Below are 72,089 nucleotides of genomic sequence, written 5' to 3'. Positions count from 1 at the left end.
ATGAAGAAATGGAGGTTGAAGGTAGTTTCTGAGACTCTAGCTACCTACCCGAGATAACCTTGTAGATTAGACAGGGGGATATTGCTTGCCCTTGCCAGGACATCTTACCTCACCTTAACTCCTAGACCGAGTCATTCAGAATCAAATTCTAATTAAATCCCTTAGCAATTAACATCCACAATGGCTCTGCTTTCTTCACTAGTTCAGGCTCATTGAAGTGTTTTCATCTCCCAAACAGAAAATACGTGGCAATGGTTTAAACATTGGTGGTTTAAACATTGTGGCTCCTGGCCACAAGGGAACAAGAAACCTCCAAGGAAAGGCTGAAGAAATTGCTGTGAAATATTGCAGGTGAATGAAGAGCTATCATTCTGTGTCACAGGGGGAAAACAGATATCAGAACATTTCCTACAGTAATATGTAAGCCTGAAAATGAACCAAATAAACTCATAGATCTGGCTATCAGTTTCAACCTCTGCAGAGAATGTAAGAAATATTTGATTGGATATGATAAAGTGTACACACACACACACACACACACACACACACACACACACAGAGAGAGAGAGAGAGACAGAGAGACAGAGAGACAGAGACAGAGACAGAGAGACAGAGACAGAGACAGACAGACAGAGGGGGAGGGCTTGAAAATGAAAATCTGGGCTTAGATATAGAAATCTGGTAAATGGTGTTAGGGCCAGCAGGAGATTCTCAAGGCTGTATGAGGCCTGGTCTGAATAAAGTTCAAGCTAAGGTTTTGTCTCCCAGGCCTGTTTAGACATCTTTGAGACTTAATGCCACATCTCACAGGTAAGCCCAGGCAAGTTCTAGAGTAACCATCCAGTAAGTCCACAGAAAGGTGGAAACAATAAGTTGTCATGCTTTTAAGCCACTTCAGATTTTAAAGTGATTCATAGTAGGGGTCACAAATCCAAGAGTTATTTACAGTTAATTTTGTGAACATGATACATTTAAATAAAAATAAAAATCCAAGAAGACATGTTATGACTTTCACTTGCCTCATGCTTCAGATAAATTAACTGAATGTTCATTAAAATATCATTTACAATTGGTATACCAACTTCTGCTAAGATAAACTGAAAATTTTCCCAATGAGTCATTCTTGACAGACAATACATGTTTTCAGTATAAAGGAAGTTACTGCAAAGGATGGATTACCTTTGGGCACTTTTGTATGGTCATGTGACTTCATTTTAAAATTTATTAACTCTTCCATCTCTAGTCTCCTCATTATTATGATACTAATACCTGCCCCTTACAGTGCCTAGACAGAAGAAGTGATGCTATGCCTAGAATACAGTATTACTCAGTTCCTGTTGTCAGTTATCAAGAAATGAATTTTACCTTCTAGAACATGAGTCCAACATACTCAAACATTAAACCAGTTCCAGAAGAGAAGCCCCACTATGGCCTAAGACAAAAGCAACAGGTGTGGCAAAATCTAACCAATGGAACCCAGTACAGTAAATCTCTGAGTAGGTCTGCTAACCCTGAGGAATTCCCTGTCTGCCTTCTAAAGCTGAAATTATAGGTGAGCCTCCATGTCCACCAGGCATTTATATAGGTTGTGGGAATTTGAACCTAAATTCACATGCTTAACCACTGAAGCATCTCCTCAACCATTACAGATAGCTTTTGGCTTAATTCCTGACAAAGATTCGTTCCAGCTTAGGCATTTATCATTACCATTGGGTAGGAGCTATCAGTTCTCTCTCCTGAGAGTCTGGAAGTGGCATTACAAAAACCAATGCCTTGTATTCAAACTAGCCTGATTTGACTTGACTAACACAGCCAGTATGAGAATGTAAAATAACAAAAGATTAATTATACTTCTGTCCTTTAAAATGTACTTAAAGTAAATTTCCAGAACTCTTTCAGACAAGAGTTGTTTAAATAGTATAGTTATTTAAATATTTATGACCCCAGACTTGAGAAAAAAACGTTTATGATGTGGCCATCTTTTGAGGGTTGACTTAACCTCTATGATGATGATAAAGGAAGTTTCTGACACTGACAGATGCCCATTATGAACTCTAGGCCAAGTGATTAACATCCGTTCAAATCTGTATTAAAGATCTAATTAAAAAAACAACTTACGATCAAAATAAAATGTGTGACTGAATACATACCCATCATGAACTTGTAAACAAACTCAACTTCTTTGAATCACTTTCTTTATCTTGGAAAAGGAAATTGTTATGCCTCACTCAGAGGGATGATGTTGCTAATTCAAGCTATATCATTTTGTCTTTGTGTTTTAGAAGAGCCTGGTGGGTTATTTGCCTGACATAATTTAAAACCAACAGACAAGCAGTAAAACTTGAAGGACACTTCAAGTTTGTAAACCGAGATTAAAACACAAGATGTAAAACTTGTCCAAAACTTAAGGACAACAACAGAAACAGGACATTTTAGGCATGCAATGACTTATCCAACTGTGTGTATATTGTATGTTGTGTAGGTCTTTCTTCATACTCAAATCATTCTGTCCTGGAGAATGGTGCAAAGCTCCTAAGACCCAGAAAGGAAGTGAAACAAACAAGGCTCAGGAAATAAAAGAAACTTAGTAGTTCCAAAAAGCTCAATATTCAAAAGACTCCTCCTCAAATTTATATAAGCAGTATAAATTACTGGTGAGATGAGCTATTTTGGATTTCCAGAGCTGCCTTCAAGCTGGATAAGGTAGTCCAGGTTTACAGCTTTCAGGAGCCATGACCCTTGCTGGGATGACCTGTTGCATGCTGTAGCTTCCTGGAAGTAACCCTAGTGAACGTTTTGGTTCACTGAATTGGACTTGGATGGACTCCATTTACGTTTGTTGTCAGTGCATTCTACAGAGTAAACCAATGTTTGTTCAATGGTTCCACAGAAAAACTGCTGGAACAATACACCTCTTTGCCCAAACTATAGGAGTGAAGCACAGTTATTTTCACTCATCAAGTTTATTTTGTACACTTTACTATGGTTTTATTGTGGAGCTGGGAATCAAAGGCTGGATCTTGCTCATGATAAGTAAACACTCCACTCTTAAGGTACATACACTGCCTCAAGATGATTTTAGATAACAGAACTGAAAACATCCAATGTGCCTATGATACAGTAGACCTTCAAGAAATGTTTTCTGTTATTAACAATATACTGGAATTATAATGAGAAAAAAAAAGATGCACATTTAACTAGCATCTGTAATGCTTAGAAAGTATGCCTTATCTTGAGTATAACAGCTAGAGGGAAGGTGAAACTGCCATGCTGCTTGATAGTTGAAGCAACTAAAGAAAAAAAATATGTTTAAAATAATGTGCCAAGAGTCCTGGATTCTGATGTATAGATAACAAAGCTAGAGTTCAAACTCAGGCTATTTGGCTTCCCGGAAGCATATGCATAGCAACTGTAGGGAAATCATGAGTTCACACACAGCTAGAAGTCAAGGATTCATGGGAAAACCTAAAATAAAGTAAGGAGACATACTTTAGAAAACAGCCATCTTAATGACATTGGCAATGCATAGATTGTCTAGTTTGAATGGTACTGTGAACACAGGAACCTCTGTCAAGCAACCCTTGCTTCTATTCAGGGTTACTTCACCAAGTATTTTCAATCACTCTGTGAATTTTTTTTCAAATGTTTCACTGTTTCATGTCCTGACTTCTGGGGAGGTCCACATGGTTAAAGGGAAAATATTATTAGAACCAAGGAGATAACAGAAAAGATGAACAGCTTCAACAAACAAAGTTGTAAAATTATAAATCATGTTTATTTTTAAATTAAAATTGTCAATATGATGGTTATAATAGTAGATTAAACACAAAAAAAAATTAGGATAGTGAACTGGAAGGGGAAAAATCAGTAAAAAAGAGTCCAAATTTTAGAGTCAAGAAAAATAAATGTTGGAAAATAATCATTCAGAAGATAATGCAGTATCAGAAATTGTTACTATGATGCAACAGGGAGGGAGTCCAAAAGCCATAGACAAGATAGTTGGTGGTATTTTCCAAACCTGATGAAAAGCATCAAGGCACAGTTTCCAAGAAATGCACATATTCTAAGCATAGTAAATACACGGAAAGCTACACCTCAGTGTGCCTTTGTGAGGGCAACAGAATCTAAATGTAGTTCATCTGCATCATCGAAGAAATGAAGTGGAGCTGATATACAGAAATAGAGGTGAGTGAATGAAGCCAGACAAATCATCGAGCATCTGAACCTTTTACAACCGTTCATCTAAACTAGGCAATATAGTGGCACACATTTTCCCTATTATTACCAATTTACTGTCTATAGAATTTGTAGGCATGCCTCCTCCTTCATTCCCAATTCTGGTCATCTGTGGTTGTTTGTCCCGCCCCCTCCATGATCAATGTGAATGGGGGCCTTTCATCTTCTCAAATAACTACTTTTCATTTTATTATTGTTTTTTATATTACAATGCTTTTTGTATCACTTATATCTGCTGCTTTGGTCTTATTGTTTCCTGTATTCTGCTCACTCCAGTCTGCACGTTTCCTACATTTTTCTTATTTTAGTTTACAGTCACAGGTTTTAGCTTTTCCTTTTCTATAATGTATGCAAGTTTAGCACTATAAATTTCTCTTAAATATTATTTTACCTGCATTAAAAAATGTTGATATAACTGTTCCAATTTCATTTATTAAAAGAAAAAAAAAAAACTATTCAATTGTCTCACTTTTCCAGAGGGCCTGATCCACTTGGGGGCTCCACAGCTTTTGTTTCATAATTCATGTGTTTCCAGTAGTTTGGCTATTTGTCCCTGTGCTTTTCCAATCTTGGTCTCTACAATTCACACTCTAACAGTCCCTGCTCTTTTTCGACAACTGGACTCCTAACTGTTTTGGAGGTACCCAGGCAGTGAGACCCAGACCTGTCCTTAGTGCATGAGCTGGCTATTTGGAACCTTGGGCTTACACAGGGACACTTTACTCAGCCTGGAAAGAGGGGACTGGACCTGCCTGTACTGAATCCACTAGGTTTAAATGAATCCTCAGGGGAGTCTTGGCCCTGGAGGAGATGGGAATGGAGGGGGGGAAGGCGGGGGGGGGGGTGGGAGGGGGCAGGACAGGGGGATCCCATGGCTGATATGTAAAATTAAAACACAAATATAATTTTAAAAACACCTATTGTGGTTTCTCTTTGACCCAGTCGATTTAGATGAGTTAGATTGAGTTTCCAGTATTGACTTTATGTGTTCTGTAACATCAATCATCTTAATTATGTAGAAAATAGCTTTGTGGCATAAAATGTTCTATCTTAATCAGTTTCCATGTGCACAAATGCTTGCTTTTTGGATATGATCTGAATATTTGTATACTCCCAGTATTTAGAAGTTGAAACCCAGTCTCCACTACGATGCGACCAGGAGGTGTGATCAGTAGAGATGGAAGTGAGTGAATGAAGTTGGACAAAGCATTTATTGTTGTAATGAGATGGAGCCTTTTTTTAACAAAATCAGTAGCTTATAAAACAGACCCCAGAGAGCTGCCTGATTCATCACCTCACGTAACAGTAGAGACATGTTACTCATGGCCATTGTAAGCTAAAACAAGGGCTTTAGCTAGGGAAAGAATCTGCCAGTGTCTGGATCTTGAATTTTTTAGACACCAGGTTGTGAGGTGTGGTGATACTATATTTGTAAAATGTGATTTTATTTGTATGTTAATAAAGTTGTTAATAAAGAAAATACATGAAGGACACGTGGATTGTATTGATCCAAAGCTGGATTGCATTTTGGTTATTTTACCTTCTAGGCATTCTCCTACAGGAATATTAATGCAGAGAGAAGATATTATATTGGAATAGATATTTTTTACCAAATGAACCAAATAAAAATTTAAAACCTTATGTGGAAAAAAATCTCTGACTTAATTTTGAAAGGAAAATTGAGACTTTGTTAATTAGCAGGAATAGACCCAGCAGAAATTGTTTTACCTTTAAATAAAGAGGACATTGAAAAATTATGGACAGAAAGTAAACCTTGGCAAAGAGCTTGCAGTAATTTTTTTTGGGAGAAATTAACAGCAAATATCCCCAAAGCAATAGAATTGATCTTATAGAGAGAGCTGATTGGATCTTGCCTTGAATTGTACAAGAAAAACCCATATCTGGAGTTCATACATTTTATACAGATGCCAACAAACAAGGAAAGGGAGGTTACAAATCAGAAAATTTAAGTAAAGTGGTTCAAAGTCCTTATAATTCAGTTCAAAAATCAAAATTGTATGCTATTCTGTTGGTGTTAATGGATTTTTCAGAACCTCTCAACATAGTTACTGACTCTCAGTATGCTGAAAGAGTGGTATTACATATTGAGACTGCAGAATTTATCCCTGATGCTTCAGAATTAACTTCACTATTTATTCAATTACAAGATACAATCAGGGAAAGGAGTCATCCTTTATATATAACTCACATCCAATCCTATACTGGTCTGCCAGACCCTCTAGCACAAGGTAATGATGAGATTGATAAATTATTGATAGGAAATGTGCTGGAGGCCTCAGAATTTCATAAAAACACCATGTTAATAGTAAAGGTTTAAAAAAGTATTTTTCCATAACCTGGCAACAAGCCAAGGAAATTGTAAAGAAATGTACTACTTGTTCCTTCTACAATCAAACATCATTACCAGCAGGATGTAACCCAAAAGGTACTCAGAGGAATGAAATCTGGCAGATGGACGTGTTTCACTTTGTGGAATTTGGAAAATTGAAATATGTACACCATACCATTGATACTTATTCATGATTTCAATGGGCGACTGCTTTGAGTTCTGAAAAAGCTGATTCTGTAATCACTCATTTGCTAGAAGTTATGGCCATCATGGATATACCGGCACAAATTAAAACTGACAATGCTCCAGCATATGTCTCTATTAAAATGAAACATTTTTTTGCTTGTTATAATATAAAGCATATTACAGGTATACCACATAATTCTACAGGCCAAATAGTTATAGAAAGATCCAACCGAAACTCTAAAGGACATGATAAATAAACAGAAAGGGGTAAGAAAACCCCCAGAAATAGACTGTACAATGCTCTATTAACTTCGAATTTTCTCAATGCTAATGAGAAAGGAACAACGGCTGCAGAGAGACATTGGATAATAGAAAAAACTACAGAATTAAATCAGCCTATATATTTCAAGGATGTGCTGACCTCAGAATGGAAACCAGGATATGTGTTACGTTGGGGATGAGGTTTTGCTTTTGTTTCTGCAGGAGAAGATAAGCTGTGGGTACCATCAAAATCGATAAAGGTTCGATTTGAACAAGAGACCTCTTAATTAGAAGTCTTAATTAGATGTTCATCAACCAACATGACCATCCAATTTAAACTAACTTATACCATTAATACATGCCTTTTAATTTAATCAGATATAACTTGCAAAAAAGGAACCTCCCCAAAATTAGTCTTGGGGAAGGGTTTTTGTTTTTGTCTTTTAGGAGAATGAAGGCTAAGGAATCTGAAGAACACTGGACAAATGAGACAACTGAAGAAAAAGGACAAATCATCTGTCCCAGGAAAAAGAGTAAAACGGCCTATTGGTATATCATCTACAAAATTTCATAAATCTTCCTAAATGTTTGTTTCTGCTCTTCTCCAAAAAAACAAAACAAAAAAACAAAACAAAAAAAAACAAAACAAAACAAAACAAAACAAAACAAACAAACAAACAAACAAAAAACCACTATTAGTCTTCTTGTAGTCCCAGTTCAATTAAAATTTAAAGCTGACTTTGGAGTTGGGGAATGGCTTTCTCCTTCTTTAAACTCAAGCATGTTGTTAAAAGGAAAATGAAAACTCCCTGTATCATACCAGAAGAAAGAGCCATCTTCTGACATTGGACAGGAGAAAAACCAAATTAATTAAGGGACTATTCTATTACTAATCTCAATTCTTTGATTATATTCTGATTCTTTAAACTTTTCTTAGAGTTTTATATCAAAATTTACAAGATGTATGTATATATACTTTAAACTTTGTTAAGATAATAATGGTCATATAGAGTACTAATTAATTCTAGAGAAAAGGCTTCGATTAGCTGCCTATACATGTCTTTGTATTGAGTCTCTTATCTGTTTTCTGCAGGAAATCAAGGCCAAGCCTAACATCAACTGAAATCTCCAGGAAGAAGATGGGGCCCCACAATTACAATTCCACGTGGAAAATAATAATCTCACTAAGCTGACAAACATCATCTACAGATCAACTTTGGACTACAAAGTGCTTAGAGCAATTCTGAGATGGCTAGCTGAGATGATCCAGCTTCAAAGACTACTTGAATAAGGACTTGAGATAAACCCTGAACTTTGGCATTATGGATAACAAAGAATATAGTTACCTTTCCTAGAATTTGACAATTAACCCAAAATTTTTCTTTTCAGAATAAAGATACCTTTGCCCATACCCAGCAGGAAGCAATTTTAAGAATACGACTCCCACATTCCCAAAGGGGTGGTGTGGGACGGGTGGTTTTTTGGTCTTTTTATGGGTTTTGGGTCTGGGATAGTTTTCATTGTTTAGGAGGGTTGGTTACAAGTTGTTGTTAAGGGTTAGGAAAAGGGCTAGGCAAAGGAGATTAAAGGTGCTTGTTTAAAAAAAAAACGAGAGAGAGAGAGAGAGAGACAGACAGACAGAGAGAGAGACAGAGAGAGAGACAGAGAGAGAGACAGAGAGAGAGACAGAGAGAGAGAGAGAGGAAAGAAAAAGACAATTACTACTTTACATTGGATTGCATTGTTTTATATTGTATACAAATTATATATATATATATAGTTAGTTAGTTAGTTAGTTAGAATATGCCATACACATATTTCTAATCTTGATCAAGATATTGTACTTATACCATTCATTTAACAATGTAATGCAATTTGCTAATCCTTGAATGTTATTATTACCAACTATTAGGATATATAGAAATGAAAGTTAGTAGTTAGACATTACAATCGAACTTGTAGTCATATTAGGTGTGTTTTCAAGATTGAACAGAGATATTTTAGATAGACAGGTCATCTTCTAACCCTTCAGAGATCTACAGAATACGGCATTTAAAATGTTTTAATTTTTCTTTTTTGCTATGACTATGAGACTGCTCCTGACAGTACCAATCTACTTCAGAGAAAATGTGGGCATTGAAGAAACTGCATAACTTTCACTGTGGCGAAAGTTAGCCACTGGACAGCAAAGTATCCTCAAATCAACTGCTGACAAACAGGACAGACAGGACATGAAACAAAGGATTACTGATTCTTGCCAAAACAAGTGTGGTTGTGGCTTTAATAAAAGGCATCTTCTGAATCCAGGACAATATGGCACCATCCCTGAAGTGAGTGGCCTCTGCAATCTGGAAAAGATACCGTGCCCTTTTCTTCAAAGGCAGCTGAACAGGGAGTGGGCCGATGGTTTCTGATGTGCAATGGAACAGCAGATGAAACAGTTATTCTTGAAGAATAACTAAGCTCACCCCTCTCAATAGTAGACTGGCATTTAGTAGAGGGATGTGGAGAAGAATGGGATGCTGAGATGAAGCCACATATACACAGCCAAGAAAAATGGACAGCTGAATTAAAAACAAAACAAAACAAAACAAAACAAAAATCAACAATTTCCAGAATTTAAAATCCTGAATTGTGACATGACACTAATGAAATTCAGGTGTTTCTGGTACATGGATTGCTCTCACCAAATGTGAGGTCAAACTGTTGACCTTGTATATATCCTAGTTCACAAATGAGTCTGTCAGATACGCTAAGCCTATAGGCTGAAGATGATGCCCCAACACTGTGGAGAAACCTCAGATGACTGTCCAGGCAGCTGGCTGTTTCTATCAACTCACAGTTTTTTGGGGGGGGGAGGTGCTTGCATGCACTTCCTATTTTTATTTTTTATTAGGTAGTATTATTTCCTTCTTGGGTCTCTGAGGGAGTTGAAGATCAGTTAGTTATAGTTATAATTTTCATTTTAAGGATTTCAGAAAAACTCACTAAGAGCTGTAAGTGTATAAATTTGAAAGACGTTATAAGATAGTTCTGTTAGTAATATAAGTTAGGATAGAAAGTGAATCAGGTACATTTTTGACTTACCAAAATAGGGTAGATAATGGAATTATTTTCTCTGAATTTGTCAAATACAAATGGACTAAACATCTTAGTTATAACTTTTTTCCTTTCATTAAAATAGGAAAGGGGGAAATGTGGTGATACTATATTTGTAAAATGTGATTTTATTTGTATGTTAATAAAGTTGCCGTGGGGTCAGAGCAAGCCATAGCAGAAGCTGGTCAGTGGTGGTGCACACCTTTAATCCCAGCACTTGGGAGGCAGAGCTAGGCGGGTCTTTGTGTGTTCAAGGATACAGCCAGCGTGGCGACACATGCCTTTAATCTCAATACCAACCATAGAAGACCTGGAGGTCTGTACAAACAGGCAGTGACAAGGAGGTCAGAACAGAAAGTCTATAAAAAGAAAAGACACACAGAAATAGCTCTCTTGCAGAGAGGAAAGACAGCAGAAGCAGTGAAGGGTAAGGTTTTCAGCTCTTGCTCTGACCTCGTGGCTTTTAACTCTGCAATTGGATCTGAGTTTCTTATTTAACAAGACAGTTACATCTACAGTGAGGATTAAATCTTTGGAGTTCAGTGATTCTTGAGTTTGTAAAATCTTGTTACAGCACCCTCTCTGTGTTTTATTTTTGTGTTGGGTAGGGTGATTTACAGATGTCAATTGAGCACAATTATATGCAAGTTGCGAAGTCTTCCCTAAACCTGCTGGTTGTCGATTGGTGCTTTCAGTTTGGGAAAGAGTGGTGTTCATCTGCTGTAATGATGTGTTTGCTTCTTATTTAATTTCTACAAATGTTTGCTTCATATATTTTGAAACTCTGCCATAATATTTTATGAGGTTTAGTATTCTTGATAAATTAACCATGCTATATGTACTATTTTTATAGTAACACACTGTACTACAAAAATCTATGGTATGATTAGCTTTATGTTTGACAATATTTTTAGTTTAAGAACCTATTTTATATAATACTAATATATACCCCAGCTTTCTTCGTATTAGAACTATAATGATTTACTTTTTAAGTATTGGAATTGCGTTGCCTCCACCCAACTTTACATTTATGGCATTTTTCATATGGATTGGATAGAAACAAGTCTTGTCATTTATACTACTTTATCATTTCTGCATCTTAATGGTAGCATTTATATCATTTGTAGTAAATGTGGTTACTAATTTCAAAAGTTTCAAAAATTTCTATTCTTATTTAGACACATATGGGAGTCTGTGTGCAGGTTCCTAAGGAGCTCAGAAGAAGATAGTAGATCTCCTGGAAATGGACTTGAAACAGTTGCAAGCTACCCAATTTGTGTGCTGGAAACCAAACTCAGACCCTTAGGAAAAGCAGCAAGTGTTCTGAGTCATCTTTCCAGCTCTTCAAATGCTCTTTGATGTTTCATTCATCCCTTTGGACTTCTATTTTTCTTTTTTCCTTTAGCCTGGGTTATGCATTTTATATGTTCCTATTTGTCTTCTTTTTTAGTTGCTATGCCGAATAGTGTCATCTTTGTGTTCAGCTTACCACAGTCTGCCATCCATCGCTTTGTACTACTTCCAATGAATTGTAGAACTTAACAGTTTACTCCTGATGTCTCTTCCCCTTACTTCTCCTCCCAGCTAAGGTGGGTTGTTCTGTATACCTGCGTTCCAATCTATGAGTGCTTTCTTTGTTTTAAAGAAGAAATTTCAGGGATTTAGAAACCCTTCAAAATGTGAGTTCTCTTTGGTTCTAACCCCTTTGCCTATTTACTTTTTGTACTCAGGCTACATTAGCATACATGTTTGCAAAAGAAAAAATAGTCAAATGAAGCCTGTTGGAGAAGTAAACTAGTGAACTTCATCATTATCAGCCCACTTTTACACTATGTGTGGAAGGGCTTGACTGAAGATCGAAAAGATTTAAAATATCTAAACGTATTCTTCAGCAGCCCAGGCAGAAGCAAAATCAATAAAGAAGACAACTATAAGACATCTATTGTAATTCAATACATCTATTGTAATGGAAAATGATAAGTAGCTCTTTCTGAGATTAATGGTGTTTCAGAAACTAATTTTACACAAAGATACACCCTTTGATGAAAGTATAATAACAGTGGCTACTTGTTCATTGTAAATGGGCATTAAGTGTGGCAGAAAATATTTGTTCCAGCTGAAGGATCGTGTCTCTGCCCCCATAGTCACATTGTTCTTGATGGCATTAAGCATGCTATAGGTAGTTGGAGAAGAAACTTTGTGGTAATTGCAAATGAGTTAATAATTAGCTAATTGTTAATTTGTTAGTAAAATTCATTAATTAACAATTAGTTAACTGGCAAATGATTTCACAGTTTGTTGCACACTTGGACTATTTTTTTACAGTCTCAACCTTGGAACTGAGATGCCTTCATATGAATACAGTTTGAATGCTTAAAGCATGTGCAAGTTTCTGTCTTTTATATCTCCAGTTGGGAAAACCCCAAGTCACTAGATCCTTACAAACTTTTAGCCCCTGTTAATGAATCTATTAGGCCTTGTTTATCTACTTGTCATTTAGGGTCATTTGATGGAGGAGTCTTATATTGCCTAATTTTATCCACTGGATATTTTATCCACAAATGCCCTCTGAATAGAATACCACAAATTTGCAATTCCAACATCCTTGATAGAACATGAAGACCTATAATGTAGGGTCATGTTCTTTTTCACTTCATATCTCTATTCATAAAAATTCTTACAAAGCTGCAACTATGGAATAAAAGACAGCCATTGTAATGCTTCATATAGACACACTAAGTGTGAACCATCCACTCATTTAATCCAGAGTCATTAGTGACTCCTCACTTGGTATTGACTTGATTATTAATAATTGGTGGCATATATTTGTTAATGTATATGCCAAAGTAATTAGAAATATATATTTTATTGTTGAACCTAAGATTACATTAACCTCTGGGGTACTATGTTTAAATGTCAACTGATGCTTCTTATACAAGTTGGCCATATAAATTTTTAATAAATCAAGACAATAAGGATGAAGTAAAACTACAATGGAGAAATGTAACATGGCCATTTTGCCACCAACACAGCAATATTTATTACTTCAAGGAGGAGCATACATTGCAAATGAAAGCTTGATTTACCTCAGAATTTTAAGGATGACCAAGAATTGAGATACAATTCAACAACTGAACAACAAGCAGAAAGACATCTAAGGGCAATGCTTGGTAAGATTTCACTTATAGATAAATCTTTTGCCTCTAAGTCCCACTCTTGAACATCTCTATCAGCTATTCACCACATATACATTCTTCATACCGTAAACCTCCACAGAGCAGAAGCTCATCTATCCATACTGAATTTGAGTTCTTCTCCCTGCTCGGGGTTCCAATCCTATTCCCATCTTCCCTCTGGAAAAGATATTTATGGCAGTTTGGCAGGACATACCTCAGTAGCTTTTGAAAGTTAATCTGTACTTCAACTTCATGTCCTGAACAAAGGATCCTAGAAATACAAATCACCAACGCAGACTGGCAATGATATGCGATGCCCTCTTTCCACCTATATACTGTCCATATATCTTTATTGTCAAGTCTTATATAAAGAAAGATGAGAGCCATGAGGTGGGATACAAAAATATAGTCTCAGTTCTGAGGATCCTGACCTATTTCTCTAAGTCGAAAATTTGATCTGACTCTGTCTCCAACCTTCTATTTTGGTACAACTACCAAAACATGAGATGGGCAGCGTGGCAACCCAAGTCTTTAACATCTTCCTAGGAAAATGGGTGGCCTATGTCTAAGACTGCTAGTAGTATTTTTCTGGCTAAGAACTTAGTGTCTTTCAAATTATCATTCTTCTCTAAACAATAATGTCTTAGAATATCCATTGTGATTGAGTTCTTACAGGCTTCACCTTATTCTTTCATTCTTTCCAATGAAAGCAAAAATTTGTGCTAATATTTTGATTCTAATATAATCAATATTGGACTCCAGGATGAACAACAAGAGGAACAAGACCCCTCTCTGCCAGCCTCTTTCAGAAACCAGATCATCTCTAATACATCTCATGTATTTCTTTCATCAGTGAAGTGATGCTATAATCTCACAGGGATTTGGAAGACATGGGTTCCTGTACTGATCCTGCACTGAAAAAAAAAAAAAATGTCTAATTTCCCCGTATTCCAGCTCCTACTTCTGAAATGGAAAATTTGGGCAATGTAGTACTTACTGTCTCTAGTTTAAGGTAAAATTCTCTATAAAAGCCACTTTTTAACCCAAAAAAAGTCAATCTTTTGAACAAATTATCAATTAAAAGGTTTAAAAGTTCTTTTGATCAATGGATTCCAATAAGCACATTGCTCTCCAGACATTCAGTCAGGAGCTGATGTCCTGTGTATAACCCCTGTCCTTGTCTTCTAAGAAAGATTTTATTTTTCATCCATAGATCCCTTTAAATAATGTTCAGTCTCCTGACTAAGTACTGGTACATTTTTTTTTTTTTTTTTTTTTTTTTTTTTTTTTAGGAACAACTGTTACTTTTCTGTTCTTCATGAAGGATGCTCACCAATAGCTGAGTGTGAGACTCAGGTGTCAGAGTACTGGAAAGTCTGTAATTCTCCAACCAGAAGCTCAAGTCAAGCCACTCTGTGTGTTAGGTTGACTGTCTGTTTCAAGTGTTCATGGTGACTTAGCAAGCTTCCTGTATACTTGCCTCAAGAAGGTCATATCACTAATCATTAGCTAACCTCTCTGAACGCTGTATAGTCTATGCTAACTATTATGACAGGCATGCTCAATTTACCTTAGTCATTTCAATGCCTCTTTATGGCCTCAGCAACACCAGAACCCTGTTGTGCAGCTCAGGGTCACACTGAAAGGAATGAGTTTTCTAACAAAGCAGAAGCTATAGGTACCCAATGATTCAAGCAAAAGTTTATCCCTTTTCCTCTAATTGTCTTTGCATTTCATCAGGCACATTATACTCCAGAGAGTTCTATAATTTTAACTTCACTTAGGAAAGTCCACGATTACCCAGTTTCTTCTGGTGATAGCCCCATTGCTTAATCCAAAAGTTATGATAAAATTGTCATTGATCTATGGAGTCATCCAGAATCTTTGTCTAGAACCTTAGTATAGCATCCCCATAAACTGATCTTTGTTAGGATCCGTTCATGTGTTTATGTACTCTTCATCTGGGTTTAGAGTTGTACTTTGTTCCTCAGACTGTTCTGTTTCCATGGTAACATATGATGCACACACACAACAGGGTCTCTTCATGTGTTCAGTTAATTGTTGCAAGAAGTTGACATTTGTTGAATTGCAGCAAGTTCAATAGTGAATGACTTGTTCGACTTACAGGCCTTGGAATAATTTAAGTTCTCGAAAAACATGAATTCACTCTTCTTGTAGGTGTCTCCTTTAAGAGATTTATTTTAGTGAATTATATTTTTGTGTGAATTATGTACTGTGTTCTCTCTGTGATGAATTATAGTTGATTGAAATGTATGTATATTTCTCATTGCTAGAAATCACTCATTTACATGTGGTAGTTTTTATCTCAATGTGTTATATTCTCTAAGGGATATAAATGATCTAATATTTTCTTAATAAAATAAAATATTATACATTTATCATTAAACTCAATATTAGCATTTTGAACAATGTATCCAGACATTAAAATGACCCTCCTCAAGAAAGCGGCTTTGTGCTAAGGAGCTCTTTCAGCAAATTTCCCTGTGCATACTTCAGGGCTTAGCAGAGCTCACCACACAACCTCCTTGTGTTCCATATTAGCAGGACTTGTTAGACTCAATCTCCTGTTCTGAAATTTCTGCCATTTTTCCCAGGGCTAGCATCTACAGAAAGGAAATCTTGAACTTGTTAGTCAATTGCTCTTTATTTTAACCAAAAAGTTCTTAGATGAAAGAAATTGCAACATTCCTATTTTTATAGCTCTTTTGTTAAATGAAATAAAAACTTGATGTGAAGCAAAAGGCTTTGAGTGCTCACTTACTACTTCTTTTTCTATAAAATAGACATCTACACTGTTGAGCTGGTAAGGATTTACCAGCAAACATGAAGTTGGTCCTATCTCAATCAATTGGCAATGGACTTGGACTTGTCTGGGCCTTTTAGTGTAATGGGGAATTATTCCTTAAGTTCACTTTAGCTGAAATGAAACACACACAAAAGTCACACTGGTTCCTTAAAATATGATTGCTCACTTGCATCAAATAAGTATGAGGCCCTCCATTATAACTTAGGCAGAATTGCCCCTGATGCCTTCCTCTGGGATCCCATATGTCTGGAAGATAATAGTATCTTCAAAAGCATCACCCTCCATGAAATTCCTTTTTCAAATCAGGAAAGCCTTCCCTGTAATTTCTTCTTGGATAAATTGCTGTTAATTATATTCTTTTGTGCCTCAGGCTTCAACTTCTGAATTAAGTTTAGCATCAGTGTGGGGTGTCCAAGAAAGCCATATCATATTTATAACATTTCCATTCTTGGTTTTTCTTCACAGAGAGACATTTTTAAGGGCATATTTTTCTTGTCACACTCTCCTGCACCAGTAGACATTATCTGCCCATCCTAAAAGAGTAGTATGTATGCATTCAGACTAATGTCCCACCTCAGCTAAAACTGAAAACAGTTGGGGCAAAATCTCTCAAAATGTACGGTGCCTAAAGAAAAGAACCAGAGGACTTTTAACCTACAACACAGGAAGGGAATTTGGGACACACAATGGAAGGAGACGTGGTAGTTTTCTGTCACTGGGTAACAAAATACTACAAACTCGGCAATGTGAAACAGTGTCTGTTCATTAGTCCATGTTTCTGTAAGACAGAGGTATGAAGCATGGCTGAACCAGTTGGGGAACATCGTAAAGCCATGCCATGATGCTAAGTGCTTTCTTGACTAGATACACTACAGTCACCTTGAAGCTTGTCACCATTGTTGTTGGTAGAATTATGTTCTTTCCTTCTGTAAGACTGACAGATGTGTTTCTGTTAGGTCAGCAGTCAAAGAAGGCTGTAAGCTCCAAAAGGTCTTGCTCATACTCTTTGTTTGGCCTGAGGCATCCTCCAGCTTCAAGATAGTGATTGGTCCTCAAATGCTTGAGCTTCTCTGACATTCCCCATCCCTGTTTTATCAGGAAAATCCCTTGGCCATATGATATGACATAATCACAGAGGTAGTGTCTCCCTGAAGCCAAATTTCCAGGCATACTCAGGGAGAGACTGTGTGAGAGTGAAGGTCATTGGACATCTTTGAGGACTTCTAGGCAGCATGGGGAATAAACACAAGTTTTTAAGGACCACTGAATTTCACCTTTTCACTAGGGTTATATTTTGTCAAGCAATGCCAAAATGGCAATTTACCATAAATCAGTATTGGATCATATTGATATTCAAATGGATATTTTATATCAAATATAATTTTAGCTTTCATTTTTTAATAAAATGGAAGTAGAAATCAAAATCTTAAACTATTCATTGCTATAAAAAAATCAACAGACCTGGGGATTCACTTTTATATTTTTTCATATAAAGCATTTCAATCTATTTAAATCATACTATTCTCATTCAGTCCTCCGTAGAAATAAAGACCCTGACAGCAAAGGAGCTAATGAATGCAATAGGATTTTCAGCACCTTGTCATTTACTGCCCTCTCTGCCATCACCTCTGGCCCCAGGGAATTAGCTATTTGAAGAAAGGTCATAAGGCCTGAAATGGCATTGGAGCCTGTATGCGAAATGACACCATCTTGACTAATGCTAAATGTGCTGGAAATGAGGAAAGTGAGTAATCACAGTTCAAAATAATAAATTGGAAAATAAAAGCGAGGTAGGAGGAATGCTCTTATGTTAATGAAGATCCAGTGCCACATTACCCCAGCACCTAAGACTCATTGGCTAGAAAGACCATAATTTTCCAGCAGGTTAGAAAGGCTTCAACAGTAAATTCCCAATCTTATCTATACCAATTATGCAAGCACATAAATGGATACATGTATGTATACATATTCATTTTAACAATTTATAAAGGAGAAAGTACAATTACTTCAAATCAATTTTAATATAAAAAGAGTGGACCCTTCTTCCTATCTCAAAATTCATTTTAGTTATGATGCAGTAAGAATCCATCTGCAACCAAATATCCTTCATTTGGACAGAATGAAATAAACATGACAACATGCAAGTATCTTTACTTGGAAAAAAAAAACAAAATAAGTAATGTTCACTATACAAGTGCTCACATCTCTGTAGAAGATCTATAGAGAGTTGCTGGTGTATGTGGTTTCAAAAAAGGTTATTTACAAAATAACAAAAGAAAGTCCATAAATATTCTCAGATTTTAAAGCATTTTTTTTCCTGTGCCTCAGAAGCAGGGTATAGGAGAAATTATTTACAGTCTCCAGTATGACTATCATACTCAGCAACTTGGAGCTGTTGGTACTTATTCCTTAGACCATGAAGCATCTGCAGTCAGAGCATCTAATAACTGGTCATTGAGGTGTTCCAGAGAAAATGCTGCAAGCCTTCCTTCCTGAAGTCATGAAGGCATGCTCATTCTTTATGAAAGGTAAAAAATGAAAAAGAGAAGCATTTGGCAAATTGTACAACCTAGTAACTGGCAGAGTGGAAGCTGGTTGCATTTAGGATTTCTTAAGTTGTTAAGACTAACCAGCCAAGTAGAAAACAGGAGGATGCAAAGCAAAGAATGTAAAGACCCACGTCTTTTACCATGTGACAGCTATCGTTCTCTTCATGTGGAGATGATAAGATTCTCAAACATCATTCACATCACATCAACATTTCTTCAAAAACGTTTGGGGTTTGTATCACAGCTGCTACCCCTCTAAATGTGGGCTATTTCAATGGTTAGAACAGAAAACACCTTTTTTATTTTTCTGGCATTACATATATATATATGTATGTGTGTGTGTGTGTGTGTGTGTGTGTGTGTGTGTGTGTGTGTGTGAGTGAGAGAGAGAGAGAGAGATTTCTCTCTTCCCCCTCCTACCATCTTTCTGTCTCTCTCTCTGTTTCTGTCTCTCTCTGTCTCTCTGTTTCTGTGTCTCTGTGTCTCTGTCTGTCTGTCTGTCTCTCTCTCTCTCTCTCTCTCTCTCTCTCTCTCTGTAAGAAAGAGATGTGTAATATTCCACAGCTCATATATAGAGGTCAGAGGACAATCTTGGGTGTGGATCTTAACTTTCTACCTTATTTGAGACGAAGTGTCTTTTGTGTTCACTGCTGTGTACACCAGACCAACTGTTCTTTGAACTTTTGAGGATACTCTGCTTTATGCCTCTTATCTTGCCCTATGAGCACTGAGACTACAAATGGGCACTAATGTACCTGAATTTAGGTGGGTTTTATAAAATGCTGTAAGATAAGAATTTGTCAAAATAAAAGAAAATATTTCTAAAGTATGTCTTGCATCTTTCCAACTTAAAAAATTGTAGTTATGAAGTCTTACTCTGTGATCATTTTGAGGGTAAAGGTAAACACACTGCTACTGACGTGAAAATTTTTAATTGAATATTGAAAGAATAAAAGAAAAATCTAGGCAAAAATGAATAATATGACCTCCTTTTAAAAAATACTGTCATAGTATTCACAAAGTTGGAGAATAAAAACCAGCAGAATCACATGGCACAGGTTAACAGTGGTCATCTCAGATGTGGGATTTTACTTTTTGTCTCATACATTCTTACAATTTGACCTTTTATAGCTAGAATCCATGTCTTTTATTTTAAAATAACATGAATAATAATATGTGTAGATGAAGCACATAGCTTACCATTGTGATGTTTATAGTCTTAATAAAGAGAGCCATGTGATTGATTTCAGCATGTTTCTCAATGAATGCTGATGACTTGGCATTAGTGATGCTTCTCAGAGGGTTCATTCTTGACCTTTGGCTACAATTGTTCATGTGAAAAGTAATTTGACTAGTGATTGATAAGATTTTATAAGAAGCAAAGTGGTGGTTGTACTGATTAGCATTTCTGAGAAATCAACTGGAACATTCAAAGAGCTGTTAAGTATGTTTTGTCTGTTCTAGGTCTTCAGGGGTGTTGAAAATATAAAAGTATGAGAATAAACAGTGTATTTATAGTAATATAATATCGGAGGAAGGCTTTTTATAAGGAAAATACTATAGGATTATCTTTAAGATGGAATAATGATTTAATAGTCAAACACATAGGCTCACTTGAGTTCAATTTTATGAATGATTTGCATTAAGCTCTTTATAAAGAGGTATTTCATGATATAGCCAGACATTCATCTGAATAATGTACAGCATGACTCACATTTTAGAAACTGCATAAAATTTTCTTGATTTATTCACTTTTGGCCATACATAGGAAACTGCCTTTTGACAATTTTTGTGCTTGTCTAATTTCATTAGACTAAGAAAAATAATTAGGAAAAAATATAAAAATAGAAACATTTGTATAAAACTAAGAATATAATGATAATGAAGCTCCTGTGCCTTCACCTAACTATGGCAGAAACCAACCAGCTTGTGATTGGATCTAAGGCCTGCTCCATGAAAGGAAACCCATACCTGTTATTGTTACTGGGACCAAGGACCTGTGGGTGGGTAGCTTAAAAGCCATAGAGGACAACTCATTACTACTATTCTGCTAAGTGGACGTAGTATTAAAATGACTTCTAATGACTTATTGCTATGCCTATAGATTACTATATCCATCAACCCTCATCAGAAAAGCTTCTTGTAGATTATTATGAACATAGTGACCCTTCACTGGTCAGTGTGCAGAAAATAAAAGACTATGGAATACTCACCCTAAATGGAACTCACTTATCACACCCTTTCCCCTGCAAGATTCAGGAATCTTAGCAAATGAGGCAGCAGAGAGATCATAAGAACCAGAGGCAGGAGTTAAGTTCAAGCAAACAGTGTTTCCTGAACACAGCATGGCAGCTGTACATTTGAACCCACATACATTGTGACTGCGTGTGTAATACCTGTACACACTCAAACCAGACAAACTCCCAGCAGGGGCTTTGAGGTGAACATAGCATTCTAGCCCTAGCTGAGGCGTTATTGGCATTTTATAGCCACCGAGAGGGGGATAATCTGTTTGGCATTTTTTTTTTTTTAATTTAATGGTCTGACCTCTGATATGTTGATTACACTCCAAGGCAGGCTCCACTCTCAAGCATAGTTAGGAAAAACAAACTGGATGAGATGAATTGAGAAAGAAAGAGGAGGAGGAGACTCAGATGTGAGTGGATAAGAAGATAAAGATGGTAAGGGTGTGTTTGAGAGGAGTTGAGGGGTGAATATGATCAAAGTTTATTATCTAAAACTACCAAAGAACTAATAAAGATGTTATTAAATTGAAAAATTCTCAAATTTTCATTGTCTCCAATTGCCATCAATAGATGTCACACTCTTTGTCTTGTCCACCAAGATAGATTCATGATGTACACCAGCTAATTTCTTCATTTCCTCTTGATATATGTGCCACAGTAGCTGCCTTTGGCTTATGCACTTCCAGATCACCCATTATGCAAATTCAATGCCAAATTTAGGTAACAGGATAAAAGAAAACTCGTATCATTTTTAATCCTCAAATGATAACGATAAGAGACTGTTTTTTTGTGACACTTATAAAATGTTGCCAACCAAAATCTGGAGAACATGTTTGTAATTTCTTCCTGTAAATATATCTTCTGTCACCCCCCAAATTCATAACTTTTTAATTTTCTTTTTAAATCTAGTTCTGCTCCACCAATTTCACATGCATGTTTTTCTCTGAAATTTCTTGGAATGTTCCTCAGTCATATCACTGTTCCTCACTTTGCCCAAGTTATTCCTTCACCAAGTTTTTCCATGGCTCTAATTGATTCCTGGAAGTCACTCCTAATACCATCATTTCTGCCAGAAATATCTACCCATTATCATTCCCTTGGGCTAGATGTCATTAAAATCTTTGTCCTCCCAAACATGCACCTTGAATATGTGTCTATTCCTCTATGAAGTCATTAGCAACTATGCACATTCATGTAAGTGCCTTTCTCCATATTACATGTAAGCTTATTATTCACTGAATGAGTGAATGAATGATTAAATAAGTGTGGGGGGAATATTTGTCCCACTTGTTTCAAGCTTCTAAAATTTAGAAAAAGAACTATGTCTCAAATCTACATTTATGTCATATGTCATACATATGTGCATGCATTATGTTCATATAATAAAAAGCCAACTAAAGAACTAACGAGCTAAGTTGTATAAATTATGTTTACCCTTGCAGCAGGACCCTATTAATTTATCCTTTTGATAGTTCCATTGATGAGACCAAATTGCCAAAAGGAAGAGTGTCATTGAACAATGCTCACCACTAAGTAGTCTTTATTTAATTGGCATTGAAGGCATTTTCAATGGATTGCTAATCAAAGAGATGTATAGTAGCCTTTTGCTGAGCACTATTTAATTATTCCCACCCTCATCTGTCACATTAGCACTTTCCTGTCTCATTCTCAGTGCCCTCAAAGCAATGCAGTTGATGGATCATGGAAAATAAATCTAGTGTGGAAATACTGATAATTCGCTATAGGTAAAAAAAAAAAAAAAAAAAAAAAAAATTCAGACAAGAGCCATTTGCAACTACTAAATTGCTCCGCGTAGTGTGTTGACTTGCTACTCTGTAAAAGGAGGGAGAGGAGGCTGACAAGAGAGGAAACTCTTCAGAGAAATATGCAAATCAGAAATTTGCTACCTTTTTAAACCCCTTTAATCCATCAGTTAATCTTAACAACGACCCAGTTTTCAGAACACCGACTATGCTTGGCTCTATAATTACATTAGCTTACTTGTCTTCTGCAGATTTTGAAGTGAGAGAGACATCTGGGTAAATGAAAACATTGATAAAGCACAGCCTCCTTGTCATGCTTCCCGTTTTCTCGGGAAAACACGTGGTCTACAGCTACAGGAGATCAAATCTCCCTGGATGGCAGTGTCACGGCTATTCTTTAAAATTCAGTTAGTGGAACCCACGCCACAGTCCAGACTGATGACAGTACTATAAGGCCTTTCAACACATCTAGTCATTGTGAAAGCAAATGAGAAAGATGATCTCATTTCAGAAGCAGAATTGACGATGAGGCTGTTCAATGAAGAGGGGATCAGGAGGGCTAGTGCTTATTCTTTGAGCTCATCCTTTATTAGCTAAGTTTTGCCTTTAAAATACATGAAGAATTCATTTGTGCATAGCACAGGCCTGTACTAAGATTACAACTTTATGTGATAGATTAATATATTCAGCTCAGTTTGGAATTTTCCCTTCTCTACCAAATGGGTGATGAGATGATGAGGCCATCAATGTGATTGGGGGTGGGGGAGGCAGTGTTTTATCTGGGCTACCTCATTCTGATTTCTGTCCGCTCAATTACAATCCCATATTTGTTTTGTTTATCTATCTTCGGATTAATCGCCAGTCAGACCAACTTTGATAATATCAGTAGGTACATGAGTGTGGTCTGGCCTTGCATAGAGACACTTGGTATTTGCCATGTCCCTGCAACATGACATGAGCTTGCTTTCAGAGGATGTGTGGACTCTTTGCTGCAGATGTCATGGTGCAGTTTCAGAACCCAAGAGCCCTGGGCTGGGATTCTCCCACTGTTCCTTGTCTGAGTTCCATTTCCATTTTTCTTTTTTATGAATTGAAACTATTTTTTTCTGATCATGCTTACCACTTTGTCATCTTCTCCAAGATCCTTCCCACTACCTCATCCATTCAACCCCATGCCTTCTTTTTCTCTCTTTTTTTTTTAAGAAAACAATCAAATTAAAAAAAGAAAACACACACACACACACACACACACACACACACACACACACCCCACATGTAAATCCCATAAAACACAAAATTGAAAACCATAATATACAAACAAAAGACCAATAAGGTAGAAAATGCCTAAGCAAAGCAATATGAGACAAAAATATTTACCAAAAATACCATTGTGTTCATTTTGTGTTGGACATCTACTGCTTGGCATGGGACCTACCGTAAAGTGTGATTTACATATTTGGTAAGACTCAATTAGAGAAAACTAGTTTTTCCTTTGTAAACAGTTGTCAACTAGAGTTATCTTCTTGGTTAGGGTTGGGAACATCTGTATACTTCCCCTTCTCAGTGCTAAGACACTATCTGGCATGAACTTGTGCAGGCCCTGTGCATGCTGCTCCAGTCTGTGAGCTCATATGTGCATCAGTCCTTTTGTGTCTGGAAGACACTGTTTCTTTTGATGGCTTCTATCCCCACTGGCTCTTAAAATCTTTCTTCCTCTTCTTCTACATGGTTGCCTGAGCTCCTGACAAATACATCTCATTTAGGACTAAGTGTTCTAAAGTCTCACACTCTCTCCTTACTCATTTGTGGTTCTCTGTATTAATTCCCATCTATTATAAGAGAAAGCTTCTCTGATAATGGAGAAGTGATGCACTAATCTATGGGTATCGCAAAACATTGTTAGGAGTCCTTTTTGCTATGTTCCTTTAGCAGAACAGTATTATTTGGTTTTGCCCAGGCTCATAGCCCGTTTAGTCTTAGATTCTCAACCACCCAAACAGCGTTGGGTATGAGGTCCATCTCAGGGAGTTGGCCTTAAATCCAATCAGAGAGCGGTTGGTTACTGCCACATGTGTACCACTAATGTACCAATGTATCATACAGGCAGGGCACTGTTGGAGATGGCAGGGTGTGTAGCTGGCTTAGTGGTTACATTTCTCCTCTGGTAGCATGTGGAGTGCCTTCCACTTCTATGCATACTAGTTAGTATGGGTGAAAGCTCTAGTTAGGCACCAGCTTGACTTCTCTGTGTTCAGTGAAGTATCCAAGAATTGTCTTCAGCAATAGGCCTTACCATCAGTTTGTGGAGAGCTACCAATAGCCTTGTAAATAGCCTGAGTTTAGGTAGGGGGTTCCATAGAGCCCCATTAGCCCACAACTCAATTATATATTAGTTATTTTTCTCTATAACAGGTTCCTTTACTTCCATGGTACTACCATATTACATGAATCACATGAAATGATAGCATGGGTATGGGTCAGTGATTTTTCTTCTCTAGCTTTGCTCTAAGCTTTCAGTCATACATATAAACTCAAATTGTGTAAATGCAGCATTTACAAATCTAAAAATGCTGTCAACCATACGTATGAGAACAGAATATTTGTATTTCCTCATGATAGCTCTCTAAACATTACTTAGTATGTAAAAAGGGAATCCAGTAACTTTACAGTACATAAACTCATCAGACACCTCTCTTAATGAATGATCACCATCATTTAGCACACCATTGAGGGCACAGCAAGGTCTTGCACACATGAGAAGAACAACCAAGTTTGTGGCAGGCTTGTAGCAAAAGGTATAAAATTTCAATCTGATCTCAAGAAAACATCAGACAAATCCATCCTACAAAGTAAATGTTAGATGCTTATCAAAAGTCGTAAAAGCTGAGGATAGAATTGTCACAGACTGGAGAAGCAAAGGGAGCACAATGGTGATGTGCACAGGCAATCTTGAACCCTGAAAGAGAAATATTAACAGAGAAAAGTGAGAACCAAGCAAAGTTTATAGGCTAGTAAATTGAGTTAGCATTTCACAAATGTTAATTTCCTTATTTAAAAAGTGGCTGTGGCACTTAATATCAGAGAGATCAAGGTAGAGAGTGTGAACTGTGAAAACCCAAATATATGTCAAAGTCTGAAAGGTAAATATAAATGAAACATCAACAATTGGCTGAAATTCCAATTTTCAATCCAAATTGGAGAAAAGGATCAGATTTAAGTGTATACCTTTTCTTCAAAACACATTTAAGTCTTGGATACAGAGAGTTTGAAATTTAAAAACCCCAAGGGTAAAAAGCTGGTATGGATCATTTAAGTATCAGACAAAGTAGTCTTCATGACATTACCAGAGACAAAAGGTAGTATTCTGTAAGAGAACAAATTTATCAAGAAGCCACAAAAAAGCTAAATTTGTATGCAGCTAATAAATGACTTTCAAAATTAGAGAGCAAAAACCAAAAGAATCTGAAAGAAGAAAAAATGGGGTTTATACTTCATAGCCTTTCAGAGAAGTGAGTGCTGTGGTTTATAAATGTTTGCTGGAAGCTTACTTGTTACACATTTCTTTGTAGTGGAGCAGCAATGAAAGACAGATACCCTCAGAAGTGTTGTGGAAGTCAGTTCTGTTCTTATAAATGGCTTTGTCTCCAGAGTGACCAAAGAATGGGGTTGGGAAATCTCTCCTTTCCTTTTTTACTTGATCTCTCTAACCCTTCTGCTTTCTACCATGGAATGGAACAGTAAAGCTTCTGACCAGATGCCAAGCAGCTAGAAACACCAGCTATTAATGTTTTTTTAATCTTTATAAATTTCCCAGTCTCATGTACTCTGCTACAGCAACACAAAGTGGAATTAGACAGTAAACTAAAATTAGACAGTAAAGTAATATAAAATCATATTAAACAAGTAATCTAATTGGTATTTTTAGAAATTAACATTTAGCAACTAAGTGATATGCACTTGTAAGCAGTGACTTTTGTTAATCAAGTGCTTTCTGAAAAGGCATGAAGACCTGACCTCAGATTTCTAGCATCCATGTGAAATCTGGTGATTTCACACAGTGACATGCACCTGTAACCCCAGGCCTGGGGAGAAAGAGGTGTATGTAAACCATTATGCTTCCTGGTCATTTAGCCTGACTTAGTGGTGAGAGACCCTTTCTCAAAACAAACAAACCAGGTAGAGAGCAACTGAGGATGACATCCAAGCCAGCATTAATCCTTGGCCTCCTCACACTCATACACACACACAAACACACACACACATCTTATACACATTGCAAACACAACACACAGCTAAGTTAAGAGAAAGGCCTTCCTCTGGCTTCAATTAAAAAAAAAAAGATATTCTTGCAGGATTAATGTGGGTTCCTTAATTTTCTTATTCCTTCACCACAAGTTTTACAACCACACTATGATTTTCACCAATTTAATTTCTGGTATGGGATAGGGAGGCAGGGGCATTTTATGTGCTTTAAGAATTTTCTTTTTAAATACTGTCTATTTCTAGGCTAAGCAGAAGAATAGCCCAATAAACTATTGCATAAGGTAGAGATACATAAAGTAGAAAATAAGGGCTGTTGGAACATAGACTATTAGCAATGACAAGTGGAAGTGATTTTTTTTTTTCTTTTGGCCTCATAAATCACATGAAATACTACTTTGTCCCTATAATTCCTGTCTATCTCATTTGGGAGATCAATCCTGAATATCCTTTCTTCTGTTTTCTCACCCTACACCTAAATAATCTTTCAGCCTCTGCATTTCCAATTGAAAGAAACTAACAACAACAACAAAAAAGCACAATTTAGCCTACTGGAAATGTTGACTGAGTTTTCCTTCCGTGTTTTTCCCCAGTATTGATCGGTGTGAAAGGGGAGCAGATGGCAAGATATTAAGTGTGGGGGAAGGAATCTTTGCATCTCAAATGTTCCCGTTCACTCGTTAACGTTGCCGTCAATAACTGCTCCGTTTATTTCATTTAATTATACTGACTTGAAACATTTGGTCAGAGGAGTCAAATAAAAACTCAGATATCTAACACTATTCTGGAAAGAATGTGGGGGAAATAATGAACATTATGAGTGCCTATTATACTTCAAACTAACATTTTTAAAACTGACTCTTATAACAAATGCTAACAGATACCAGCATACGTGTGTGTTGACATACCTGTACATATGTGTGCACACACATAGTCACTCTGAATTATTAGGCTTCTTGGTAGTTTTGATTGCATTTGTTGCTGTATTTCCCTGTACCCAAACCATTGTCAAAAGAAAAGTGAAAGGCACGACAGTACACAGACAAATATATTGTTGCCTTTAAAATTATTTTTGTATTTTGAGATTATAAAGTAATTAGGTTTCCCCCTTTCTTCTCTTTACTCCAAACCCTTCCATGTACCCTCCCACAATCTCTTTCAAATCCATGTCCTCTATTTCTTTAAAAATGTAAGTCCACCCTGCTCAATCCATTGAATGTCACTGGTATGGGTATGTTTGGAGGACTGACCATTTGGTATGGGATAACCAATCGGTGTGTTCTTTATTTCTCCCACTGTCAACTTTCCTTGGTTACCTGTAGTTCTTTGTCTAAGGCTGAGGCCTTTTGCCCACCCACCCCCCATCCATGTTAGCATGTCTACTGGTTTTATCCTTGTTCTGATCATGTTTAGGCAGCCATGTTGGGGAGACTTCACATATGTAGATTTTGACAATTCATGGAGACATAATCTCAGCAAACTCCTTGTTCTTCTATCTCCCCCTCTTCTTTAAAAAATGATCCCCAAGCCTTATATGCAGAAGATGTATTTATTGTAGCTGTATCAGTTGGAACTGGGTTCCGCAGCTCTGCATTTTGATTCATTGTAGTTTTCTATAGTGGTCTCTGTCTGGTGCAAAGAGAAGTTTCCTTAATATGATGACTACACTTCTCTGTGGATATAAAGACAAATGTTTAAAATACAGTTAGGGGCTGTGCTGACTAGTTGTGATTTTAGGCAATGGTAAGTTCTCCTCAAAGATCCATGACTTCACTAGCCCTAGGTTACTGACAAGGTTTCTAATTGCCTTTTGATAAAATACTCAACCAAAGTCTCTTTGTGGGATACTGCGCCATATGAAAGATGGAACATACTGTTGACACAGATCTCCTTGGTCAGGTTAAGCATGTCAAGATGCCTATATTTCCATTTCTGTACTTCTTAAATTTATAATGAGTATACATTAGTTTTAAATGTTTAAATATATATATTTTTTCAAAACAGGGTTTCTCCATGTAAACAGCTCTGGCTGTTCTGGAACTCACTCTGTAGACCAGGCTGGCCTCTAGCTCACAGAGATTCCCCCTGCCTCTGCCTCCCAAGTTCTGGGATTAAAGTCATGCACCACCACCACCTGGCTAAATATGTGAATTTTAAAATCCCTGGGGGGAATAAATTTGATAATTAAAGGTAGGAGGGATTATGAAGTCAATATGTTTATTTAATGCCTAACAGGTTGGGGACCCCCAGTTATAATGCATAGACTGCAGTGAATACAACTCACCTTCAGTCTTTAGTGACTTTTATATGTATATAGTGTATTTTCTTCATATTCACTTCCTTGTTTCACTCTTTCCTCCTCACGCTCTTCCTGAATCCCTTCCTCCTCCCATCCAGTAACCCCCATGCTTTTATCGCATTGTTTTAATTAATGACCCAATGAGCATGATTAAGGTTAGTGACAGAAGCATGCGTAACAAGTGATCTATGGGAGCATAACAACTTACCTGTGGCTACACCACTAAAGAAAGTATCTTCCCATAGCTATCATTAACTTCCTAACTCGGCGAAGGGTGAGGACTGGTGAGCCCTTCCCCCATCCATGACAGGTCAATCTTGTATAGTCTTGTTCAGAAAAAGTAATGGATTTAGTCTGCAGCCCAACTGTGTCTTCAGTAATGTTTAGCCACACATCAGTAGTGGGAGCTTCCTTCCTCGCTGAGGCAGATAGCAAGGCATTTGTCACACAAATGCCATTTACAACATGGTTGATGAGTGAATGAATAAACAATGTAGATGGCATAGTGTGTCACAAAGAGAAAATGTGGAATTCCGCCTGGGGGTCCAGGAGGAAATGGTAATGATGGTTGAGAGGCACTCTTTGTTAGACTTTCTGAGTTGCAGGTAATCATCTGCACGGCTAAGAAAAACATGTGATGGACTGTGACCCAGGATACATAAGCCAAATAAACCCTTTCCTTCTCAAGTTGCTTCGGTCAGATTTTAGTCACAGCCATAGAAACCACACCTAAGACAATTTGGCATCGACTTTTGCAAACTGAGGAAATCTGAGTAACGTAACTCATGGAGTCACTGTGGTACATGCAGTCTCTTGTTCATTAAAACAACATCATGTTGTATACGACTGTGTTTTTGTGACTACAGGGACCACAGTTGGTGGTCGCAATCTCTATTTCTGAAGTAGTAGGAACTAAGAGGGTTGCCTACAAACAGACAAATGTAAGGATAGCTTGATCTATGGTGTTTCAAGAAAATACAAAGAACTGTAATTCATTAAATGACACTGTTGAGTGACCAAGAAGGAGAAGGCAAATACATCAAAGTAAAGTGGAATTTCAGACATTCTTTTCCTCCTGTCCAGTCATGAAGAGAGTGAATCAGCAGGTGCCTGAAAAAGTGTATCATTGTCAGCCCTTTGAAACTGCAAGTTTTCTGATAATGGGCTCAACAAGTTTATCAAGCTGGAAAGCTGGAAGCTGTCTCCTACAAACACTAATTCTTACGGGTAAAGAGGAAGGTGCACACAGTAGCACTGATAATTCATTTTATCTCACACATATCTCACAGAGTTTTACCTAATTGTAAATAAAAATGTTCTGAGACAGCTGGTCCTGGGTAGGAATTTATGGTGAAATTCTTCAGTATGACTTGAGTATGTCAGGTAAGCTACTGGTCCATTATTCCCTCCTCTTATCAACATGTGTGAAAGGATTTACATCCATTCGAATGAATTTACTCCTGAAGTTGGGTTTCTGAAGCAAGAGGCATCGCATGCATGAATAAGTGTGAAAACTTGGTCTGTTTGCTACAGGTTTTGGTGATTTTATTTTACATGGAAGAGTTGTTCTATTGTTGTGGAATGTGAGCCTTCCCCGTGGTGGAGGCATAGCTTCAGTTCTCTATCTTATTTCACCTATGGGAACAGAAAGGGTGGAGGATGCAGGTGTGGGAGAGGACCTCATCTGTTTTACAGCCTGTCCTCCCGACCGATGTTCCCTGGAACTCACATCATTCCTCTCTGCCTGAGCCATGACTCCAACATGGATGCTCTCACCACATTTTACATATGGGGCCATCTGTACAGATCCCCCCAGCTGTTGTTTCCTTGGGACTTGTCACCTTCTCAGCAATGCTAAAATACACTGTTTGGGAGACAGATGAACCTACCCTTTTGCATTTTCCACTTCTTTCTACCCAGTGTATTGAGACCTCTTAGGTTGGGGATATTTTCTATGGTCCAGTTAGCTTCAGGATAATCTGACTATCCATTTAACTTCCTGCTCCCAAGAGGGTAGCTGTTTCTGAGCCTTTAGGATGCAGAAAGGGATGGCATGCCAGCATGTTCACCCTCCCTTATTTTGACTTGTCACAGTGATCTGTTCTGATAGACAAACTTAAACATGGAAAACTCTGGCCACCAGGAATGCCTTGTGACACGGAGGAGGGTCAACTTTATTATACACTCAAAGAATCAATCTCGGTTTGAATAAACTATGTTTATTGGACGTTTAGCATTTGCAAAGCATTCTGTATAACACACAAGCACATCTAGGGAAATTTGCCATCTAGTGAATAGGAGAGACTGGGCCATAAATAACAGTAATGTAAAATCTAAAATGATTAATCTGCTCCCATGAGCCATAAACAAAGAGCTTGGAGAGCTCTGAAAAGGTAATTCATTTTCATCAGGGGGTTGGAGGGCATTAAACTCAAGGGAGTCACAGCCTACCAAGAAAGCAAATGCAAACATCTCTGGGCATTTCTTCAGCTCTCAGAGGGAGTTGGGTGTGGTTTAGGGACTGTGCACTGCTTCTGCAATCCTTGAATGCACCACATTGTGTTTTTAGAAGGTTCGGAGCTCTGAGACAGGTTTTGGCTAGGGCATTCTTCGTGTAGTTCCTGGGTCACCATTAGAACATGTTGGGTGGTGGGCTCCTGTCCCTCTCTACTTCTCCGAAGCCTGTAATCAAGATTTTGACCTTCTCTTAGCAGTGGTGGGTGGTGGGGTCTCTCTGATGTTTTCACTAGCTATTGACTTTGAATGCTGAGCCACTTGGTTCTTGGCATTTTCTGACTCGACACACATTGTTCAGAAGTTAGAAAAATGAAACAATCACCATGCCAGAAAAGGAAGTCAGGGCTTCCTTTTAAAAAAAAAATGTGAAAACCTTGAATGTGTATTTCTAAGTGAAGCAATACCATCAGAAAAGGCTACACACAGTGTTTGATTTCAACGATGTGATGTTTTGGAAGGGGCAAGTCCTTGAAGATAGTCGAATGCAGCATGGTTGCTACATTTTCAAGGAGAAGAAAGGAGGAGCAGGTGACACAGAAAGAATAGTTAGGACAGGGAAATTAGTAAATGAGATTATAAATGTGATCATAGATCATTATTCATCTATCCAATCCCATAGGCTATACAATACCAGTAGTGAACCTTAATGTAGACTATGAACTTTGAGAGATAATGATGTATCAGTATTGGCTTATCAATTGTGTCAAATGTACCACTCTGGCTTGGGATAGCTTGTTCATAGAAACTGAGTGTTTCCATTCAGCTTTGTATGACCCTATTGCTGCTTTAAAAATTAAAGTCTACATGGGCCTAGTTAGAAACAGGAATGCAGCTCAGTGGTAGATGTTTACTTTTTGTACACAAGACTCCAAATGGATCCCTAGCAGCACACAACAACACACACACACACACACACACACACACACACACACACACACACCACACTTTCTCTACTCCTCCATTTAGTGGCTGGCTTTTTTGATTGCCCAGGACAAACTCTTTTATCTGTTACCCTTGATCTACATGTAAAAACAGAAAAAAAAATCACTCTCTTTTATTTCTTGTGATAAGTATTTGTATTTTGTCTTGATGTTAAACTTCAAAGGCACATATCACAGACATAGAAAGGACAAAAGGAAAAAAAGAGAGAAATCAATAAAAGGAAATATCATTCCTGATTGCTGTGAGCCATTTCAATGTTCCCTGTTTGTTTTATCAATCAAAGAAAAAAAATCTGAGTGTATCTGGGCTTATGTAAGATCACATAAAATGTGTGGTTATAATGCTGAGAAAAGATATTCTGTCTTTTCTCTGGTCGTCATGGTAACCCCTAAAAGCAAAGATTGTGTCTGATTAGGTTGACCTTCTCTGGAGGAATTGACCAGAAAAATAAAATCCTTTGAGAAGTTGAGAGCCGAGGGTAGGATAATGCTATCTTCCTCTGGCTCAGCTGCCGGCTCTCTTCCCTGACTCTCCAAACATCAGTGAGTCAGCTTAATGTTTAGAAGGCGGTCCCAGTTGCACAAAGGGATTCCATGGTACTCCTGCCTCATTAAGAATGCACTTCAGCTCAGTTCTTTCTGGGTATAGTCTGTACAGCTCTTCATCAGAATTCCAGACAGCCTTGTGATTGCTGATAAAGGGATCAAGGAACACTCTAAAAAGAAAAATAAACAAGGGGAAGAGACAGATCTTTTCTGAGTAGGAGGTGAAAGAAAATTCAAAGTCAATCATGCCCGTTCTAGTAAGGTTCTGGAGGCAGGAAAACACCAAGAAGGTGGGAATATTGAAGGAGCTGGACAATTACTCCATGACTGAATTATTGGTACTGATGTGAGGTTCCTGTTCTTTTTTAACTGAAGTTGTTAGTGTTCTTTGAAATGATAAAATTCTTCCATGCACAATCTGTTTTTCCCTTCCAAAGTTTTTATTGCTAAACTTGTGCCTATAAAAGGCAGTGTAACTCAATTGTTCTGTTCTTTTGACTTTATTTCCTAAATAATGCAGTAATTAGTTGTATTGGAGGCTTACTAATACAAAGAGGATTACCAAGTAGAGGAGATGATAGCTCTACTCATATGTAACTGAGACAGTAAAAGTTTACTGGACACGATAGTCTGCCGGGAGGGATTTAGAAGGAATTCAGTAACTTCTGCAAAACATTTGCTAACCTTTTAATGCCCAATAAACTTGAAAGTTGAAGACTATCAAACATCATCTAATCCCTTATGTGGCAACAATGAGCTCATGTTACCAACTTTACACAGGAAAAACAACAACGAAGTCTTCACATTTGAATAAAAGATGAAAGATAGAAGCCATTTTTCTCTTTTTATTGAAAGAGAATGGATTGTATTTTCTGATTATACATGATTACTATAACAAATTTAGAGAGCTAAAATGGCACAGACTCTGTCTAGAGATAAGGACATAAGCATGTGGCAATTTGTTCTCCATCCTCAGGGAAGCAAAGGGCAGGCAGATATTTAGCAGAAGCCAGGAACCACCAGGTTAAAAAAATTTAATGTATCCATCTGCTGTAATAGTATGTGTATTTTTTTTAAGATTAAAATCTTAGGCTGGCCAATAAGAAACACACCTAAAATATTCTCTTAGAAAATATGTGTGTTATATCCTTGCACAGCCTTGGTGCAGTAGGAAGGGGCTTGGACCTGCCTAGGCTCAGTGTGCTGGGCTCTGCTGACTCCCCATGGGAGACCTCAATTTGGGGGATTTGGGGATGCGAGGTGGTTTGGGAAAGAGGGTTGGGGGTGGGAGGACGGAAGAGCGGGGATCTGTGGATAGCAATGGAATGAGTAGAAATTTTCTTAATAAAGAAAAATGAAAAAAAAAGAAAATATGTGTGTTATATGTATATAGCAACAATTAAAGAGAAAAAAAGAGGTCATGAAAGAATTATCTGGGATGAGTGAGGGTCTGGAAGGAGGAAATGGAATGGGTTATATTATAATATAATATAACCTGAGGAACACCATTCACCACCTTTGAGACAGGGATTCTCACTGACTTGGAGTTCAACGGGGTCCAAACAACTGGCCAATGAACTCTAGCAACCCTGCCATCTCTGCCTTCCCAATATTAGGACCCTGAGCGTGAACCACCAAACTGCTGTTTTGACATGTATTCTGGGAATCAAACTTAGCTCCCCATGCTTTAAAAATAAGGCAAGTGCTTTGTTTTGTTGTTGTTGTTGTCTTACAACAAAGCCACGTTCCCAGTCCAAAATGTACTCTTGCATGATGATATGGCAAATGCATAGTACTTATTTACTAGATGTATTTTAAATGCCATCTTTCCAAGAACTTACTGGTTTCCAGAATAACTCAAGTGTGGTCTTATATCCCCATGTAATAGATGCATCAGCAGAGGCACAGGCCAAGTTAAATCGCCTGCCTAGGCTAAAACAAGTGGCAGAGGGAATGTCAGGGTCTGACCCTAGAAAGTCTGACTTCAGGGGTTTATGTAAACAATGAGCAATACTCCAAAGCAGTGTTAGCAGCGATGTAAACGCATTCAAGCGGTGTGACTAAATGCCTGTATATACACACACATGAATAGACACACATCTGTAAACTGCTAGTCCTCATTTTTTTAATAGATTCATCCTTGTGCCTCCATAAATCAATACTGGGGGGAAAGTTCTAGGTGAAGCAATTTGCTTCTTTGCTTCAGCACCTCTTTTATGCCCTTTACACAATCTAGTGAGTACCAGATTTTTCCCATTTTTGTGTGTGTATGTGTTCTTGATGATGATAACTGTTTAAAATTTTTCCTAAGCACAGTGCTAATGTGCTGTCTAATATTTCTACCTGTAAGAAAACATGTGTGACAGTTAAGCTTTGTCCAGGCATGAATTATTATGCCATTGCCTGTGAATTTAATGTTAATGAATCATAAGTAAGATGTCTTCACACATCAAACAAGATTATATATTGATCAGTAGATCAGACTGGAGGCCGACAGGAACCTGCTTCTGTGTTCCCCATAGGAACAGCACTACAGGAGACACAAACTTGCTGGTCACAGAGAACCTATAGAGAACAGCCACTGAGAGTGAAGAGAATCCAATATGTTTGCATAGCATGGTGCTTTCAATAACAGTGACCCACATAGGCTCATAGAGTTGAATGGATAGGGAGTGGTACTATTTGAACAAGGAAGTAGGTATACCCTTGCTGAAAGAAGTATGTCACTGTGGGTGGACTGTGAGGTTTCAGAAGTCCAAACCAGGCCCAGAATCTCTCTCTCTTCCTGCTGCCTGTGGATCTGGATGAAGAACTCTTACTCTCTCCAGCACCATGTCTGCCTGGGTGCTGCCATGCTCCCTGTTATGACAACCATGGATTAAACTCCAAAACTCTAAACAAGCCTAAATTAAATGCTTTCCTTTATAAGAGTTGACCTGGTCATGGTATGTCTTTACAGCAAATAGAAAACTGACTAAAACACAAAATATAAGTTCAGAGTTATATAAGCATCATGTCCAAAACATATTTTAATTATTCACTTTTTTGAGATTATAGTACAGTTAGTTCATTTACCCCTTCCCTTTTGTCCCTCCAAACCCTCCCTTCTCTCTCTCTTTCAATTCCATGACCTCTATTTTTCAGGAGCTGTTGTTACATATTTTGTGTATACATATATATTCTTAGATACATAAAGACAACCTACTCAGGCTGCATAATGTGACTTGTGTGCATATTTTCAGATGCCCAGACACATTATAAGAAGATGGCAGACTCTGTAGCATGCTGGAAGAAAAGCTAAGAGACTACAGACTAGAAAGGAGCAATATTTGCTTTTCACCTCGTGGAATTCATCACCTGTATTATTGATAAAATACCTTCAGCAGATAGCACCGAAGAAGAAGAAGAAGAAGAAGAAGAAGAAGAAGAAGAAGAAGAAGAAGAAGAAGAAGAAGAAGAAGAAAAGAAAAGAAAAGAAAAGAAAAGAAAAGAAAAGAAAGAAAACAAAGAAATTCTAATCTTTTCCCCTAATCTCACCTACAATAATTTGAAAAAGAAAATAGTTTTTTTTTTTTTAATAATTGTCTATGCTTTCAATATGGGATGGAATACACATTGGCTTCTTTTTAGAAGGAAATACGTCAAGACTCCCTTCCTGCTTCCCCAAGTACTAGCACCTACCAGCCCTTCCCTGCATTGAGGCTGATTTCTGGAAAGAGACTTCTTGTCACCCAAGCTATCCCTGTGTGTTAGTATTTCCACAAGTGTCCCATACCAACACTGTAAGACAAATCAGATCATGATTCTGAAACGTAAAACAAGAGTTTAGACGGGGAGATATCAAAAAGGAATGAAATTTCCTGAAAGATCTTTGTGTTTTTGTTTCTGTTGGTAGTGGTGGTAGTGGTGAGGTGGTGTGTGTGTGTGTGTGTGTGTGTGTGTGTGTGTGTGTGTGTGTGTGTGTGTGTGTTTACTTCTAAGAGTGACTGATATTTTTATTATAAAACAAGGAAAGGACAGAACTCTCTTTTATCAGTCACCTTTTATACCCTTTATAGATTTCATTAGGTTCTTATTTGACAAATATTTTCATTTTTCTCGTGAAAATGGACTGCAGGCAACTAAGCAACTTCCTGAAATTCAGCCCTTTATGTTCCCAGGAGACTGGAAAGGGTGGACTTTTGCATACTCATCTTTGGATTAAATGTCTTCGAATATGCTTGCTGAAATTCTAGTAATTGACCATCACATCCATATGTCACCAGGCTATTTTTGTCGTTATATTCAACCTGTCTGTGTTAAATGATGCAGCCCATTCCCAGTAACTACAAGCAAAAATACAACAGGCCGGTGGTCAGACTCTAAGTGTCACAAGGCATACCACTCAGCACAAGCCAATGAGTATGGCCTTCTCACTATGTCTATTGTCCTTTAGGAGATACATTTCAACAGGCTAAAGACATTCTGCTTGCTTGTTTGCTTAAGAAGACAATACATAATGATTCTGGCACTTGGATTATAATACCAAATGTGCTGTGCATTTACAATACCTAGTGGTAATGGCTTTGGTGTTGAGTTATGTTGAATGTATGTGAAGGGATTAGTCTCAAGCTTGTGTTTAAATTAGACTGTATACACACACACACACACACACACACACACACACACACAGGGCAGGAGCGTGCAGGGGTGGGGGGCTGGGGGGTAGGGGGTGGGGTAGGGGTGGGGGTAGGGGGGGGGGGGTAGGGGGCACGCTAAATTGCAATACCCATTGATTTCCTCTAGAGGGAGAATGGAACAGCAATAAACAAGAACAGCATTTATCAAAAACTGGGTCAATTAGAGTAACCCTGAAGATTGCTCCATGACACAGAAGCATTATTTTGCCAAACTTCAATAAACCAAACCATAGAATTGTCGCTGCTAGTAAGTGGCATTCCTTGTGTAATGAAATCACCCTTTGTAACATAGAGGACTGTGGGCTCAGTTTGCTTTCAATATTGAAGTAATGGGGGGAAAAATCTCATGCACACACATCATTTCATTCACTTTTCCCACTATGAATTATAAAGATGTCTGCATGATATACAGATGCAAAGCTTCTTATAGATGTGTAAAGCTGCACATTTGAGTAGCAGTCTTTATGAGTGCATGCTGATGCCCCTCTACTGGAGTATAACTGGCAAATAGCAAAAGGGAGAGAGGCATTTGGTAGAGTGAGTGACTTAGCACATGTAAGACATTGCTAACACTTCATCTCATGACCACCATCCCTCCTCTCTGCAGCATTTCCCAGGGATGGACATCATTTTTCCAAAATGACCCAATCCTTTTAAGTTCAGAGGCTTGACATAAAACACTGCCATAGTATTCATGGGACTCATTCCAAAGCTGCCATCCACGGTAGCCACACACAGTTACTACAGAACCTGAAGGAATAAGCTGGAACCACTGGCTCCAGGAGGAAAGGCTTTGATGAGAAAACAATGGTAATAGGAAGTTATCCTGTGCATCAACATGGTACCCAGAAGCCCTGCCTTCTGATGGTAAGGATGATGTCACTGATCAGAAGCACTGGCCTATTTTCCATACTGCGGATGCTGGATTGGACTGGATGGAAGTAAACACCTTACATAACAGGCAGGCTGTGCTTTCTGTCTGTTTCTCCCCACCCGAGGAGATTTTCCCAGCGTGAATTCTGCATCTACAATTAACACTGGCCAACTTTCAACTGAAAAATCTGTTAGGTTTTTAAAGCAGATTGACAAACACAGTCCATGGATGCTGCTTCTCCTTTACATGCATGAGCACACACACACACACACACACACACACACACACACACACACACACACAGAGAGAGAGAGAGAGAGAGAGAGAGAGAGAGAGAGAGAGAGAATGCATCACCACCCCTCCCACCACCGCCTCCAACCCTCCTGTAATCAAAACAGCTTTGTACCAAGAGACACAAAAAGCAGGCAAGTTAAATTGAAATTGGTCTTTGAAGAGTTGAAACATAATAGAAGATTGCAGATTAGAGCTATTGTCCCATCCCAGAGATACAAAACAGACCCCCCTCTGTGCTCATTTTCTCAGCACTGAAAGAGACAAATCAAAGATTGTCAAAGGACTCATGCTGCCCTAGTAGCCCTTAGCATCACGAAGAAAACAACCCTAGAACCAGGCATGTTCAATTGTGGTTTGTAATAATTAACCGAGATTCCTGAGCTTTGTCTCATAAATCCTGCTTTGTATGGCATGGTTTATGGATCTTTGAACCTTAGCATTTTATTTTAGCGGATGCTTCTGAAAGAAAAAAGTATATGCAAATGAGCATTCAGTATGATTTCCCTGATTCCTGATGCTACTACAATAAGGCAGGGAAAGCAGAGCCAAGGGGTTGCTGGGAGGGGTGGGGGTGCGGGTAGCTGGCAGGGAGGCGGGGGGAGCTTGGCAGAGACTCACTTGAAATCAGCAAAGCAATTCTATGCTGGGAAGAAGGAGGTTAAATGACCTAGTTGACTTTGGTGAAATCGTTGTGCAGTCTTGATCCGGTCAATATTTGTATATCATATATATACCTGGTCCATGGCAAATATCAAAATACTCTAAACAATATTATTGGTGAAATTATTAAGGCCACTCCACATAGTTAAAAGGGAGTTTAGTTTATTTTGTGGGGTAATTTACAAATAAAGGGGTAGGTAGGTTGTAGGGTCTGGCAAAGGTATGGCGCAGTCTGGTGGTGTTCTCTGGAGAACTCTGCTCAATCTGCCTCCAGCGTCCATGGTCCAGGCATCAAGAGAAGCCTCTCATTTGGACCCTGGGTCTTCAGCGTCCTCCCTCAGGTCCTTGCAGGCGTGACTGTTACTGAAGCCTCAATGGGGGTTGGAACTTCCAGGCCAAGGCTGGAATGGCTACCCACTACACAATATGGAGTTGAACTTGGAGTTTGAGATTTTTTTTTTTTTTCACTAAACTACTAATTGGTAGTTCAAGATAGGAACACAGTTGGGAGTGAATGCAAGGAGTAGATGATGAATTAAAGGGGGCCAGAAAGATTACAAGACCCACAGGACCAGCCAGGCCTGAAAAAGGACAACTCCTACAGATGTGGTACATGGAAGAAGGACGTCTCACAGGGACACATGGCATCTCTAGACAAAGAATGACAGGCTGCTAAGAAATGCTGAAAGTGAAAGAAATGCTTATTCCCAAGGATGAGCTCCCTAATTGGTTATGCAATATTGTGCAGTCACCTTGAAATCAGATACACGCAAGCAACACTGAACAGGCCCAGCAGGTCATCCTCACGAATTTATGCATATATGTCACAATAGCATTTTTAAGGAAGCTATAAATTTTACAAGGTGGAGGGAGCGTTGGAGAAGTTGGAGGGAGAAAAAGACAGGAGGAAATATTGGAAAAAGTTATAGCTATATTTTAATTATTTTAAAACTTAAGATTACTGGGTCATTCCTTTCCTTTAAAAAAAAAAAAAAAATCACAGATTGCCTGTCCTAAGAGGAGCCATTTTGAAGAGTTCAAATTTCTTGTTGCATAATCTATATATTTGGTCTAGAAACTCAGTCTTGTGCATGTGTGTACCACCCTTTTTATGCATTTGAAGGTGTAGATGAAAGAACACAGGTAACTCGCTGTTAAACATTATGCACTAGAATTGCATATGCATTTTCAATGCATACCCATATCATTTTTTTGAAGGTAACAGATCCATGTTAAGACTTGGGTCTGCAAATTCAGAGAGACTGGAGCAAGCAGTAAAGGTTTATATTTAAGTATCCCCTTTAGTTTCTCCATCAGTGAGACGCTAAATAATTTATTACACTTTCTCTTGATTTTATCATCTTTAGTATGAAGACAACAATTTTAAAATACCATGAAGACAAAGCTAAGATTTCTAATGGAATATAGGGCAAATAGCTGGACATGAAGACATGCATATGTGTGTATGTGACTTTGAATGATGAATGGCATATCCATTCATTCTGTTATTTAACAAAAAAAACAAGGAAAATTGAAATGTCCAGTATTTACCAAATAAGAGAAAAAGCTATTTGTTTTTTTATAATGACTTTGTTTTCATGCTTAAAAAATAATGGTAAACCTCTTTCTTTCTTGTGTAAATATAGTTATTGGCACTGAGTGTGTACTATTGGACTTGCTTTTCAGTTGCTGAATACCTATCTTGTGTTTAACAACACAAAAGGGAAATAAAAATCTTTGCTGGGCAGTGGTGGCGCAAGCCTGTAATCCCAGCACTCGGGAGACAGAAGCAGGTGGATCTCTGTGAGTTCGAGGCCAGCCTGGTCTACAAAGTGAGTTCCAGGACAGGCTCCAAAGCTACAGAGAAACCCTGTCTCAAAAATTAAAAAGAAAAAAATTAAAAAAAAAACTTTTAGTGTTCATTATCTTCAAATAGGTTTCAGAAGTACTAAGGTAGGATGAACTAAAGAAATAATAACAATACATTCAGAAATCATTATATAAGACTCAAGTTCTGAAGGCACTAAATGGAAATATCAGTTAATTTAACTTATTGTTTTCATGTGCATTTTGAAGACAGAGAAATATTTATGCATAAAAAAATTCTTTACCAAGATTTTATGTAGAATTATGCCCTTTTTGACTGTTTGACCAACATTTTGAAGTATTTTTGACATTCAGTAAATCAAATCTCAGATTTTCAATGGCTAGTTTAAAATAAAATGATAAATATCTTCAAATGAATATTATTTTCAAGAATACACATCTTTATACAGCAGTAACTTAGAGAGAATATTGTTGTGTATACTTCCATGAACGAAAAAAGTTGAATTGTAGTGCTTTTTAATCACAAAGTTAAAACTGTTGATGCAAGTTTGCTGGTTTTATAGTTTGGGAATAGTTACTAATTCTGAGGAAATTCTAGGTGAAGGAAAATTCTGTTTCACAGGATTCTGGATGGGAAAGCAACAACTCTCATTTCTTTGTGTGGAGTCCAGATGCTGGCTTTTCTCTTCATGAAAATTCATGATGTAGCTATTATAGCTCCCTAATTAAAGTCACACATGTATGAATAGTATGAATAATGTGTTGCAGCTCCGTCATCCTCCACTTTACATGTGTTAACATGCATTTTGTTTTAGAGTGGTCTTCCGGGGAAGCTCGGTGTGCTCTGAAGCAGTACCACCACGATGACTTCACTCATAATACTGAAGGATTGAAAACAAGAGTTATGTATTTTCTAAATACTTATTCAGTGGTACAGATGAAAAAGTCATTGGGCTTTTTTTGTTCTTTTGCTTTCCAGAAAGCTGTCATTCAAAAGTCATTCAACAAAGACAACTTTTTAAATATCTACTCAGTCCCTTCTGAACACATCTGTAGTATGTCTGGAACATAGATGAGAAAGAGCTCTACTCCAGCTCCCATTCTGGATGAACACCAATGAAAATGCTCTTTTAAAATGAGTGCTAGTGTTGTTCACAGACTCAGAAGAGCCACATCCACTCTAGCAAGTGGTATAGCCTGGGCTCGAATGCTAGCTGAGCCTGAACTCTGCCCAGGCATTGAGAACTTCTCTAGCCAAGGAAGTTGTAATTCATGTGGAATTTCATTTTGATTTAGAGAATGTGAATACAAAATCTCAGTGCTATAACATTGGAAAACAACCCCTGCTGTATAGAAGAGAATGAGTGACCAGGAACGAAGTATGGGTTCCATGAAGTGGCCTGCGTGGGTGTGGTCATGAAATGAACATTGGAACAAAGACATAAAAGGAAGTGGGGTCAATTTGGGTGTCTTTCTGCCATGGAACCAGAAGATGGGGAGGATCTGGGAGGTATTGAGGGAGGGAAAAATCTGGTCAGGATATATTCTGTGTCTGAGTCTATCTGGGTTAAGCTTGGTTGAAGGTTTTTGCCTCTTTGCCTCTAAAACAAAAAGAAGACAAAATATCTACTCCGGACTGTGGTGAGTTAAATAAGATTCTAATTTCATAAATGCATCATTCAATGTCAACTAGGGACAAGCACTGCAAATGAATGCTCAACCGTATCCCTTAAGGACCTTAGCCTCATCCCCATGGTGATTACATTCCAGCAGGGAATGAGAGCAGTGCATTTCAAGGCTCTTTAGAGATCGCTCTGTATTTTGTAATTGAATAGATATCAGAACATGAAATTGCTTTTCTCATTTATCATCCTTCTGAGCCTCTGTGTCTCTGAGCCTGAGCTGCTACAATTCCGAGCTGGCTGCATCTTGTTGTCTCAGTTTTCTTCTCCCACACCTCAGCTCTCACACATCTCCTGGTTAATTCATTCACTCTTCTTCTCCATTCATATGTTTTTTAGACATGCTTTAAAAATTATTCACAGCCATCTTTGCCTTCTTCCATCCATGAGCAATTAAACTATTACTGATTTTAAGTAATCTCACCTCTAGGAATTATCCACATCTCCAATTTACGCAAATTCTAATTGAAGACATAAGACAAAATCTGAAAATGGAGAAGCAAGTCTCTTTGTGCAAAAGGTTGTATTACAGGTTAAGAAGAAGGGGGTGCAGCTTTGGGTAGGGAAACAGAGTCACCTACTCCAACTCCTGCTCCTGGATCCATTCGCTGCATTTATGCACTGCAGCACTGACCATTTTGCTACTGTAAAGTTTGATCAGAAAGCCTTCCACCAAGGCCAGTCATTGGCTCCCTATGCATCTTCCTGTTTAAAATGGTCATGTTATGTAACATAGCATGCTAGGAGTTGACTCAACAAAATTTAAGGACAGTATTAAAATACTCATAATGAAAAACATGAAGACTCTTCTTTAAAACAATTAATCATGATATGTGGATATCCACATACCATAAGTTCACTGTCACTGAAAAATTGTCAGACTAGTTAGAGAAAAAGAATTTTCAAGTTGAATTCTTAAATGGGACTAGAATCAAAAGATGGGATTAAAATCAAAAGAAAGCTCCACACGAAGTAGAACTTCACAGAATAAAAAAGTTCTTGTCCTTGACTTTGGCTTGAGAAGTTCTTCTGTGCCCGGGCATGGTTCAAGCTTAGGGTATACAGCTTGTGAGAATGGACACAGTTCTGCTGTGCCTCAGAGCTCTGTGCTCCAGTTTTGGAGTAAAGGGTTTTCCTTTACTATTTATTGTTGTAGAACAGTCTCTTTGAACACCGTGAAGACGTGTTGCTCTCATTGGTTTAGTATGGAGCCAAGTGGCTAAAAGCTAGGCAGAAAGAGCTTAGGCAGGACTTGCAGGCAGGGAAAGAACTCTGTGGGGTGAAAGAATGGCAGAGGCATGAGAGGACATGAAGAGAAGCAAGATGAACTTGCTGTGCTGGAAAAAGGCACTGAGCCATGCGGCAGCACATACATTAAAAAAGTGTGGGTTAATTTAAGTAGTAAGACCTAGGTAGTAACAAGACTAAGCTATTGACCAAGTATTTATAATTAATATTCAGTCTCTGAGTGGTGATTTGGGAGCTGACTAGCAAGACAGAGAAAAATCTGCCTACAGTTTATATTTTTATTGAGGCATGATTTACAAGTAATGAAATCTAGAGAACCTAGCTGTACAGTTCAATAAGATGTGCTAAATGTATATGTTCTAATCTGTAGTAAGAATTTAATATTTTGGCATTCTTAAATCTCACTGTGTCACTTTCTAGTGCATCTCTCCCAATCAAAAGAAAATGTCATTCTGGTTCCTCCCACCACACACAAGTATCATCTGACCTAGAAATATATATACATATGGTTACAGAATTTGAAATCTTCAGTAGCTTTGTTTATTCACTGAGCAGGGTAGATAGAAGTTGATCTATGTTGTTGCACTTATCAGTTTTTCATTCTATTGTATTTCTGAGTGATGATTTTACTACATGAATAGATTATGGTTTGCTTGTTTGCCCTTTCTATTTTTCTATTGATGAACACAAGTGTTCTTTCTGCATATTTTGAATATATATGTGCATATGCATATTCAATCATTGCTTTGGATAGGTTTCCACTTTTCTTGGGTAAGTGGGATTGTAATTCCTAGGTCATAAGATAGAAGAACACTTAGTTTCCTAATAAACTATCAAGTATGTTTTCACAATACATGGGCCTTTTTATGTTCCCATGATGCTGACTCTTTGACATCATAATGTGATAGCCATTTTAATTTTCTTCATTTTCCTTTGCTAAGTAATATCTCACTGTGATTTCATTATTTTTGCTTCATTGTAATAACATACAAATATCTATTATCATTACAGCCTTACCATCATAGTAATTTATTTCAAACACTGCTCCAATTCCTAGAACAGATTTTTCTCTTAGGGAAAATTATGAATTAATGGTACTCAGTAATATTTTAAGAACACAATAGAATCCTCTTATTGAGTGAAGGAGAAGGGAGGTGAAGAAAATTAGCTTGTTTTTATTCTTTAATTGTATTTTATGTGTCTGGATGTTTTGTTTGCATGCATATATGCACTGTGTGCCTGTCTGATATCCTTGAAGGCCAGAAGAGTGCATTGAATGTCCTGGAATTGGAGTTACAGACAATTTCATGTTTCCATGTGGTTTTGGGGAATGCATGCCCGCTGGAAGAAAAGCCAGTGCTCTTAACTGATGAGCCATCTTTCCAGCACCTCCTGGCTTGTTTCTAATCTCATTAGGATACCAGTCTAGTCTACATATTATTCAACACATCAGGACTTAAATTTACCTGGAAAAGGCCATGAGACAGAACTTAACTTGTGTCTTCACACTGGCTATTTGAAATGGAATGCCAGCTTTATAGAAGTAATGCTTAATTTCAAAATTTAACTTCAGTTTTTCCTATTACTAATGACATCTTACAGAGATGGGTTCCAAGGCCACCTTGCTCATTTGGGCAATGGAGCATTAATAAAGTAGAAAGAACAACATCAAGAAGGTATAGGTGCCTCAAATGTCAAAATGGAACACATTAATTTCATTGTCTAACACTCAGCCATGTGGACCTAGCCACCCACAAGAGAAACTGGGAGATACGATCAAGTTGTGGCTATGGATGGAGAGAGCCAGAACTGAGAATGTTGTGAAGAGATTTCCTGCTCACTATAACCACCTAGGGAAGTTGTCATTATTGCTGTAGTCAAAAGGGGACCAATCACAACGCTACTGGCAATAGAACTTGGAAGCATTGTACACACGGGGCTGGTTTTGTAGGCATGCACTATGTAATGGTCATACAAGGTCATAGAGGTTTGCACCAAGTTTTCAGAAAGCTACCAAAGCCAGGCAGTTTGCAGCAGGGTTGAATCTTTGAAAAGTGGCCCTGAGAGGCTATTTCATAAAGCTGTGAGGGCAAAACCTGAACTGTCATGAGGATCCTCGGACATTGGAAATGCCAGGACTGCATCCCAAGGAAGAGGCTATGTGTGCTACAAGTGACAGCAGTGTTGGGGGTGGGACCATTCAATCCTGTTAGTGCCAGATGATGCCACCCAGATCCCCAGATACCTAACAGGAAGCTGCAGGGGTTGGTGTTTTTCCTGTTAGGTTTCATTCTTGCTTGCTATGGCTCCATTCTCTCTTTTGGAATAGTGTTTATTCTGAGACATGGTACACTGAAAGTGTGTGACCTTTTAATTTTATTTTATTGGGGCTTCCAGTTAAGAGACTGCTTTTAACATTAAAACAAAGGTTGGGCTTTCAAATGTGTTTCATCTTTTAAGAGTTTGGGGACCTTTTGAAGGCATTTTTCATTATGAGACGAACATGAGATGTTAGGGGTCAGTGTGAAGTGATGATATTGAAAATTTTATTCCTATTTTTAGTTATTTTGTGAAGGCAGGGTTACATCACATGGCATCAGTGAAAGACAGAGAACTGCTCACAGGAGGTTTTTTCTCTCTTTCTACCATGCTTTATCATAGGATGGTATGTAGGTCAGCAGGATTGGCAGCAAGTGTTTTTACCCCCTTTAACCCATGGAACCATCTCACTGAACTGAAGAACTAGTATATAGGAAATGTGTAGAGATGTTAGGGCTAAAACTCATGCCAGAATTCTGGCTGTGATCCCCAGAGGTCCCCCGGCAGTCAGGAGCTGAAGGTTCACTGACAAGCAAGAGACTTTGTGAGGACCTCACAGGCTTTTATCATAATGCCATGCCCAGTCTGCTTCAGTAGGTACAGGATCTCCAAGAAATGGAGCAGCTTGTTAACCTCCATGTATTTGAGCATTTCAATGATCTTCTCCACAATACAGTTATACTCTTTAGATAAAGTGTCTGAGGTTCAGTAGGGGCACCTGCCCCTATTCTTCCTGCTGTCTTAGTAGCTAGCAGATCCGAAAGACCTCCAAGTACTAAGTAACTTGCTGCTCAGAAATGGAGGGTGGCTGCAGATCTCCACCATCTGCCCTCTGAGAATCTGACTCTTGTCTGGATGACATCTTTTAGGTCTCAGTGAAGGGCACTGTTACTCTGGATAGAGCCTTGGTTCCCTATAGACAGGTGCTGAGAAATACTTCAGACAATAAGGTCCTTTAATAATTCAAGCCACTCACGGAGGTAGAAGTTGGAATGTTGTGAGGCCCAAGAGCTACCTGCCAAGATTCTGATTTAATGTGCAGTGTTTGAGCGTCAGCTTGACTGAATAGAGAATCAGCTGGGAGACTCGCCGCTGTGATTTCCAGGGTGTGTCCAGAGAAATTTAAGTGATAATGGAAGACCTATCCTTAGTGTGGATGGCATGGGTTGTGGGAAAATTAGAAAGCTAGTGGATCATGAACTGCACTCTACATCTTGTTCCATCAAGATGTGTGCTTAGATGAGAAATCACAGCTTAGCTGCTTCTACTGCCATACCATCCTCATCACGATGGGCTGCATCCTCAAATCATAGCCCAAAACAGCAAGCCCTCCCTTAAGTAAGTTAGTAAGTTGCCTCCCTCTCCCTCTCTAACTCTCCTCTCTCTTTCTCTCTCTCTCTCTCTCTCTCTCTCTCTCTCTCTCTCTCTCTCTCACACACACACACACACACACACACACACACACACACACACCACACACACACACACACACACACACACACACACCACACACACACACACACAAAGATCTAGTGGCATCTGGGAAGATGGAAATATGGTCTGGATATAGCTAGTCTTGGCCACCCACCCACGTTTGTCTAGCCTAGAATGTCAGGTGCTACAATGTCTACACAGAATTCTACATACCTACACAGAATTCCACACTGGCCTCACAAAAATTGCCTGAAAGTACTAAAACCACCTTCATGTTTTGAAGTCCACTTGGCTGGATTCATCTGATACCATTTGAAAGTCCTCAGCCTTGTACCCAGCTCCACACAGGCCTTTGTAGCACCTAAGTGCTTTCTGGGCTCTACCTGTAGTCAAAATGCTTTTGTTGGAAGACCATGTTTGTTTAGAACTTTGTCTTAATAGAAACATTTTACTTGGACAAGGCTGACTGAAATCTGAGGTCATTCACCAAAGTCAAGATACTTCTGACCCACAGCTTTAAGATTTTAGTAAAGCCACAGCATTGCCAAGAAGATTTGTAAAATCACTTTGAAGCCACTAATATCAAAATACCCTACTCAGAGATCAAATTCAAAACCCCAAACCATACACTCTAGCCATACCAATTACTCCTTCATTCAGCATGTACTGTACCACCAACTTACTCTTGCTTAATTTTTCAATATTCCCTGCCAACATAAAGATAAATGCAAGATCTTAATGCAGACTCATTTTTTCTTCAAAAGTTGGAATTTCTATTTGTTCCCCTGTAGCAGCAAGGTAGCTGACGTTCCTGGACCAATGTTTGAGGAAGCAATCTCAGCTACATAAGGACCTATGAGAGCAAGAAAGAGTCAAGTATCGCCAAGCATGCCAGTACATTCCTCCCAAATTTACTAATCAATTATATTACCCATAACTCTTGATACTATGTGAGAGGAAGGTTAGGCAACCCTGGGAGTTATAGGATCTGAACTTACTGAATAAAGAATAGGCATCATCAGAAGGGTTCCTATAACCTTACAAACAATAGCAGTATCTATTTCGCCAGTCCCTGTGACCTTTCTACACTCAAAGATTTATCTCCAATTGTTTATCTTCACTTGAACATGGCAGGAACATATTCAAAGCTTTGCAAAACCTTCTCTTCCTGTTTCCTCTGTTCTCACAGCTGTACCGCCTTGAACACTGGAGATCACCCATAAACTTTCTCATTCAGAAAGTACTCTCCTTGTTCTGAATCCCCTCATTGCAACTCTTACTTTCTTCTTAAAAGTGTCAAAATCCACTTAAATGAACATTACATCACAAGGCTTTCTATAACTTAGATTTACTTTCCCTAATCAGAGTTCTAGTCATGTATCTATTTTATATCCAAGTAATTAATGGCTTCTATACAGTTAGATATTCTCTCTAATTTCATTCCATGAGCCTTCAGATGATTGGCAGGTTTATTTTCTTACAAATAACACAGCTCTACTCATATTTCTCATGTATCTAAATCAATGAATTCTCTAAGCTTTAGATGTTTATCCCATTTATTGTGCATTCACTGTGGCAACACATAAATGAATAAGATGGGTTAATTTAAGTTGTAAGAGCTAGTTAAAAACAAGCCTAAGCTATCAGCCAAGCTTTCATAATCAATAATAAGTCTCCACATCATGATTTAGGAGCTGGCTGGAGGAACAGAAAAATCTGCTTACACCATTTTGTGAATATTTGCATAAATTTTATTTCCCAGGATTGTTTTTTTCAGCTTTAGGACAATTTTATTAGAGTTTGAAAGAGAAACCTCCAGGCAGGGAAGCTAGAAATCTCAGTAGGGACCTTGTAGAGCAGAATGGAAAAAGAAGGGAGAACTGTCATGTCATTTGAGTGAAGCCAGCATAGAGATCATATACATAGCAGCAGTCAGCCACATAGTGACAGGACACATAAGGTGAAGTGGAGTGGGGATGCTTTAGAGAAATAGAGTTATGTACCCCAATCCAGAAGAAGCATAGTTAGATTCTTCAAACACATGAAAGAAAGAGAGAAGAAAAAGAAAAAGAGTCATGTCTTTTCCAGGCAGGACTCAGAATGGTAAGTCCAACAGAACCACATGGTACTTGTAGGGACTGTGATAGAGACCAAGAATTCTAGGAAGGAAAAAAATTACAACATCCCATGAAAGGAATAATCATTATATCTATCTTTAACATGACTTCCATGAATCTACCTTCCTCGGAGTGGCCCTGCTGTCCTGAGAGTGGTCTTTTAGCAGTCCATTGATTTGCCCAATAGAATGGTCCTCACTTCCCAAGTCAGACAGTGCATTTTCTTAATCAACAGGACCTCTAAATGCTTTCATTTTTCTTCTCTTTGTTTGATTTGTTTTTAGAATTTCCAAATTTAAAAGTCTATGTTTCCCTAAGGTAGAAGGCCCATCAGACCCGTTCCCAGAGGACTTCAATTTAGAAAATGATGATAAAGACAAGGTAGATATTTATAAAGAGGAACATGAAAGACATGCCGAGACCTTCAGAGCAGTCTGGTAGAGGTTGTATTAACACATTAGAGTGCACATCCATGATAAAATCAGAGGTCACTTCTAACAGGAATGACAGGAGACCATGTGACATAACCAGGCTATGTCACTCTGGTTATGTATCTGAGTTCTTTTATGCTGATGCCCATCAATAGCTGCACTTCCCTTTAATCTACCTCATGTCTTCTATTTGAGTTGTATATTGAAACTAGTTATAATTTTTAATGTTTTTTTTTTTTCCATTTAAACTGGTTAAAGCAGTTCACCATGTTTACAAATAAAAACTCCTTAACTTGGCAGCATCTACTTCCAGGAATGATTCACTAACTTCCCATTGTCCTTAGAACGAAAGTTAAATGCCATGAAAGGTTTCATGAGGTCTGTACCAACTACAGTCCCACCATGCTCTCTCAACTCCTCTCATTATGCAGCCCTTCACTACCATGTACCAGCTAACCACTACTTTTCAGGTCTGTGAACCAGCCCAGCACCTAAGCTGGCAAACATCTAAAAGGAAAAGAGAGATAAAAGAAAAAGAAAGAATCATCATCGCTGTTCCAGCCATGACTCAGAATGTGCGTCCAACAGAACGTAATGGTACTTGTAAGAAGTGTATATCTCATTTTGTGGGGAAAAATAAAAGTTTCTGGGTAATAAAATTAATGCAAATATTGGCTCCACTTCTGTTCAACTATAAGATGAGCTTCTATTTTCTCTTCTAAATACTTCCTGGTGTTTTCCATAAAAATTGTATTCCTTCCTTACACACAAACAAAACAGTCTTTGTTCAGGATGGTTTTGTATTCCATTCTTTATCCTCCCAAACACTATAGACATCCTCGAGATGGAGAATTAGCCTGCTGCTGTGGCAATGCCAACTATGGCATCTTACACACAGATACTCTGTCACCAGTACTGACTGATGCGAATGCCACAGGAAGTGAGGTTAAATTTAACAAAGCCATAGACCTTAAAATTAACAGATGAAAATAGTTGAGCAATAGTCTTTGTGGTGGGATGGAGCATTCTTTGGGTATATGCCCAATGGTGGTATAGCTGTGTCTTGAGGTATATCAATTCCCAGTTTTCTGAGGAACTGCCATATTGATTTCCATGATGGCTATACAAGTTTGCACTCCCACAAGCAGTGGAGGAGTGTTCCCCTTGTTCCACATCCTTGCAAGCATGAGCTGTCACTTGTGTTTTTGATCTTAGCCATTCTGACAGGTGTAAGATGGAATCTCGGGGTAGTTCTGATTTGCATTTTCCTGATGGCTAAGGATGCTGAATATTTCTTCAAGTGTTTCTTGGTCATTTGAGATCCTTCCATTTCAAAATTTGGGTTATTTGGTTTGTTGATGTCTAGTCTCTTGAGTTACTTATATATTTTGTACATTAGCCCACTGTGGGAGTGGAGTTGGTGAAAACCTTTTCCCATTCTGTAGCTGCCAGACTGTCCTATTGACAGGGTCCTTTGCCTTGCAGAAGCTTTTCAGTTTCATGAGGTCCCATTTACTGATTGTTGATGTTAGTCCCTGTTTTATCTGTGTTCTGTTCAGGAAGTTGTCTCCCGTGTCAATGTGCTCAAGGCTAGTTCCCACTTTCTCTTCAATCAGGTTCAGTGTATATGGTTTTCTGTTGAGGTCTTTCTTTGATCCACTTGAACTTGATTTTTGTGCAGCATGATAAATATGGATCTCTTAGCATTCTTCTGAATGCACACATCCAGGTAGACCAGCACTATTTGCTGAAGATGTTTTCTTTTTTCTATTTTGTCTGTCTGGATTCATTATTTAAAAAAATCAGGTGTCATAGGTGTGTGGTTTTATATCTGGGTCTTCAATGTGATCCCATTGATCAACATGTCTGTTTATATGACAATACCATGTGTTTTTTATTACTATAGCTCTGTAGCACAGCTTGAAATCAGAGATCATGATACCTCCTGAAGTTCTTTTATTGTTCAGGATGGAAGAAGGGGAAACTGGGGTCTATTGCATGGGAGAAAAATAAATTAAAACAAAAAATATTCAGGAAGATAAATCTTAGAGTCTCAGGAAACACCTGAAATTTACCAGACTTTCAAGAGCCTGCCTTCCTTAAGGCTGTATAAACAGTAAGAACAGTATACATACACAGGAGATGCTCAGACCAGCTAAGCTGCCTGAGAGAGCCACCCTCCAACCTTTTCAGGTGCCTGCAATTCTTGAGGTGAGCTGGACGGGGTCCACATTTCATGAGCTGTCACTCTGGAGTGGGCTTCTGTTGATGCTGCTGTGTTTGAGTTTCTGTAAAGAAACCCCTCACCAATAATTCTGTAACTAATCCCAGTAAACTCATTGGCTCATCAAAAAATAATTTTAAAAAATGGATAAAGATTATGATAAAGACACTGCAGTCTTCAGATTTGATGGCGTGACAAAAACCTGCTTCTCTTCAAAGCCCCACTCTTCTCCAATTTTACCTCTCTCTCTCTCTCTCTCTCTCTCTCTCTCTCTCTCTCTCTCCTCTTCTCTTCTCTGTGTGTGTGTCTCTCTCACCCCTTTGTTTTTCCCTTTCTTTTATGGATTATGCTGTTTTAGTATAAACAAAAAGTATAGCATGAAAGAACTTCTCCACTTGGAATAAAAATGAAGTAAAAGGCTGGCTCTCCTCTGGGCAAACTTTTGCCATCATCTATCCCCTAGACAGCCCCAATCAGACACCTTTGCTCTATTTGGAGCAGAGTTATGCTCTGTAGCCCGAGCTGGCCTGGGATTCACTATGTAGCCTATGTGGCCTTGAAGTTGCTACAGTCCTCCTACGTTGGCTTGCTGAATGCTAGGACTACATGGCAATGCCTAGCTCTTGAAAGGATATTTCTTATTTGATATTTCCTGCATTTGTAAAGCATCCTAAAGTTAGTATGGGTTTGGATGGCTGCTTAAAGAAATACACCTCAAAAGATGCAATGCAAGTGTCTTAAAAGGGATCAAATTGTCTTTCCTTCAAAACCAGTCCTTATCAATCTTTTGTTTGTTCATTTGCTATTATTCCCCCTCCAGCTGTGGGGGGTGGTGGTGCACAAAATACATCTGACAAGTACTTGGAGTGGAGAGTTCCAACCTTGCTTCCTCACAGAGTCTCTTATGATTACTGCCATTGTTCACTTCTTCTGGAACAAACTTGGACTGTTCCTAGATCTCAACCCAGTGTGAACTAGTACTTAATGTCACTCAAACTGTTCCTTTTATATCCTGAGACAGAGGGGAAAAAAATCTACACCATCACCCCAATTTACTGAAAGAGCCTTCATTTGACTGCTCTCAATGGAGGAGTGCCCAGCAACTCCATGCTGAGAACCATCTAGATATTTCACTACATAAGCAGAAACCATTGTCTCTATGTGATTACTTAAATTAAAGAATTAAGCAAAAACCAAAAGTCAGCTGCTCCATAGCACTGGGACACATTTCCAATGTTCAATAGTCATGTATAGCTGCTGGCTGCCTCACTGCCTGGCTTAAGTGAGATAACCTCCATCACAGCAGAACATTCTAGTGGCTGACACTGGATTGATCTCCTTTAGCCCAAATTCAACACAGGAAACAATGGGGTCTGAATTTACATTTTCAGTCTCATGATCTGAATCTACATTTCAGCCTCCGCTATCTGAATATTCATTTTTCTTCTTTGAATTGTTCATTTCATTTAAGCAGGTTTTCTTCCACTCTGCCTGCTCTTATGCAGTGTGTACACTTTGCTCTGCCCCTGGGCTGTTTCTTATTCTTTTCCAAATATATCTTGCAGAACCTGGGACCTTCACCATAAGGATCATTTGAGTTAAGAGGCAGAAAAGGAGAGGATCTCTAAATACTATATGCACATGCACTTCCCCCAATGGCTTGTTATCTCTTCTCTAAATAGCAAAAGCATTTATCTCAGTGCCTCTTTGAGCACCTGGGGGCCCTCCTTTATTATTAGACTGGGTGTGTGTTATCATGGGAAGAGCACAGAATTTGTATTCAAAAGACATGCCTTCCCTCCTTTCCACTACTTCCTAACCACATGGCCTTGGGCAAATCACTCTAGTTTCCACTTCTGTAAAACATAGTTTAAAATAGCAAGCACCAAATCGATTTCTTTCACTGATTTTTTTTTTTGTGTGTGTGTGTGTGTGTGTGTTGGCTTTTCTAAATCTTGAATGTGTGTGTTTTGAACGCTAGTAAACATATATAGTGGTTGTTCTATGGGAAACCATAAATAGCAACGTTGTCTTCCGTGTCTAATTTATGCTTTATCACTCGTAATAAAAATCCACTTCAGACTATGTATTCTACCCATGCTACACAGAGAGTAAGTACAATTTGTTGAATTTGAACATGAGAGTGTGTCTAGTAGAAAAATATTAAATATATGTATCTCTATATCTAAACATAAATACTGATATATATTATTACATCTTCATACTTTTCCCTTCAACTAAAGTTAAGCCCTTAGATATTTGAGCTCTGGACTTTGAAGAAGTAAATATAGAGAGTAGTATTATTAATAAATTATGTTTTTAGCTCTCAATAATTAGAAAGTAAAGTAAAAATAATTTATCCAGACCGTTCTCTTTTCCCCATTCTGTCCTTTCCCTAAATTTTCTTCACTAGCCAGGTGTGATGAAAAATCGAATCCCAAATAGTTCCAACTGTTTCCTAGTCATTTTCTCATGGAACTCATTAATCAGAAGTCATAGTTGGTATTGCAGTTTTTCTTTCCTTTTCTGAATTTGAAAGACTGGATTTAAAGTCATGGGTTAAAATAATACTGTGACCTCCTCCCTAGCTGTTCTTCCTCAGCTGTCACATCTCTCCCAGCACCACGGCAGATGGGCGTATGGATGCCTCATGGGTCGAAGGATGTGGGTGTTCCAACTCAGCAATGTGGCCTGACTTACTGCAAATTGCAACAGAGCTCATGGACATGTAAGTGGGGATGGGGCAGGCCGTGTAAAGTGGTGTTCCAATGAGGTAGATGCCATCTGTAAAGATTAAGATTGAAATAGAACCCTGACAGGATTCTGCAAAATTTTGGTCTCACTTTCTCTTTTGAATTTTAGGGCTGAAGAAAAATTAAAGAGAGAGAGAGAGATGGCTTTGTGCTCCTCTGAGAAGTATGGACAGAGAATATACACAGGCAATACTTCAAAATACTTCTCCTGGCTCCTCATCAGGACTCGAACCACTATCGTCTTCTTTGGTAAAAACCAGAAATCAGAGAATGTGAAAGTGAATCATGACCTTCAGTACAGCACAACAGACCAAGGGGGAGGTCTTCTAAGAAGAGAGGTTGGTGGATATCTTCCAAGAGATGGAGAGAAGAACTCTTTCCTTTTCTCCAGGGAGAAATGTGCTTTTTAAAATTCATGGGAGAGCTGAGACAAAACCTGAAATAGAGTTTGATTTCTTGGAAGTAGTGATCCTAAAAATATCTCGGGATGGCTTGTCATGTTAGCAAATGAATAGCTGTGAAGCAAATTAACTAGAGCATGTAGCTGTGTCTGGGAGATTCTTAGCAATCTGTTTAGCTCCAGGTAAACAGAATGTTCAGAGGGGGAACTGTGAGAGTGATTGAGCCAAGCAATGATTTGCAATTATTCCCATATGGAAAGAGGAAAACAAACATGTTCTGTCTTGTAATTGTCCTGTAATTTGGCTTCTTTGGTTATCTCTCTCTCTCTCTCTCTCTCACACACACACACACACACACACACACACACACACTAAAAGTGATACATAATAGAGGGTCTGTCTATGCATATATCTGTGTACTACCTAGTATATATTTGAGTGTTTAGAGGTATTTGAAATAGATCACACAAATGATAAAATGCCAACCCAGGTGATGTTCATACATAATACATCTGAGTCATAACAATAACAAAAGACTAGCCACTTGTCTGAGAAATATACAAATCCCACAGTAGAAGAGGTATAAGAAGATCAATTAACTAAGCCACAGATAATCTATGAGTACTTGTGAATACATGCAGCTTAATAGTACATAAAATTATGTTTAATTTTAGAATTAAGAATGTGTGACGATTTCAGATATAGACCTACATCTTTACACACACACACACACACACACACACACACACACACACACAAAATTAGTAATGAAAACAGCATTAGCCACAATGGCAAACGATACTTCTGAGAACAAACAATGTCAAAGTTTCAGTTTGGTACACAGTGCAATATGCTCTCTTCCCTCTAAAACAAAACAGTCTCTCTCTTTATCCAACTACCTTACTTTCAACTAATTTTGCCCACTCAGTTCTTCTTACTTGTATTATGCTGACCTTAACCCAACTTCCTGGAGGATTATGTGATGTTGCACTAACCCAAACAGTCTATTCTGTGTCTTTAGAAATAATCATTTCAGTGTCAAGCACATGGCCCTCCTTGAAAGAGTTTCATATCCAAGATTGGAAGCAAACTGTTGCTATCAGAAAATCATTCCTTATACAAGTTCTTAACTACAAGAGTATAAACCTAAATTTGCTGGCAGTTGTTTTCTGCCAGTAAAAAGGAAAAGTGTGTAATTGCTGTAGAAGAGAATGGGATCTGGAGCGAGCTGAAGTAACAGTATCACTGGTCTGTCTTTTGAGTGAGTACAACTAGGACAGAGGCCAGAATCTTCCTTGGCTACTTTAGCAGATTAAAAGGCTTTTGAGTCACTAGACATAACACTGGACATTTCAATAACATAGATGGGGGCGTGCTAGAACTGCTTTACAGTGGGCACAACCAAGACAGAGCCACAGTTATTTGTTGGGTGCTTCAGTGGATCCAAAGCTTTTGAGCCACTAGGAAAACTACTGGACATTACAATAGCATAGGCTATAGTGCACAGTGCAGATAACATCTGTGTTGTGACAAATGGTAGCTTACATTCATCTGTCTTCATTACCAGTGGGTGGGGAATAGCACGCTCCTCACTACTGGAAGAAGAATGAGAGGAAGAGGAAGGAGGGGAGGAAGAGGATGAAGAAGAGGAGGAGGAGGAGGAGGAGATCGAGGAAAGAAAAGGGAAGAAGAAGGGGCAATATTTCACTGTATTACTAATGGAACAGAGGTTAAAATATTTATTAATGTCTCAGTACTGCTGCTGTTGGTGAATTATCTCATGACAAATGAATCATGGAAACAAGAAAAGAAAGCAACCTTCACCCTCAAGTAAAGTAGAAATAAGAAAAGAAAGGGCAAGATCTACCAAAGTCTTTGCGTTATCCCAGGCTTCAATTAATCAATGGTACTCAATGCTAGGTCTACTAAAAGAGCTTTTGAGATACATAAAGCTACTAGAACTTACAGACTGTGTTTGAATCACCCTCTCGGATCATCAGAGTCCCTTTCCTTGAGTCTTACACTTATCTCTAGGCCTCAGATGACCATTTCTACTCCTCCTAAAATAATAATATCATTTAAAAAATAATAAACAACAGGGACCTGTCTGTGCATAATTGAATGCTCCTACTCTGAACAGCACCAATTGCTTTAGGATTCAGTGATATAAAATATGGGAAAGGTCCAAGATGTAGAATATTTTTTCCTCCTGATATTCCATGATTCTATGAAACAAATGATCAGATAAACAGCTATTCTTATTCTAATAATTAAAAATGGTATACTGTTCATTGTATTTTTCAAGTTTGAAAGTATGTGTAAAGAGATATCCTTCTTAAGTTTGTTGGACATATGGTAATCCTATGGGATACCCAAACATCTGAAGTAATAGGAAGTTCTAGAATTTAGATACCCAGTAAAACTAAAATTAATTCCCACCTTTTGTGGTTGCACTAAGACTTTGCTCACAAAACATGCAAGAAAGCAACATCCTTGCTTAAATATCTTTGAGAATTTCCTGTGAATGTTTGTCCTGAGTCATTTATTTATTGCTGTTTTTGATGATATCCACTGAAACCCAAGAAAAACAACACTCTAGCAGATGATCTCATTGTTATTAGTGCATGTCAGAAGTAGCTTGATTTCTTTTACCAAATGATGGTTACTGAAAATAGAAGATGGTCTGAGTAATAAAAGGATTAAAATATACCTATTAATTGCCACATAGTATATGATTGTCATCTACTTAAATAATTGCAAGTTAGTTTTGTGGAGAGAGAGAGAGAGAGATAAATTAACTCATTTGAAAGCCATTGGGGAAGTCTGAAATAAATCTTATTGATTATTACTAGTAAATACACATTTCTCATATATGTGCAAGTGTAGGCTACTCAAACTTTATGCTAACCCAGAAAACCTAATGTCAAGGAGAGAATGATCATCAAACCATTCATCTCACAATACTCTTTCTCCAACACATCCATGTGTGATTAACTATCAAGTGAATTGAAAAATCTAAACAGTGCATGTGGCCACGGTAGGAAAAACTTTGTTTGCTACTTCAAATAAATCTAACTGAAACCCTGCCAGGCATTCTATCAGAAAAACAATATCAGCACTGTTTCTAGACTGTAGACTTTGCCAGGGCAGACAGGTCCTTGCCTTTGAGCCTTTGAGAACAGAACAGAAATAATGTTTACCAAGAGAGGTTCTTTCCCCAATAATGCCTTGGTTGTGACAGATAACAGTTGCATTCATCTGTCCTCACGACTGTGGAGAGAAAACAGCGCAGTTGTCACTACTGGAAGAGGGAGGGTGGAAGGGGAGGGGAAAGGAAGGAAAGGATCAGTAAACAGAGTCAAAAGTGGGTCTACACACCATTTGCACACAACAGCATCATTTCACTTAGTTTTCATGAATGAAAAGAGCCTGGGTGACCCCTGCTGTGGAAAGTGGTTTGTCTTCTGGCACAAAATGGAAGATATGTTTTCTTCTCTTTTTAATAATTAAAAAGTCTCAGCTGCTATCACTATCAAATTGGAAAAAAGTATCTAGTAAACAAGTGTTTAGCCCAAATCCTGAGTCTAATGATAATGTAGGCATAAAACTTCTGATTTTTTTCTTCCTAATGGACCCTACAAAATAATGTTTTACAAATGCTTGCTAACTTCAAAATAAGCACTCCAAATGTGACTCTAAAATAGTGATATAGTTTATGAGAATCAAATGAAAGTAACCATCATTTTTAAAAAAAGAACTTTTTTTATGAGGTACCACTTAGGGTGGCAATGTTCCCCTAAGAGCCATAGACTATCTAACACAAACTCTAGGGCCAGGCACAGGAAATATCCCTTTAAGTTGTTGTTGGTCAGGGGGATAAAAAAAGACTCCTCCAACAAGGGCTCTTGCTATGGACCTTGGTTGTCTTTCAGAAACTGAAGGAAAGACCCTATTGATGAAGACACCATACACTTCAGTCGAAAGACTTGGCAGAGTCAAGCTGGCCTGTCTTGGAAGCCTCTTTCCTGAACTCTGGCTGTAATCGTGCTGAAAGGAACTAGAAAACTGCTAAGAGAGAAAAAAAAATCAACATTCCAACTCATCTGTAACATCCTTGAGCAACAGCAATGGCCAGAATGGCAAGATATCCAGAAAGATGTAATAATGGCCTGTATATCCTGGGGTAACCAATAGTTATGTGATGGTACTTAAGGCCTGTTTAGCAAAAGAGAATCCTAAACCTAGCCCCTACCTATGACTGGTAAGGTCATGGGCCATAGAAAGAGAACTTACTATACTGCCATTTCACCAAAGAAGTATGATTCCTAGCTATATTCTAAATGATTATCCTTTGAGCACTTATAAGTGTAGCTCTCATGCATCATGAAGGAAGCCTCTTTTGCAGCAGATGGAGACTTACTGGTAAGAATGTAGAGAATCAGTCGTGGTGTGTCCAGGCCAAATTGATACATCTACAACCCAACCCTATACCTAAGGTTCAGAGAACAGTATGGAAGAAGTGACTGGAAGATTACAAGAGCCAGGGGACCTGGAAAGAATATCTGCTGCAAGATAACATTTTATTTATATGACAGGGGCACTATACCTAGGAAATCTGAATAATAGGATTGCCTAAGTAAGACCTAAAACTCACCAACACCAACTGACATGCCAAGGGAAATGGGGGAAATCTCACAATGCTTTATTTCTCGAAAAAGAACAATGGGCAATTCATTGTTGCTGAGAAGGGAGAATCAGTTTTCTCTAGCTATGAGGTCCCAATAGTTTAACCAATCCCAAGAGGTCAGAGCTAAAGACATCTGAACAACACTAAATGATGAGTAGGTTATATTTATAAACATATGCATATATATGTGCAACAAGTATAGTTAAAGAATAAAGAGATCATGAATTTGAGGAGTGGGATCGGGATAAGGAGGAATTGGAAGGAAAGGGGAATGGTGTAAATATAGGACTTATATAAATCCTCAAAAAAATAAATGAAAAAAATATTCACAAGAAGGAATTGGTGAGATGATGAGGTGTAAATATAGGACTTATATAAATCCTCAAAAAAATAAATGAAAAAAATATTCACAAGAAGGAATTGGTGAGATGATGAACAGCATCTTGGACAAAGGAATGCGTTTGTGATATTTTTATAATTTTTCCCTTTTCACAACTGAAGGTCACAAGCCTGTGCCTGATAGATGACTACATGAGATTTCATTTGATCACTCTTTCATTACACAGATTTGATATTTTTCCCAAATAGCAGTTAAAATTCCAAGATTAGAAAAGATTCCATTCTGCATTCAGAATTGGCACAAGGATCCCAAGAAAGCTGTTCTTTGGGGTGGAATTTTATCTCTCATGAACACAGTGACTCATGTTTTCCTTGGATTTGCCTGTCAGCCTTCTCTCGTCCTTGATGCCTTTAAGTGTAACTGGAAAAAGCCTTGAGTTGCATCTTGCTTTGTTGGGAAAACTCCAAAAGCAATTTAACACACACACACAATGAATTCACTGTATCGATATGACTGATGGCATAATTTTCATTCTATTATATCATTTCAAATTTTTAAATAGCTTGGATCATGATTTGTCTCTGCCAAGATTTTGATACTTCGTTGGACATTAAGAAATATATATTCCGCTGACCCTGTTGCCTTCCTACTAACACCTGTACAATAACTTTGTCACCACTTTATTTTGAAATTCAGTTTTTACCATGTGCAACATTGACATTGGGCAATGCCTGTTCCTTTCCTCATCTTTCTCCTTTTTTCTTCTTTCTCGTTTTCTGGTTTTAATTATTGATGTAATTTTACCTTCACTACTTTTCCTAAGTACATTCAGTTCTCACATGCCTTGTGAGTTTTAACTTCTATTATTTCCCTCCCTAGTAATAACTTTGAAAATGTCAGGGGATTAATTTGACTTCCATGAAGTTTTTTCCTCCTCTAACCTCCTGTTAGCCTTGAAATATCTTTAGAGTATATTACACACACACACACACACACACACACACACACACACACATATGCATTTCATCAAGATTTATTTTTCTATTTTTTTCTTCTGTGATTCCATTGGATTTTCAGCCCACTTCCTGTAGCTCTTGTAATGAAACGCTGGGACTTGGTGGTTGAATCCATTATTGAGGGGTTGCTGAGAATAGTATTAGCAGATGTCTAACCTGATCTGTTTAAATTTCACTTGATTGGGTATCAATGCTCCTACATATAAGGATTATGAAAATTCATTGCTCTTTTTTTCAAATCATAATCCAAGGTATTTAAAATGTGAAACAATGTAGTAGAACTAAAATCATGCTCATCAGTCATATCAATACAGTGAATTCATTGTGTGTGTTAAATTGCTTTTTGAGTTTTCCTAACAAACTCAAGGCTTCCTCTGGAGATACATTTAAAGGCATCATGGACCATAGAAGGATGTCAGATGAATTCAAATAAAACATATTTGTTTAAAAAAAATGAAGCTATACCACTTGTTAAAAATGTATTTCACTCTTTTTTATATTATTTCTTATTGGTAAAAAAATTAATTACATTAAAATTTCCAACATTCACCTTTTAAGCACAAACAGTTTTAAGGCTTAAAAAATGCATCAAGTTGTCAGAATTCAGTTCCAAGGATGATAAGGTTAAGATCACTTTTCCTTGTTTGATGTGAGCTGAGGACTCTATTTCTTGAGGCTTCCGCCCTCCCTAACATGGCCTTTTCCTCTGCCCAACAAATGGTAGAGGAATGGCTGGAGGCTTACTTGCCACACTTCCTGCCTCCCTGCCCAGTACCTTTGTCTCTGAGCCCTCTGACTCCCTTCTCTTTCGGGACTTTGTAGTTGGTTTGAACCACTCAGATAATCCAGGGTAATCTCTCTATTTTAATACCAGTAACTTTAATTACATTCAGGAGGCCCTCCTCAATGGGACCAAAATCAGTATTTGATTACATTTTCTTTTTATAGCATGAAGAAGAAGCAGCATAGGGTAAACATCCTTGTGACTCTGCTTTTGACAATGTATTCTTGAAGAAAATGCATAACATGTTCCACTCACCACAGAAACATAAATGAAGCATGCATTCAGATAATATTTTCTTCTTCTATTTAAATAAGGATCTAGAAGGATGATAGCATAGCAATAAAGAAGAAAGTAAAGGGGACTCAGATATTTTGCTAGTAAGAATATTCCTTGGTGTAGCATTGACAAAAGGTTTCATGACAAAATCCATTGTTTAATTGCAAACACAGTTGCCATTTCTATTCACACATGCAGGAAATGATCCACGTGCAAGGACATTCATTGCACATTGATTTTTGTAGCTGAATGCTGAAAGGGGACTATGAGTCCAGGGCACTAATTCATTAGAAAGTGTAACTTTAGGTCTCCAAGACATAACACACAGACAATGTAAAACAAGGAACTTTTTACAAATGGGAAATAAAAGGCAAGATATGTCACATGTCCTAGAACTTGAATACTGTGGGGGAAAGGAAAAGAAGCATACAGTGTTTAAATACACTTGCCCCAAACCTCGATGCCTTTGCTCTGACTACTATATGGGATCCTAGTGAGGCTAAACTGATCTCTCTTCATGGAGGTAGCTTCTTGAGCACTTGGAAACTGTCTCTTTGATGGTTACTATGGAATTTGTTATGTGGCTCTCAGCAGGTTTCAAATCTGCTGTCTGTGAGGACAGGTAGTTCTCTTGGGCCATGCTGTTTTATCAGTGTGTTTGATGAAACATTTTGCAACGAAAGGTTGACTATTAGGAAGCAGACAAAAATTATTGCTTAGCATCCTCATGTTCACACACAGGCGAGTCAGAAAACTTGGTGAGAAAAAGATCACCTGTTCTCTTTTGCTGAGTAGTCAGGTATACACAGTTCTTAATTATTTTCTATATTTGTAAACTAAATATGTGTATCGATGGTAGAAAAGCTTCAGAAGAAACAGAAACTCAATCATCAAAGGGAAACATTCAAGGAAATGGAGGAGGGGAGATCCTTGCCTCAAATGGTATTTAAATATTGAAACTATTTCATTTAATTTCCTGAAAAGTCATCTTGGGGGACAAGGGGAATGTTAAAGAATAAGATGGAGAAATTAGGAAGAATTTAACGATTGGAAAAGGTAACTTACTAGTTTCACTCAGAACATTCATTGTCATTAATAAGAAATCTATAGAATGGCCAAGAGTTTCTTTCAATTAATGCTTGAATATTCAAATTGCACTGTTAGCATCTTGATTTCAGGAAACCAATAAACTTGCATCATTAAAGTATATCAATAACTAAATCTGTGTACCAGGAAATAACATAAGAAAACTCAGCATTTTTAAAAATAATAAAATATATTATTTAATATAAATACATATTATTTAGCTGCTGAAAATTATATATTTTATATAAATATACATATATAATGTTATAAATAATAAAAATACATAGTGTTTATATTTTTAAACATGAGGATGAGAACACTGAGACCTAGAAGTGTTGACTAATTTTTCCCAAGGGCACAGAACATAGGATGTGGATAGCTGGTATTGAAGCCTAGAAACTGTTGAAAGAAACAGTGTTCCACTGGTTATGACCATGCTTGCTTTGCAAAAACCCCAAAGAGAGAAAAGCTTTATAAGACATAGTTAGAAACTCCGTCAAAGAGGGAAGCATTGGGCAGAATGGTCAAGCACACACACTTCCCAGTCACATACTGTGTTTGGATTAAAATCTGATGCTTACCAGAACTGGGTATGTGGACAAGTAACCCGACATGAAGGAAATACCAGTTTTCTCATCTGCAATGATGTTAATAACCCTCCCTTTGAAGGAAGGGCTCTATCAAGAACAAATGTGATAGTATATGTAAATCACTTCCCAGCCCTGGACACATGGCTTGTGCTTAATAAATGATGGCTATTATATTATTATTATAGTTGAGCTTGAGTCATGACACTGGAGGAAGCCTATGCCTGGGAAATTCAATTTTCTCCCTCAGTGAAGTTGCTCATGTCCCTAACCTCCAGTAGTGCCTAATTCGGGAATGTGTGTTCAATAATTAATCATAGATTGTATTTTATTGCATTAGCCAACGTTGCTTTCCACTTGCAGCTATTTCATAACTTCATGGAGAATTTGACATTTTTTTAATTAACTGAAGTAAAATGTAAAGTAAGAAATGTAGAGAATATTCTGGCCAACCATTCCTAAATGAAAGAGTACCTATCTTTCCATGGTAGAATGGTCATCATGTTTGATAAAGTTGATCAAAATGTCTCTAACAGTGGCAGTTTCTACAGCCAGAGACCATTAACACCATAAGATAAACAATTCTATAGTATGTGGCTGAGCATGCAGGCCAGTCACAAGACTTCATCATGGTAGAGCCCATCACACACACACACACACACACACACACACACACACACACACACACACACAGGCCTAACAGTCCTTTTCAGAACAGAATTAGTTTATTATTTACTTACATACCAGCCCTAACCTATTTTCACAGTTTGCCTCACAGCTGATGCTTCCTCACATTGTTGGGCACACTCCTCATGACTCCATCAAGAAACAGCTCTACAGGGACAAGTGATTAATATTTCTAGATGTGGTGAATCCATGTCCGATTTAATTTCTCTTTAACTAGGAAATGGATAGAACATATGAATACTTCAAAGCTATAATACAAGGCTGTCTTATCAATGGAGATTATGCCATCAGGTAGTGACCCTTCTGTCTAAAACCCAACTAACTCCCTTCCTGTGAAGGCTAGACTATAATGCACACTGCTCACCAGAGTCTCTAAGTCGCTGTGATTTGCCTCACATCTCTCTAAATCCTTTCTGCAAACTCCTCCAAATGTACCCTCACCATCAGATGTTTTCCTTGTTCTGAACTTTCTTCACTTTCTCTCATACTACTTTCCTCCTGCAAACCTCTCTTCTCCCCTTTACATGAAGGTCCCCCTTATCAGTGAAGTCTAGACTCAGACATCACCACCTTCATCAGCCAATCCAAATATGAATTTGATTTCAACCATCACATACTGGGACAAGTCTACAAGACGTCATCAATGAAGATCATTGTCTGAAGTGATCCTTTTGCTCACATATTAGATGCTTGTCTCTACTACACTGAGCATAATGAGAGCATTTCAGAGTACAACAGGTCCTGGGTTTCATGGGTTCATAATATGAAGATTAAAACACTATCAAAAGGAAAGTATTCCATAAAAATAATGTACCTGTATCGAACATTTACAGAATTATTCTCACCATGATACCCTATTAAATTAAGCACAAGTATTTACATAACACTTACAATGTACAATGTTTTAACTTTGGGTATTCTTAAAAGCATATATCTGGAAAGGTATAGGTACATTATCTGTAAATACTGTGTCATTTTGTATAAGAGACTTTCGAATCTGTGAATTTTGATGCTTATTGTGGGTCCTGAAGCCAAAGACATTACAGGAAGACTGCATCTGTTTCAGCACAGTTAACTCATCAGGGCCTGGAAGAGTGGCTGGTATAGTGTAGTTCCTTAAAGCATGCTAGCTTCATTAATTATGCAGTACTTGAAGCTTTCCTACAGTGTTTGGATTCTAAACACACACACACACACACACACACACACACACACACACACACACACATACATATGTATACTCAATTTAATGGAAGAGCAAGATGCCTCCATCTACTCTGGAATTTGTCTGTTCAAGTTTTCAAAGCCTCATCCTGCAACTTAAAGCTCATTTTTATCCAGTCAGAGAGCACCTGTCTTGCAGTATCCAAGGAAGGATCCCACACTAATGATTGTGAAATGTTCAGCTCTGTCAGATCTCAGCAAATGAGACATCACTTCGCATTTCTTCTGGGTTCAGAAAGCTTTACTATATACAAGTATAAAGTACAACTCCTGGCTACTCCCTGCAGTCAATTCACATTTTGCTTTCTTCTAGGCTAAGGAAATGCAAAATCAATGTCCTCCTCTCTCTTTGCAATTGCATTCTGAAGGTGCTTGTGCTCTCTAGAGGTTTTCTAACCTTAATTCATAAGGATCTGAATTTCCCTAAAGAACAGCATTGTGCTAGAGATGACCTCAATCAGTACAACAGTGTAGATAAATATTACACATTTAAAGTGCATATAATTGAGCCAAACTTGTGGTCAATGCCTGTCACCTTAGCTCTGACAAGACAGCAACATTTTGTCTAGCCTGGGCTGCATAGTTAAACTCTGTGTCAAACAAATGAAAAGGAGTTCAGGGAGATGGCTCAGTGTGTGCAATGTCTGCTGTACAAGCCTGAAGACAGGAATCTGGATCCCCTGTGTCCATATAAAAACTGATTTGGCAGTGTGCAACTGAACTCCAGCACAGGAGAAACAGAGACAGATCCTGGAGCCTTGCCATCCAGTCATTCTAGTTCAAACAGTAAGATGCAGGTTCACTGAAAGAAGGACTCTATCTCAAAAATATAATAAAGCAGAGTCATAGAGAAAGATGTGGTGGTATTGTGTTCCCCCAAAATATTGTGCACCCTAATAAATTTATCTGGGGTCAGAGAACAGATAGCCAGTAGATACAGAGCCAAAAATGGTGGCTAGAAAATGGGTCAGAGCAAGCCATAGCAGAAGTTGGGCAGTGGTGGTGCATGCCTTTAATCCCAGAAAGTGAGCCTTTAATCCCAGGGAGTGATGGCAGAAAGAGAACGATATATAAGGTGTGAAGACCAGAAATTAGCAGCATTTGGCTGGTTAAGATTTTAGGCTTTGGAGCAGCACAGTTCAGCTGAGATTCACCTGAATGAGGACTCAGAGGCTTGCAGACTGAGGAAACAAGACTAGCTGAGGAACTGGCAAGGTGAGGAAACTATGGCTTGTTCTGTATCTCTGATCTTCCAGCATTCACCCCAATAACTGGCCTCAGGTTTGATTTTATTGATAAGACTCTTTAAGATCCCTGCTACAGAAAGTCATGTAACAATTTTTAAAATATAATAAAGTACAGGGAAAGATTTGTCAGTAATTGTGGGACATTTGGGGGTTATGTGGAAACCTAGTGCAGTGGAAACATTTTGTAATCTGTGAAGGTGACCCTAATGGAGACTTCTAGTAATGAAGGATATAGAGACTGAACCAGGCATCTTCTGAAACCAGGCAAGACTTCCAGTGTTGGGACTGGGACACCAACCCAGCCACAAAACCTTCAACCTACACTCTGTCCTGTCTGCAAGATGTGTGGCTTAGAGCTTGTAGAAATGGCCAACCCATGACTGGTTCAATTTGAGGCCCACACCAGGAAAGGGAACCTATGCCAAACGCTACCTAGATGGCCCAGAGACATAGGATAGAACTAAACATAACTGGTTAAAAAATCAAAAGTAATAAAATGATTCCTAACAATATTCTGCTATACTCATAGACCAGCACCAATCATCAGCAGAGAGGGTTCTTCTGGCAGCTGATGAGACCATATGTAGAGACCCCCAATAAAACATTAGGTGGAGATTAGGGAACCCCTTGGAAAAAGGAGAGGAGGAAGAATTGTAGGAACAGAGGGGTCAAGGACACTGGGAGAACATGGCCCACATAATCAACTAAGCAGGGCTCATGAGGGCTCACAGAAACTGGAGTGACAATCATGGAGACTGCATGTGTCTGTGCTACATTCTCTGTGTATATGTTATGGTTGTTTAGCTTGACATTTTTTGGGACTCCTAACAGTTGGGAGTGTCTCTGATTCCTTTGCCTGCTCTTGGGACCCTTTTCCTCTTACTGGCTTCCCTCATCCAGGCTTTGTAGAAATCACTGCACAAAAATATATCTAGGAACTGATGGTTGGGTGTGGACAAGATAGTATTAATCCTGGTTAACTCCAAGGAAACACTGCAGAGTCCTAACTAAAACAGAAGTTGGTGCCAAGGACAGGAGTTATTGTTGTGATAGGCCTGACCATGTTTTTGTTTGGAGGAATATAGACATTGGGACTGTGGATCAGAAAAGCAATTGGACATTTTAAGTGCTGCTTAATGGGCCATACTAGTAGGAGCATGGAAGACAGTGGTGCTCAGTCCAATTTGAGGAACTGTGGGGTACTCACTCAGTAGATTTCAGAGAAGGAGAATTTTAGGATGTTACCTAGAGATCGTTCTTGTGATGTTTTTGTGGAAAATGTGGCTGCCTTTTGCCCTTGTCTGAGGAGTCTGCCTAAGGCTAAAGTTAAGAATTTTGGGTTAATTTTGTTGGTAGAGGATATTTCAAAACAGCCTATAGAGTCTGTTGTGTGATTTTTAGAAGCAACTCTAATGAAGATTTATAATGGAAAGGAGCAAGTTAGGCAGGGTAAATTACAAAATGAAAATTTTGAGGAGAAAAAGTAGCATGAGGAAGTGGAATAGAGCTAAACTCTGTGTTCAAGAAGATGAGCAAAGAGATGGAATAAAGGGAGTAGTAACCTTAGGACAAGATCCCACTCAGCTAAATTTTCAACTTGTGAAAAGGAACTAAAGAAAAACTTAGAGCAGAGTGCAGTGGGGCACACCTTTAATCCCAGCACTGAGAAGGCAGAGGCTAGTGGATTTCTGAATTTGAGGCCAGCTTGGTTTAGAGATCCAGTCTCAGGATAGCCAAGTTTGGGCAGTGAAGGACAAAAAGTTGGTAAAGATGTAGTTGAATGAGGGGGCCATGTTTCAGCCCTAGCAAGCAACAGAACTTGGCAGCTTTTGCCATGTGGTTCTGCCTTTAGAGTTAAGGATAGAAGAAATGGGTTATGGAATTTGCCTCCATGCCTAAACAAAGCCACTAAGGCCAGGCATGTGTCAGGGGTGTCCCTGAATGGAGGACTAGTAGAGAGGCCACTGCATGAAGCTATGAAGTTGAAGCCTGGAATGCCTTGGAGATCTCAAGATGTTAGAAATAACCAGAGTCATGGGATAACTGCCCAGGAAAGCTGCAGGCAGTGGAACCAGCCCAAGAGAAAGAAGTGTGTTGCAGTCAGCAAAGCTGAAATGTGTTGGAGATCTGAAGAGCGTTTTGATATCAGACATGGAGATACAGAGTTTGAAGTTTACCCAGCAAGTTTCCAGTCTTGCTTTGGTCCAGTATTTCCTCTCTATGCTTCCTTCCCTGTTTTGGAATGGTAATGTTTATCCTGTGTCATTATATGTTGGAAATATGTGATCTGTTTTTTTTTTTTTTCATTTTTATTTTACAGGGGATTACAGTTCAGAAATTGTATGAATCTCAGAAGAGACTTTGAGTGTTGGACTTTTAAAAATTATTGAGACATATGAGGACTTTGGAAGTTGGACTAAATGCATTTTGTGTTATGATATTATTATAAACTTATGGGGGCCAAGGAGAAGAATGTGGTAGTTTGAATGCAATTGCCCCTCATAATCTCATAGGGAGTGGCACTATTAGGAGTTATGGCTTTGCTGGGGTGAGTGTGGCCTTGTTGGAGGATGTGTGTCACTGTGGGGATGGGCTTTGAGGTTTCCTATGCTCAGGATACCACTGAGTGTCTCAGTCAACTTCCTGTTGCCTGCATATCAAGATGTAGCCAGCACCACATCTGCCTGCACACTGCCATGCTCCCTACAATGATGGTAATGGGCTGAACCTCTGAAACTGTAAGTGAGTCACCCCAGTTAAATGTTTTCCTTATATGAGTTGCTGTGGTCATGATATCCCTTCACAGCAACAGAAACCTTAATTAAAATACCATCTGTGCTTACGCATATCTTCTGTTGCTGCTGCTTCTACCATTCATAGCAGACATCAGAACACAGCTTTAATGTGAACCAGGGAACAATGGTTCTTCAGGAATCTTCCAGGCCTTCAGTACCAGACCACTGGGACCACATCTAGCCTCATAACCCAGTCACTGAGTTCTCAGTCTTTCCAGTTGGCAGACAGCCGTTGTTAGACTACTCATCCTGTATTTTGGAAGAAAAATCTAACAAATCCCCTTTGGAATTAATTGTGTCCTGTAGAAACTCTGACTAAGGCAGGCAGTCAGCTGTTGTTGTAGAGATATAGTGGGGGTCATCAGAATGTGAAGCTGAGCGAGACCATCCCTCTAGTGAGCATAGAGAATGGAGGGCAGTGACTACAAGCCATGTAGAGGAGGCCATTCAGAGTATGTGTTTTGGGTACCATGTGAAGATAGAGGTTCACAAAGAATGACTAAATATCAAGGACATCCACTGTTATTTATGAATCTAGCAAGAGGCACGCCAAAGTCTGACACTTGATAATCAAGACAGACTGTCGTTAGTCGCCCATCAGAGAACTTGGCCAGCAATTGCAAGAGCTTGAATGAAGGGGGCTTAGGAGGGAGCCACACATTCCCTGGATAAGGCTGGAAAAGGTGTGCCTTGAAGGAATTCTGCTGCAAGCACAGGGGGACACATTGCAACAGAAACAGCATGTCCCTGCCTCACCCTGAGCATCTGCCTGTTTGAATATTCATACTCTGTCCTGAAAGTAAGAGTGTGTGTTCCTGCATGGTAGCACCTGGAAAGGTGTTACCTCTCATCAAAACACTGAAGATTAATTAGATTCAACTGGAAAAGGCTCAGATTTTGAAATGTGATCTCAAATGGATTTTTAGCAGCTTTCTGAAGTCAGACTAGCTAGATGCCTAATAGAAGACTGCACATTTTGTGTTTTGTTTTCAGGCATTCATTTTTTTTTTTTTTTGAATCTCAAGAATAATTGCAGTAGAGTTTAAAACAAAATACCCTCTGAGGTGAGGGTAAGCTTTATATCTTGGCAACTCTCAGGAGGAGGAAAATGGCAAACCATTTGAGTTGAGCCAGAATAAAGGTCAGCCTCGGAGCAGATAA

The sequence above is a fragment of the Onychomys torridus genome, chromosome 20 (assembly GCF_903995425.1).
Source record: "Onychomys torridus chromosome 20, mOncTor1.1, whole genome shotgun sequence".
NCBI lineage: Eukaryota > Metazoa > Chordata > Mammalia > Rodentia > Cricetidae > Onychomys > Onychomys torridus.
This window is presented reverse-complemented; position numbering follows the sequence as displayed.